This window comes from Notamacropus eugenii, chromosome 2 (genome assembly GCF_028372415.1).
Source record: "Notamacropus eugenii isolate mMacEug1 chromosome 2, mMacEug1.pri_v2, whole genome shotgun sequence".
NCBI classification, from domain to species: domain Eukaryota; kingdom Metazoa; phylum Chordata; class Mammalia; order Diprotodontia; family Macropodidae; genus Notamacropus; species Notamacropus eugenii.
This window is the reverse complement of record NC_092873.1, coordinates 103,479,425-103,551,513: the sequence shown is the minus strand read 5'-3', so window position 1 is coordinate 103,551,513 and position 72,089 is coordinate 103,479,425. Positions and strand designations below refer to the sequence as shown.

General features: G+C 40.1%; 1 protein-coding gene and 1 pseudogene across 3 annotated transcripts; one reads left to right on the top strand and one right to left on the bottom strand.

The window, feature by feature from the left end:
* Nucleotides 1–12,450: 12,450 nt before the first annotated feature.
* On the bottom strand, nt 12,451–49,469 carry LOC140526147 (H-2 class II histocompatibility antigen, E-S beta chain-like). Of its 3 annotated transcripts, none has more exons than XM_072642105.1 (6): nt 48,399–49,461; nt 16,404–16,673; nt 14,430–14,711; nt 13,829–13,939; nt 13,316–13,339; nt 12,451–13,147 (listed from the first exon to the last, which is right to left on the bottom strand). In XM_072642105.1, the coding sequence occupies exons 1-6, from the start codon at nt 48,496–48,498 to the stop codon at nt 13,134–13,136; spliced, it is 801 nt and encodes a 266-aa protein (XP_072498206.1). In that variant the 5' UTR covers nt 48,499–49,461; the 3' UTR covers nt 12,451–13,133. The 3 variants fall into 3 exon arrangements, with proteins under 3 accessions (XP_072498206.1, XP_072498205.1, XP_072498204.1); XM_072642104.1 differs by lacking the exon at nt 12,451–13,147 and adding an exon at nt 27,482–27,557 and having other exon boundaries at nt 13,187–13,339; nt 48,399–48,422; XM_072642103.1 differs by lacking the exon at nt 12,451–13,147 and having other exon boundaries at nt 13,188–13,339; nt 48,399–49,469.
* On the top strand, nt 40,789–42,518 carry LOC140526145 (src substrate cortactin pseudogene; annotated as a pseudogene).
* Nucleotides 49,470–72,089: the final 22,620 nt, after the last annotated feature.

The following is a 72,089-nucleotide window of genomic DNA, read 5'->3' as shown; positions in this document are numbered from 1 at the left end:
CACTATTCTTAAGTGTGTCAGTCTACTCACCAATATCAACTCCAAAGATTTCCAAACCAAAGTGCTCCTCCTGGTCAGCACTCTCCTATGAGTTCTGTCTCCCCATATTTCAATGGAAACTCCTTGAGGCCATGGTCTCTCTTTGCTTCCATGTTTATATTTCTAACACCACAGAGTTTAACACACAGGAAACACTTAATAAGGGCAACTAGGGGGCACATTACATAGACCACTGGGCCTAGAGTCAAGAAGACAAGTACAAATCTGACCTCAGATACTTACTAACTGTATGACCCTGAGCAAGTCACTTGATACTGTCTGCCTCAGTTTCCTCACATGTAAAATGAACAATAGAAGGAACTGACAAACCATTCCACTATCTTTTCCAGGAAGTCAGGGGTTAATTGACTTGTCCAGTATCTTAAGGCTAGCATCTGAGGCTGGATTTGAACTTCAGTCTTCCTTCCTCTGTATCCAATACACTTCCTACTATGCTACCTAATTTTCAGATGTGATAGCTACTTTCAATGGACTTTCATGTGAAATAGGAATTAGGTCTGTTCTTTGTTCTGGAAGGCAGAACTAGGAAGAGAGGGTTTAAATTGAAAAGAAGAAAATTTAGGCTTGCTTCCAGGAAAAATTCCTCACAATTAAATCTGTCCAAAAGTGCAATGCAATTAGAGGCACTGAGTTCTTAAGTGAATATTTCTAAGCTGAGTCATGACGATCATGTACTCATAAATTGTGGGGGTGAAAGAATTGAAATTCAAGAATAGGTTAGAGAAAATGGTCTCTAAGGTCCCTTTTCACTCTGAAACTCCTTGAGTCTGTGAAATACTTGAAGATGTCAATAAAGTCCCTTTATCTCCCACCACCACACAGTGTTTTCTTCCCAAACCAAACATGCTCAGCTTCTAACTGAACATCTCTAGGCCTCTCTTTCCTCATCTACAAAGTAAGGGAATTATGTGCTAAGGCCTCTAAGTTCCCTTGCAGCTCTCCATCTAGGATCCTATGGTCATGCTCACATCACTAATTGTCTTAATTGGTTTTGTCCTTCAGTGTCTAGGATTCTCTAAGTAACCCATCTTAACAGCAACAAAGATAACTTTGCCTGCATTTCCCCTCTCTATTCCCTCAATGTCCTTATCTTATTGTTATATCTAGAATTTCTAGAAGTATACCAAATTATAGCCATGATGATGGACAACCACCCCATTCATCAGTTTTAATTGAATAGATTTTTTGTTTCTCCATCAAGTCCAACATCAGCTCTTGGTTTTAGAGAAATGTTGTTTATCATATGAAAGAAAGATTCATTTATTGCTGTGATTTAAAAGCTTTTAAACAAAGAAATGCCATAAGTTTCAAAGACTCCTTCTACACGTTTCTAATTGATTTTTTCCCTTCCTCACCCTATTCCCAACAGGACCATTCAGAGAAGGAGCAGACTATACTGACTCCCCAGACAGAAGACATAGTTTTACAGATCATTGAAATTAAAGGTCATTATGAATCTTTCTCAAAGATTAATGGCAACTCTACCTCAAGGGCTCATTCCACTGACCTGAGGCACCTTGGGAATGCACTTATAATGGACAATGGAAGTTGGCCCCTTTTTTCTTTTTTTCTGCTCAGGATTAGAACCAGAACAATGATACATCCTAATGTCTGGAGCAACCATTAAATAATCAAATGAAGCCACTGAGGGTTTTCCAATTGAGGGCCTGCCCCAGCCTACCTCTCCTAGAGAAATCCTGACTGATGTATCATCAGCATTGACTAGATGGAGATAAATGGCAATGAAGAACATTCGAAAATTTTAAAAACCCTTTTCCATCTATCATCTTTACAAAAAATAACAATATGTGAAAAAGTGCTCAGAAAAATGCAAATAAAAGCAACTCTGAGATATCATATAGAAGGCAGATTTCAGAAAATGTGGGAAGACTTACATGAACAGATGCTGAGTGAAATGAAACAAACAAGGAGAACATTGTACATAGTAACAGACCCATGGTACAATGAGCTATTTTGATAGATGGCTCTTCTCAGCAATGCAAGAATCTTAGACAACTCTAAAAGACTAATGATGGAAAATGTTATCCACATTCAGAGAAAGAAATTTGGAATCTGAAGGCAGATGGAAGCAAGCTACATGCTCTCCTTATCTTTTGTCATTTTTTTTGTTTCTTCTTTTTCATGACTCCTCCCTTTAGTTTTGATTCTTGTTGGTATCATGACTAATGTGAAAATATGTTTAATATAAATGCTTAAGTAAAGCCTATACCAAATTGCATGCTGTCTTGGGAAGGATGGAGGAGGAGAAGAGGGAGAAAATTTGAAACTACAATACTCATGAAAGTCAATGTTGAAACTTCAAATTAAATAAATTAATTATAAAAAAAGAAAAAAAAAACAAAAAATCATGATAGTTGAGTTTTCTGTGATGTCTAATAGACACAAAAAAATTTCTTTCATCCAATCTTTTATTTGATCCTTACAGGAATCCTCACAGGAATACTATAAGGATGTTAATGAAGTATCTTACACTTAAGACTTGTTCTAGCACAAGGGAAACAATATTGCTACAGATTTTTTTTAGTGAATACATCTCTTTAATGAGTACAGTTCAGTGGGAAGGTGGAGAAGCAGTACAAGTGAAAGTAAATGCATTGAGCCTGGCTTGTCAGAGGCATAAAAAAAGGTAAAGGAGAAGGGAAAATGTTCCCAAGGACCTGGATGGTTCTTCTCTTAAATAATCAGGAAGGCTGATCTGATAAAGTATGAAGTTCAAGGGAGTTTCTCTTAATAACAGCCAGGTGGCACAAACTCAATATTTATTAAGTTTCCATATATTAGAGAATTACTAGACAAATTGTCATATGTGAATGTAGTGAAATGCTACTGAATCACAAGAATTCATAGGCACAGGTTCAGAAAAATCTGGGAAGAATTTGTGAACTGAGGCAGAGTGAAATGAGCAAAACCAGAAGAATGATTTATACAGTAACAAAAATATTGTAGAAGGGAGGAGGGGTTTGTGTTTTTTGACATATATGGACCTTTTGAGCCCTAAATCTGTGATCTTATGATTTCCTCTGGACTTTAAACTGTCCTGAGGGCTAATTCTACTAATGACAAAAATCATATGAAGCTGTCTCCCTGTGAGATGGCATTGGCATCATGTCCTGGTTAGCTTGCCTGCCAACTGTCTCACAGATATCAGGGGAGCACAATAGAAAATTTGTGTCCCTGGGATTAGATGCCAAAACAGGGATGAGGTTTTGGACTTTTTTGGAAAGAGGCATTGGATCACCTTGAGCACAGAAACCCAAGTGAGCCATCAGGGAGTTTAATGGTTACAATGGGTGAGGTATTTTGAGTAAGTCAATGAGCAGATAGAAGGGGATATTTTGCTCATAAGCTTAATCAAGACATGGACATAAACAGGACAGGACGGAATTTTTTTTTCTCTTTCTGACATGGTCACTAAACTGATACATTAAGTGAAATGCTAAATTACAGAGTTTACCTAGAATTCAGAAAAGCATTTTAAGTTTCTCACACTATTTTCATCAAGAAGTTTAGGAACTGTGAGCTAATGAGTAGCTTCATTAAGGGGAAAAAATACCATTCTCTGTATTTCAGGCACAAGTCTGCCAGAAATGGTTTTAATTCAGTTAACATTATATTAGATATAAGCATTTCTACTTAGAAAGAGAAATGTGTAACCAGAAAAGTTATAAGAGACATGCATATAACATAAGACTTTATGAAGTAACAGTTACGGAAATATTGAAGTGGGAAAAACTCATTCAATGACAAAATTTAGAGACAAAATAAGATATCTATAGTCATATGAAAAAATGCTCTAAATCACTATTTAATGGAGACATGAAAATCAAAACAACTCTCAGATATCACATAAATACCTATCAGATAGACTAGCATGACAAAAACAGGAAGATGATAAATGTTGGAGAAGATGTGGGAGAGTTGGAACACTAACTGATTGTTGGTGGAGCTGTGAGCTGATCCCAACCATTCTGGAGAGCAATTTGGAACTATGCCCAAAGGGCTACAAAAATGTCCATACCCTGTGACCCAGCAATACCACTTCTAGGACTGTATCCTCAAGAGATCATAAAAATGGGAAAGGAACCCACATGTACAAAGATATTTGTAGCAGAACTCTTTGTCGTGGCCAAAACTAGAAATCAAAGGGATACTCATCAACTGGGGAATGGCTGAATAAATTAGGGTATATGAATGTAATGGAATACTATTGTAATGGAATACTATTGTGCTATAAGAAATGATGAGCAGGAAGAGAGGCCTGGAAAGACATATAATCTGATGCTGAGCAAAAAGAGCAGAACCAGGAGAACTTTGTATACAGCAACAACCACAGTGTGTGAGGATTTTTTTCTGGTAGACTTAGAACTTCATTGCAATGCAAGAACTTAAAAAAATCCCAATGGTCTTTTAAGGCAAAATGCCTTCCATATCCAGAGAAAGAACTATGCAGAGCAGATCATTTTTTTTTGTATTACATTTTGATTTGTTATATGATTTCTCCTATTCATTTTAATTCTTCTATACAACATGACTATGGTGAGAATATTTTTAATAGGAATGTATGTATAGAACCTATATAAAATTGTATACCATCTTAGGGAGGGAGGGAAGAAGTATGGGGAAGGAAGAGGGAGGGAGGGAAAGAAAAAATCTAGGTTGTATGGCAATGACTGTGGAACACTGAAAATAAAAAAAAAATTAATTAAAGAAAAGAAGAAGAAATCATTAAGGAAAACTTCCCTGAGGTTCTAGATCCAGGGAGCAAAATAGTCATTGAGAGAATCCACAGATCAGCTCCTGAAAGGGATCTCAAATTGAAAATACCAAGGAATACTGTTGCCAAATACCAAAACTATCAAGTGAAGGAGAAAATACTGCAAGCAGCTAGAAAGAAACAATTCAAATATCAAGGGACTACAGGGAGGATCATGCAGGAGCTTGCAGCTTCTACACTAAAAGATTAGAGGGACTGAAATATGATATTCCATAAAACAAAGGAGATGAGACTAAAACCAAGGATCAATTACTGAGCAAAACTGAGCATAACATTTTGGGCAAGGAGATGACCATTCAGTGAAATAAGGGATTTATAGACTGTCCTGATGAAAAGGCCAGAGGTATATAAAAAATTCAATATTCAAACCCAAGTCTCAAGAGAGGCATAAAAAGGTAAACAGGGAAAACAAAAATCTTGTTCTTCAATATGAGCAAACTGTTTACAATTTGATAAGGGAAGACAATACTTGTTAACCTTGAGAACTGCATATTTATTATAATATTTAAAAGGGATATACATAGATAGAGGGAGTGGGTATAAATTAAATGATATAATGATAAAAAATGTAATTTAAGGGTGTGAAGTGATTGTAACAGGAGATGTGAAAAGGAGCAGGTAGATAAAGGTAAATTATATCACAGGAAGAGAAAAAAAACATACTACAGTACAGGAAAAGAGGGAAGGGAGATGAGCATTGTTTCAGATTTATTTCTTGTCATCTGATTTGGTTCAAGGAGAGAACAACAAACTGAGATAAGTATATAGATCTAACTTGCTCCATAGGCAGTAGCAGGGGAAAGGGGGAGAAAGGGAGGGAAAACTGAAAGGGATAAATGTTGGAGAAGATGTGGGAGAGTTGGAACACTGATTGTTGGTGGAGCTGTGAGCTGATCCCAAATGGTAAGGGAATCCTTAGAAGTAGTATCCCAAGAAGTAGTAAGGAAAAACGGGAGTAAAAGGGAGGAGGTTGAAAGAAGAGAAAGAAGGCTGAGGGAGGCAGTGGTGAGAAACTAAAAGTCTATTGTAGAAGGGAAAGGAAAAGGGAGAGCATGAAAAAGAGCATAAAAACATAAACAGGGAGGAAAATAGAATGGAGGGAAAGACACAAATAGTAATCATAACTGTGAATATGAATAGGATGAACTCAACCATTAACAGAGGTAGATAGCAGAATGAACTAAAAACCATAATCTAACAATATGTTGTTTAAAAGAAACACATTTGAAACAGTGGGATATACATAGGGTAAAGGTAAAAGGTTGGAGCATAATACATTAAGCTTCAGCTGATGTAAAAAAAAAGCAGGGATAGCAATGCTAATGTCAGACAAAGCAAAAGCAGAAATAGGTCTAATAAAAAGAGATAAGGAATGAAACTATAATCTGTTAAAAGGCACCATAGACAACGAAATAATATCATTACTAAATATATATGCACCAAGTGGTAGAGCACCCAGATTCTTAGAGGAGAAATTAAGGGAGTTACAGGAAGAAATAATCAGCAAATTTATACTAGTGGGGAACCTCAACCTCCCCTTTTCTGAATTTGATAAATCTAACCTAAAAATAAACAAAAAAGAAGTTAAGAAGGTTAAAAAGACTCTGAATAAGGTAGTATGATAAATCTCTAGAGAAAATTGAGTGGGGATAGAGAGGAATATATCTTTTCTCAGTGGTACATAGCACATATACAAAAATAGACCATGTACTAGGGCATAAAAACCTCACAATTCAGTGCAGAAAGGCAGAGATAGTCAATGTATCCTTCTCAGATCATAATGCAATAAAAATTATATGTAATAAAAGGCCATTGAAAGCTAGAAGAAAATTAATTGGAATAATCCTAAAGAATGAGTGGGTTAAACAGCAAATCACAGAAACAATAAATGTCATTCAAGAGAATGACAACAATGAGACAACCTACCAAAAATTTATGGGATACTACAAAAGCAGTTCTTAGGGGAAGTTTTACATCATTGAATGTCTACATGAATAAAATAGAGAAAGAGGAGATCAATGAATTGGATATGCAACTGAAAAAGCTAGAAAAAGAAAAAATTGAAAATACTCAAGAAAAAAATGAACTAGAAATACTGAAACCAAAAAGAGATATTAATAAAATTGAAATGAAGAAAACTATTGAACTAATAAATAAAACTAAGAGTTGGTTTTATGAAAAAAAACAATAAAATTGATAAACCTTTGATAAATTTGATTTAAAAAAAAGAAGAAAACCAAATTGCCAATACCAAAAAAGAAAAAGGTAAACTCACCTCCAATGAGGAGGAAATTAAAATAATACTTAGAAATTACTCTGCCCAACTGTATGTTCAGAAATTTTACAATCTAAGTGAGATGGATGAATATTTTTTAAAAATATAAATTCCCCAGATTCACAGAAGAGGAAGTTGAATATATAATAACCCCATCTCAGAAAAAAAAAAATTGAACAAGCCATCAATGAATTCCCTAGAAAAAATCTCCAGGACCAGATGGATTTACAAGTGAATTCTATCAAACACTTAAAGAACACTTAATTCCAACACCATATAGACTAATTGGGAAAACTGGTGAAGAAGGAGTCCTAGCAAATTTTTTTTATGATACCAAATATAGTTTTGGTACCTAAACCAAAAAGGACAAAAACAGAGAAAGAAAAGTATAGACCAATTTCTCTAATGAATATAGATGCAAAAAATTTAAATATGATATTAACAAAAAGAATATAGCAATTTATCATGAGAATAATGTATTATGATCAGGGAGGATTTATACCAGGAATAGAGGGCTGGTACAATATTAGGAAAACTATCAGCATTATTGATCATATCAACAACAAAACTAACAGAAACCATATCATTCTATCAATAGATGCAGAAAAAGCTTTTGACAAAATACAACACTCATTCCTATTGAAAACATGGGAAAGCATAGGAATAAATGGAGTCTTCCATAAAATAATAAGCAGTATCTACCTAAAATCATCAGCAAGCATTATATGTAATGCAAACAAGCTAGTTGCATTTACAATAAAATCAGGGATGAAACAAGGATGTCCATTATCACCACTGTTATTCAATATGACACTATAAATGTTAGCTTTAGCAATAAGAGATGAAAAAGAAATTAAAGGAATTAGAACAGGCAAAGGAGAAACTAAGTTATCACTCTTTGCAAATGATATGATGATATACTTAGAGAATTCCAGAGAATCAAATAAAAAATTACTTGAAATAATAAAAAACTTTGGCAAAATTACTGGTTACAAAATAAACTCACAGAAATCATCTGCATTTCTATATATTACTAACAAAGCCCAACAGCAAGTGATGGAAAGAGAAATCACATTTAAAGCTACAATAGACACTACAAAATATCTGGGAGTCTGCCTGCCAAAACAAACCCAGTGACCATATGAATAAATTACAAAACATTTTTCATACAAATAAATTCAGATCTAAGTAGGTGAAAAGACATCAGTTGCTCGTAGGTAGACCGAGCTAATATAATCAAAATGACAATTCTACTTAAATCAATTTACTTAGTGTCATACCAATCAAACTACCAGATAATTATTTTCTACATCTAGAAAAAATAATATCAAAATTCATCTGGAGGAACAAAAGTTAGAGAATATCTAGGGAACTAATTAAAAGGAAATGCTAGGGAAGGTGGAGTAGCCCTTCCAGATCTCAAATTGTATTATAAAGCAGCAATCATCAAAACTTCTTGATACTGGTGAAGAAACAGAAGGGTAGACCAGTGGAATAGGTTAGGTAGTCAAGACACAGCAGTAGATGCATACAACAATCTTAGTGTTTGATAAATCCAAGGACCCCAGGTTCTGGGATAATAACTCACTGTTTGACAAAAACTTCTGGGAAAACTAGATAACAGTGTGGGAGAAACTGGGCATGGACCAGTGCCTGACACTGTACAGAAGAATAAATTCCAAATAGATACATGATCTAGGTATAAAGACTGATACTATAAACAAATTAGGGGAGCAAGGAACAGTGTATTTGTCAGATTTATGGAGACTGGAGAAATTTTTGAACAAACAAGAGATAGAGGACATTATGAAAGGCAAAATGGATAATTTTGATTACATTAAATTGAAAAGTTTTTGCACAAATAAACCCAATGCAACCAAGATTAGGAAGGAAGCAGAAAACTGGGAAAGAATTTTTGCAGTTAGTTTCTGTGATAAAAGCCTCATTTCCAAAATATAGAGAGAACTGAGTCAAATGTACAAGAATACAATTCATTCCCCAATTGATAAATGGTCAAAGGACATGAACAGGCCATTTTCAGAGGAAGAAATTAAAGCTATCTATAGTCCTATGAAAAAATGCTCCAAATTCCTACTGATTAGAGAGATGCAAATCAAAACAACTCTGAGATATCATATCATACCTATCTGATTGGCTAGCATGACAAAACAAGAAGATGATAAATGTTGGAAAAGATATGTGAGAGGTGGACCATTAATTCATTGTTGGTGGAGCTATGAGCTGATTCAACCATTCTGGAGAGCAATTTACAACTATGCCCAAAGGCCTACAAAAATGCGTATACCCTTGAACCCAGCAATATCGCTTCTAGGACTATATCACAAAGAGATCGCAAAAATGGGAAAGGGTCCCACACGTACAAAAATGTTTATAGTAGCTCTTTGTGGTCACTAAGAACTGTAAATTGAGGGAATGTGCATCAATTGGGGAATGGTTGAACAACTTGTGGTATATGAATGTAGTGTAATCCTATTGTGCTTTAAGAAATGATGAACAGGAAGACTTCAGAAAGTCCTGGAAAGACTTTTATGAACTGATGCTGAGGGAAAGAAACAGAACCTGGAGAACTTTGTACACAGTAACAACCACAGTGTGCAAGGAATTTTTCTGGTAGACTTAGCCCTTCACAGCAATGCGAGGATCTAAAAATTAGCCAGTGGACTCTTGAGGCAAAATGCCTTCCACATCCAGAGTAAGAGTTACTGAATTGGATTGCAGAATAAAGCAAACTATTTTCCCTTGTGTTTTGTTTTGGTTTGATTTGGTTTTTCTCATGGTTTCTCCCATTCATTTTCATTCTTCCATGCAACAGGACTAAGTGAAAAACGTATTTAGTAAGAATGTAGGTGTAGAACCTATATAAGATTGCGTGCAGTCTTGGGAAGGGAGTGGGGAGGGAGGGGAGATGGAGGGAAGAGAGAGGGGAAGAAAATCTAAGATTTATGGATGTGATTGTAGAAAATTGAAAACAAATTATATTTTTAAAAAGAAGAACTTAAACTTCCTGCCACAACAAGCGCTATAATTACAAATGATAAAATAGGAATAAATCCTGCATAGACTGCAGGGAATGTTTTCATAAAGCATGGCTCAGAACTATGAATTATTCCTGGAGATCAAGTTGGGATTTGTTGATTTCTGCTGAATGGACATTTACCATTATCTTTCAGAATAAACAGTGATATTTATCTTTCAGTGTTGCATTCAGACTATCTACCATTTTTTGCACCTATTCTTATAAGAACAATGAACCTTTACATTAATGAAGGAATATAAAATGTATGAAAGGAAATACTGAAGTCCTTGAACCCATGCTCTATTACTTTATACTCTATACTAAAATTCCAATGGATTAGAATCTATAGGAACCTGGACACCGAAATACTCCTCGCAAAGGCCATTGTTTCTGCACACAAAGGAAAAGTAGATGAGCGATCTTGGGCATCTCATTCCCCACCAGTGATTTAGGGAGCTGTTACTCTCCCCATATCTCCCCAGCTCCCACTTACTGCTCTGACACTGACAGGCTTCTGCACTCTCCAAATAGGGAGAAGAGCCCAACTTGGATGCACAGCAGAGGAGGCCCAGCATCCTCATTTCCACCCACACTGACACTTCTGCTACTGGTCAAGAATGGCCTCCCATAAACTTCATTAGGTAAAGGTACGTTCTGGGCAGCCTCACCCCTCCCATGGAAATGAACTAACCACAAAATCCACTAATTTAAAAGCATTCTCCTCCTAAACATTATGGGCAAAAGGCATGATGACTTTTAACAATTAATATCCTTTGACTTACCCTAAATGGCATTAATTCAGGGGAACCTTAGATGAGATTCCATTATCGTTACTAACAAAAAGCCAACAAAGTTCTACAAAAGGTCCAGGAAACAGCTGGTGTCACACTAGATTTCATAACTGTGACTAAAGGGAGAATTGTTCACTAAATAAGAGTTTGAAGAAACCAGAGGAGAAAACAATTTTGGTTATATGAAACTAAGCAGCCTTTACATGACAAGATTAACAGCTAAAAGAATTGTTGATGAGGAAAAATGTCTTTGCCTCAGTTGTCTCTGATAAAGGAGGGGCAGCTAGTTAGTGCAGTGGATAGAGCACCAGTGCAGAAGTCAAGAGGACCTGAGTTCAAATCTCACCTCAGACACTTGACACTCACTAGCTGTGTGATCTTGGGCAAGTCACTGAACCCCAATTGTCTCATCCTAGATCATGTGCAGTCATTCTGATGAATACCTGGTCACTGGATTCAGATGTCTCTGGAGGAGAAGTGAGGCTGGTAACCTGAACAGCCCTCCCTCACTCAAAACAAAGTCAAGGGCATATCATGTCATCATTTCTCTGATGGCATGGTCTTCTTCAGCAACAGAAGACAAACACACTCTGATAAAGGTCTATTATCCAAGACATGTAGGAAACAAGTACTAATATATAAGGTCATATATATATAAAACATATAAAAACCACTAGATAAGTGGTCAAAGGAAATGAAGAGTTCTCGTTTGCTCCAAATCACTAATAATGAGAAAAATGGAAATTAAGACAACTCAGAGATTTTACTTATTCCTCACCAAATTTTCCAAGGTGCTAAGACATGAAAATGGTTCCTGTGGGAAGGACTACACAAAGACAGACAGCTTGATGTCCTACCTGTGGAGCTGTGCACTGGTACAACATTTTGTGAAAAACAATCTGGAAGCATGCTCAAAAGTGTCCAAATCTCTATGCCCTTTGATGCTGAGATCCCACAGTTTAACATATATGACAATGGTGTAAAAGATAAGGGAAAAATCTCAGCTTAACATACATGCCAATGGTGTAAAAGATGGGGGAAAAATCTCAAAATACTTTGTGGTAGCAAAGAAGTAGAAACAAAGCAGGGGCCCATCACCTGAGTAAGGTTTAAGCAAATTGTGGCACAGGAATGTAATGGAATTGTGTTGCAACAGAAGAAACAACAAAAATAAAACATGGGAAGACTTATGTGAACTGCTACAGAACAGTGTGAGCAGAACCAGGAAAGAAATACACTCAGGACTACAAAATGAGGGGAAATGATGCTGAATGTTAATATAATTAGTTACCAGACTTGGCCACAGAGGACAGAAAAAAAACATTTCATGAAGGAAGTGGGGAGATTATGTGTATGTATTGATGCATGTACTGTTGGATACATGTGATCTGTGTGACAGTTATTAGGGAACTTTAGAGTAAAAATTTTGTTATGAGGAAAAGCAATGGGGGCAGGATATATATTAAGCAATGAATACAACATGAACATAAAATGTATTACTAAAACTTTAATTTGTTAAAAGTGCCATGGAGAGGCAAGGATAGGCCAGCACAGGCTACAGTATATCATCAAATAAGAACTGAGCAGAATGACAGAAGAGTCATCAGAGAGATGAATCACCAGAAGGAGGGGGGCCCATCACATGGGAAAGTTAAGGGTTTATGGGCAAACAGCTTGTGAGGGCACTGGCATCTACATAATATCAGCAAATATATCAGGAAGGTCACTAGCTTCTTGATTAACCAACTTCTGTAGCAACAAGAGGCCCTCAGGATGAAAAGGTGTGGATGGATCGCCATCTGCACCTCTGGAGGGATTTCACACTTTGACAGAATCTACAAATCCCAAATGCTGAAGTTTCCTCCTCTGCTCCCTTCACTTTGTCTCCGTATCACCAAGCACCAGTTGATTCTCAGTCTTCTAATCCATGGGTGAAGGTTCAAGGGACAAAAATGGATTAAAAAAAGGTAAAGAAAGAAAGGAGGGTGGAGGAGGTCTTTGAAGCTCTCTTGGAGAAATACCAAGAGTCCAGACAGTCAAAGGTACATGCAAGGAGCTATGCCAAGGAAGGGGTCAGTAAAGCTAATTCCTGGAGATCTGGGCACAAGCAGGAGACTCCAAACATGAGAGGGAGGCTTGGGGACTCGGCAGTTCCAGGGGACACAGGCTCAGGGATTAGCTCAGGAGCCCTGCAGAGGACACAGAACAGGCACAGAAGAGTTTACATGGGGGTCTGAACCTAGAAACAGAACCACTTCTTACCACTAAGGGCCCCCAAGTCTCTTCTTAGCTTCAGGCCCCACTGGGCAGACACTGTAGCGTGAGAATCCTGATCCATCTGGGTACAAGGATCTTACCACTTGGTTGTGAACCACGATTTCCTGGGAAAGGAAGAAAGACAGACAGACATACAAATCCTTGTAAATCCTAGAGCCACAGAAGCAAAGGGCACCAAGGTTCTGAGCACTGTGGGACAGGGGACTCCTGCCACAGCTTAGTCCAGTATGGGACACCACAGAGGAAGCACTTAATCCATGCTTCATCCATCGAGTTACAACAGTGTGAGTGGATGTGGGGAAGGGAGAACAGCAGGGGGAGGGCTAAAGGCTGGGAACCTGAGACCCTTCCCAAGGCTCTCTCTATTGTGAATGTGAGATTCCCTAACACCCTTGAGCCCTAGGATCTGGCCCCTTCACCACCTTCTATAAATTCCTGGGGGTGGGGGTAGGGAGAAGAGCTGGAGTCACAGCCAGACCACGCCTTCACTCCTGACCTGAGGTCAGATTTCTGGCACAATCAAAAGTCCTCTCTGTCCTAGAGAAGATCATGGATGAGAGGAGGCCTCAGGCCTTTCTCCCAGACTATCTCACCTTTCTGACTCCTCTTGTGGACAATGAGGCCAACCCCAAAAAAGATCAACCCCAGCACGAGGCCCCCAACTCCACTCAGCATCTTACTCTGGGCAGATTCAGACTGTGCTTCTGCAGAGGAGAGACACCAAGGATTAAAACTTTTCCTCAAGAGTCAGCCCCATGTGGGGAGCAGAGAGGTCTGAGGGGAGCCTGAGAAAGTGGCTAAATCCTGTCTAAGAATGGATGGATGAGCAAAGAGCCTGTCAGGACTCAGAAAGTGAAAGCTCACCAGGAGAACCAACATCAATCTATGTTAAAGTCTAGCTCCCCAACCCTACGAAAAAGGGGTCTATAAGCTGATCATAGAGTCCCAAAGGGAGGCCAGCTCCCAGGGCTGGGGTCAGTGATGAAGCTGACAAGGTTTCCATAGCTCTTAGGTCAGCACTACCATTAGGAGGCTGGGCTGGGAAAGGGAAGGAGGGCAGGTAGCACTGCATGGGGTTTGTATCAGCCCAGTGCAGAAGAAAAGAGGGTCCAGGAGACACACTGAGGGCATCTCAGAGGTAGCTCCATGTCCTGACCAATGTTAGAATTGGAGGGTGAGGGAGCTCTATCTCACTCCAATCCAAGATGACAGGTTTCTGAAGGCTGGAGTGCTCCACTTGGCAAGTGTAGACATCACCACGCTTCGGAGTCATTTCCAGCATCACCAAGATCTGGTAAGTCCAGTCTCCATTGCTGACCAGGCCTGTGGACACAACCCCAGCTGTCTCCTCCTGCCCATTCAGGAACCACCTGACCTCAATGTCCCCAGGATAGAAACCAGTGACAGAGCAGACAAGCAGGTTGTGGTGTCCCAGGGGAGCCAACTTTGATGGATACACAATCACCTCGGGCTCAACTGGAAGAAAGAAGAAAGATCCTGAGTGAGGGAGACAGAGTAAGTCTTCTTAGTCCAGCCACCACCTCTGCCACATGATCCACAACCAGCCTCACGTTTCCTCTCCTTCCCAGGGCCAGAAATGGGCATCTTGGTAGACATTTAAGTTACTCCTCAGACTAGAAATCTGAACTAGCAGGAAGTGGGTCCAGGAGTCCATGGTGCTGAATTCTCACAGCCCCAGCTCATCAGGATTCAGTGATATGGGAAGAAATTAGCAGGTAAGATTTCTCATTGTAAACAGATAATTTGTAAAGGATTATTTCCAAAAGCAGAATATAAGGGCATACAATAAACTATTTTCAGAAATACTCCTAGGTCAAATATTGAGATGCTATCAATCCACTGAGGAAATCTTGAATCTCAGGGGAACAGTGGTGAATATCTAGGCCCAGTAGCATCCTGACCCAGAGTCCAGGGACCCTGGGAGAAGCAGAAGTATGTCTGGGTCTGAGGAGAAAGACAATTTCAGAGTCATCACAGAAGACTGGGAGGGGGAAGGGAGGGAGAGAATGTGGTTGAGACAGGAGAGAGCAGAGCATGGGAAGTCTCTGCTGAGCTAAGATTCAAGGATAAAAAATGTAAAGTTGCATACATGATTTAAAAAGGTTCATGAAGCCTGGGCATTTAAGACCTGGAGGATTTAATTTTATATTAATTATTTTGTTCTCTCTTTTTTCAATTGTGTATAACTCTTTGCTACTACTTGGGATTTTTTTTTGGGAAAGACATTGGAGTGGTTGGACATTTCCTTCTCTAGTTCATTTTACAGATGAGGAAACTGAGGAAAAAAGGGTTAAGTTACTTGCCCGGTGTAATACAGCCAGGAAATGTCAGAGGCCAGATTTGAACTGAGGGAGAGGAGTCTTCCTGACTGCCAGCCTGGCACTCTTTCCATTGCCCTACCTCCTACCTATTAACCATTTTGGTATTGTATAAATGTGAGTTATTTATTGGCAAAGGGTTTGGGCTTGTTCCCAAAGTAATTAATCCCCATTAGAATTGGAGGAGGGAAAAGAAATCTGAATTTGACTGAGGAAAAAGGACGCAAGGAATCAGAATCCATGTTAGTATAAGACAGTCTCTTCCCCCTTCCCTCTGTCCCTCCCCCATTCATTCTCTCCTTTCTTCTCCTCTCTCTTCCCTTCTCTTGTCCTCTTCTCTCTTCTCCAGTTTTCCTGCTCCTACTTCCTCCCCATGTCTCTTCCCTTTCTTCTCACTGTCACTTCCCTAACTCTTCTCCCTCTCATCCCTCCTTCTTTCTCCCTCCATCTCAATCCCCTCCCCCATTCTTCTTCTTTCCCCCTCATCCCCCCTTTGTCCCCCATCTCTCCTCATCTCCATCTCCCCTCCCTGCCCCTCCCCCTTGGTCCCCTCCCTTCCTCCTCTCTCCCAATCCATCACCTCCCCCTCTCCTGCTCCCCCCGCTCTCTCCCCTGCTCCGGGGGCCCCGTCTCTGCATCTGCTCCTGTGACCCCCCCCTTCCCTCCTCCCCACCTGCCCCGTCCCATCACAGCCTCCCCTCCCCCTGTGCTCCCTTCCAGCCCCTTCTCTTGTCTTCCCCCCTGCTCTGTCCCCTCCCCAGGACGCCCCCCCCCCCGCTCCCTCCTCCCTCTCCCTGGGACCTCCTCCCCTCCCGGGGCCCACACTCACCGCGCCTGGGCACTGAGAAGGGCTTAAACACCCCGTAGTTGTGCCTGCAGTAAGTGTCCACCTCGGCCCGTCTCTGCTCCAGGAGCTCCTTCTGTTTGTTCCAAGCCTCAGCCTCGCGCCGCCCCAGCTCCGACACCGCCACGTACTCCCCCACGGCGCTGTCAAAGCGCACGATCTCCTCCCGGTTGTAGATGCTTCTGAGCACAAACCGCACCTGCTGCGTCCCGTTCACAAAGTGACACTCGCCCTTCAACTGCTTCATGAAGTCCTCTGAGGGGACACCGGGGGAGGGTCAGCCCTGCGGACACCCCGCCCTCGACCCTACGACCGCAAACGGGGCCTGACCAAGGAGAATGTGACCAACATCCCCGGCCCTTCCTGCGCATGCTCAGCCCCGCCCCCTCCGAGGCCCAGAGACCACAAGCCACTTTCCCGAGGTCACCCCGCAAACCTGGACTGGAGCAGGACTAGAACCCAGACCTCCAGGTTCCCGGACCGCTCCTGTCTGTCTGCTGCAAACACTCCCAGGACATTTTACCCCGAGTCCTCCTCCCCCCAGTTTAACCCCCTCCCGGCCCCTCTGCAGAGACCCCCCCACACCTCCATGACCCTGGAGGTCACAGCCCTCTGTCCTCTCTGGTCAGGGGACAGCAATCACCCCAATATGACCCTCGCTATGGATAGTTCTGCTCCAGTTCTGCTGGACCTGGGCTCCCTCCCCCAGTGCCCCTCCTGGGCACGTCTTACATCCTCCTCCTGGAACGTGAGCTCCTCCAGGGCAGGAAATGACTCGATTTTATGTGTAAACGAGCCCCCAGCACAGTGCCTGGCACATGGGGAGCGCTTAATAATGCTTATTACTGAGTGATATCCCCCCCACAAGGGACAAAGTGATTTCAGAATATGTAACTGTGACCACTTAATGCAGCTCCTGAAGAAGCTGTGCTGGCTCCCTATGGACCCCTGGAGAAGTTTCAGAGCCCTGACCTTGGCCCTCAGAGCCCTCCCAGTCTGACTCCAGCCTGCCTTTCCAGCATCCCCCATTATTCCCTCTCACACACAATTTATGTTTTAGTCAAACCCGCCACTTGCTGCTCCCCAAACTCAGCATTTCATCTCCCACCTCCACACATGTGAATAGCCTCCATGTCTGACCTGCCCTCTGCACCACTCCCAACTCATCAATTCCTTGATCTTTTTATACTTATCTTCCCTTCTCTGTGCAGAACTGTACTTCCTCAAAGAGAGTCAGCTAATAAATAAGCATTTATGAACTGCTTACTGTGTGCTGGCTACCCTGTTAGGTGCTGGGAATATAAACATATAATTGTAATATGTTCCTTAGGAAGAGGAAAGTCTGAAAAAAGAGTGAGTTGAGGGGGGAAAACAATGAGTTCAGTTTTCAACATGTGTTTAAGAGCTTAGAGACATCCAGCCTGAATTACCAGGAGGCAGCAAGTGATGCTGGACAAAGACTGGGGCAGGAAATACAGACCTAGGAGTCATCTGAACAGACATGGTAATTAAGTCTATGGGAGCTGAGGAAGTCCCAGAGAGAAGAGGAGAGGCTCCAGGTCAGACCCTTAGGAAACAATCCCATTTAGAGCACAGGATGTGGATGATGAGCCTGCAAAATGGACTGAGAAAAAGTGACCAGACAGGAAAGGAGAGAACAAAGAGAGAGCAGTCCCAAAAACCCAGAGAGGAGAGAACACCCAGGAGCTGAGAGAGGCTGACAGGGGCAGATTCAGCAGAAAGTTCTGAAGGAGGAAGCCTGAGAAGAGCCTTGGCAATGAAGACATAGATCCTTGGTCACTTTGGAGAGAGCAGTCTCATTAGAATAATGAGGTGGGAAGCCAGACTGCCGAGGACTGAGGCCTGAGGGAGAGAAGTGGAGACAGTGTGTACAGGCACTTTGTGTAGGAGTCTGGCTGAGAAAGGAAGGGAAAACATGTAGGATAATCACGTGAGCAGAATCTCATCTAGCCAAGGTGAAATATTTTTACAAAGCTAAAAATCTGCTCACAGGTGAAGTTCTTTGTAAGAATGATTCCAATGCCCCTTCTTATTGAACATCCAAACTGTCACCAATAAAGGCACCTCCATCCTCCTGTCACCCAGGCTGGGTTTGGGGTTTGGTCTCTTTCTGCATCCCCAGTACTTAAACTTAGCACAGAGCCTGGCACACAGTAGGTGCTTAATAAATGTTTATTGACTGACTGATAGTGAGAATGGATACAGAATGAAGTGGATGGAACCAGCAGAAGAATTTATACAATGACAATAATATGAAGACAAACAACTTTGACAGACTTAGGAAATCTGATCACCGTAATAACCAATGACTGCAGAGGACTGATGGTGAAACACCGCACCCACTTCCTGATCAAGAGGACTCAGGATGCAGAAAGGAGAATTTTTTAAATGGCCAATGCAAAACTTTGTATAACATGACTGTGCATATTTATAACAGGGGGTTTGGTTTTTCCTCTCAGTCTGAAAGGGAGAAGTATAAGTTTTGGAGGTGGGAAAGGCAGTTTTTTGCTGATTGAAAATATATTTTTCAAAAGAAAGAAATTTATGATTTGAACCCAAAATGTCAGTAAATTATATATCCTTTGTTGGCCCAGAAATAATAGCAGTAGGCATATGCTCCAAAGAAAGTCAAAGGTAGAAGACACATAGCTGAGATACATACACACACATATACATACATATATGTACACAAATACATATAACATATACATATGATGAGATAGGTCTGTATGTATGGGTGTGTATACACATAACAGCACTTTTTGCTGTAGCAGAGACCTGGAGACAAAGTGGGTGCCACTGTTTGAGAAACAACTAAACACATTCTGTTCTAAGAGAGAAGAAGTGTGTCCTTGGGCTGTGACAAGCGACGAAAGGGATGGATCCAGTGAATCCCAGGAAACATTGTGTGAACTGATGCAGAGAGAAGGGAGCAGAACAAGGAGGCCAGTTTCCTCAATGACAATAGTATGAAGGAAAACAGCCTTAAAAGACTTCAGACTCAGGGCAGTGCAGTGACCCATCAAGGTTCCAGGAGACACAGACTGAAGCACTTCCCATCTCTTGGCAAAGAGGTGATGGACCAGAGGCAAGGAATAATCCAGACATTTCAGTCACAACCCAAAGACACAGGGCTCCCATTTGTGGGGGTGGGGAAGTTTTTGGTTTAGATCTGAGTGACTGATGGGTAGAGATAATGCGGCAAAAAATGACAGTAAAGATCATCAGCGAAACATTTTTTGAAATACAAGGATAAGAAGAAATGTCAAAAAGGGACAGAGACAAGCAAGGCAGTTTGGGTCCTCTCCTGTTAAATTTAACATACACTTTACAAAACCAAACAGCATATAAGAGGAGATCACGGTTTCATCTACTGTCAACATTTTCTGGTTTTGAACTGTCTCTTGCAAAAGCTGAGCCTTGAAGGGAGATTAAACTCCTAAGAGAGATAATTGAGGAATTGAGCGGGGATACATTTCTTTATGGAAGAGGTGGAGAATCCACCAATTTTAAAATAATCAGGCCATTCAATGCAGAACTGGAAGGGAAGTTAGCTGCCATGCTGTTCTACATCCTTGTGTTATAAATGGGGATGCTGACACTTAAGAAAGTGATGTGACTTGCCCAAGGTCACTAAAGTAGGAAAGGAGGGATCAAGCCTTGAACCCAGGACTCCTGACTTCTTTCCACTGGATCACACTGTCTGTAGTCAGAACACAGGGCTTCCAATCCCAATTGGGCAGATGAATCTGAGACCTTGTGCTAATCACTTCTCTCTGAATCAATTACTTCCTCTGTAAAATGGAGACAATAAATGTGGCAATCTCTATTTCATGGAAAGCAAATGGTAACAAGAGAGCCCATATCAGTAGAAGGTACTTTGATTTTCTGACTCATCCCAGTGGTCTTCCTTCTATCAGTAAAGAGCAAAACCTATCCACACTTGCTCCTCTTGTGTGATTTTTCCATAGATCCTCTATAGAAGACCCACCCCAGAAAGCTAGAGAAATAACTGTAGGTCTTTGGAAATTCTGAGGTTACCAATAAGACACATCCAACTTTCTTTCCAATCATACATTTCCTCCATGATCTTTCTTACTATCATTCATAAGGACAGGGTATCACTGAGAAAATGTTACAACTGACTAGAGCATCTCCTTTTGGAAATTGAAACCTTAAGATTCTGAAGAAGAAAAGAAACATTTGTGCAAAAAAAAAAAAAAACAAACAAACAAACACAAAAAGAAACAAACCACACTTTGAACTGGGAGCCATTTGGAAGTGGGAGAGGCACTGAGCCATTTCCCAAATGCAACCCAACCAACTCCATTCCTTTTTTTCAGTTCTGGGTCCAATCTATTATCCATCTGCAGAGCTTCCTCTAAATATGCAGAATGATGCATTAATTAGGATGTCATAATCTGAACAATGGGCATTTTTTGTCCCTTTCACACTTTCCTGTATGGATTGTAAGGCTGGTCTATTTTTAACATAAGTGTAAATTATTTGTAGGAATATTAAATTTTTTTCTGCCTAACTGGGTATTTATCATCAGAGGAACATCGAGCGAAGTAATTTCTGTTTTTCAGTCTTTCAGAAAATTTTGAATGATTATGGAGTCAAAGACTCCTGATTAACAAGCAATAAGAATGATGGGCTCTTATATTCTATACATTTTGTAGTTAATTTTGAAATGGTAAAGGTTTAGTCCGTTGTTGAATCCCAAAGAATTGGCATATAAGTCAGTAGTTACTGATGCTCTCTCAGTCATCTTTCCTTTGGATATCAATAAGGTCCAGTAATTTCCAGGATCTTTCCCTCCTTCAGATCCCTTGAATACTGGTCCCTTGATACCCTCACAACTGTGTCATTTCTAACATAAATCTCTTCTATGAACACTTGGCAATCTAGCTGCTTTTCCTGTCTTTGTTTTCTTCACAGTCATTTTTACCACCATGTTAAGTACATCCAGGACTGTTGTTGGAGTCCAAGTGCTATGTGGCTGCACTGTCCTTCACAGAAAAACTCTGAAGTGCTTATTTCCCAACAATATTGGCCATTGTGATAGAAGAGATCGAGTGTAGTGTCCAGGTCAAAGAAGAATTCCCTATGAACAGTGAGGTTCCCCAGATATTTTTTCTTCTTCTTTTTTAAGTTTTTAAGATTATTTTAAAGTTAAATACAAAATAAGAAAAGAAAAACAAACATTGCCATGTACAGAGCAGAATATGAGAGGATTCAGTACAAAACAATAAATTTCCATTTCAAGAAAACCTGTATAATAAATACTACGTATTGATTTCAAAGCTATCCAGCTTTACTTTGCTTCCTTGTAGGTTTTCTTTTGTTCTTTGTTGTGCACTTTTTACTTTATTTTTCCCTCCCTCCCCTTGCCAGAAAGTTATAATTTAGGTACACATATGTTTATATGTAAATATATGTATACATAGATATCTATAAACATACACACAAATTATACATATAAACTCATAAACATATACGTAAGACCATACTGTGCTTGTTTCTGTTTCTCATCTGTTTCTCTGAAGGTGGACAGCATCTTCCTTTATAAGTCCAAGTCTTTCCATGTTTTTCTAAATCAACAAGTTCATCATTTCCTACACCACAGCAATATTCCAACACAATCAGAAATATTGTCTATGAAAATTTTTCCCAATTTTCTGAATTCCTTCTATTCTTGGCTTCATGGGTTTTATTTATACAAGAAAATTTTAATTTAAAATAATCAAAATTATCCATTTGACACTTCAACAATGCTGTCACCTTTTAATATAACTTAAGTTCTGATATTACTGAATCTGCTTTCTTTACATCTTTTTTTCCTGGTTTCTTTAAAATTCCTGACTTTTGTTCTTCCGAATGAACACTGTTATTATTTTTTTCTAACTCAGTAAGACAATTTTTTAGTAATTTAATTGGGATGGCAATACATAAATAGATTAGTTAGGTAAAATTGTCATTTTTATCATATCAATATTACCTAACCATGTAATATAAATATTACTTAAATTATTTAGATATGACTTTACTTATACAAAAATGTTTTATATTTTTGTCCATATAGTTCCTGTGTCTATTTTGGCATGTATATTATTGGGCCTTTTACACTGTCTAGCTATTTTAAATGGTCCAGAATCAATATTGAATAATAGTTCTGACACACGTTGTAGTTTTCCTATTTTTCTCTATTAATTGCCAAGCCATTTCTTCTTGTGGATGACATTGGACTGACTCTAAGAAGACTTGGAACACTGAAAACCTTCTGGAAGAAACTTGTAATCACTCAAAGAAGTTTGGCCTATTCATTAAAATTGGAAACACCAAGTGAATGAAGACCACTCGGATGAACATTCCGTAGAGCTTGTCCATCAGTCTAGCTGTCTGGGATAGACATACAGATGGGTCATGAGTTGGGCACAAAGTTGATCAGCAGGAGGAGAATGGTTAGATTTCAGCCAGAAAATCCCACAGCTCCTTTAACTAATCCCAAGCTTTTCATGAAAGCAAGAGTTCATCTTCACAATGCTAATATTTTCCTGGTATTGTTATATGGCAGAAAGATATGGATTATAACTGCCTATGAAGAATTAAGCTGGCCATCAAACACAAGGCACTGTCAAGGCATATGGTAGATATATGAAATATATAAACATTCCAAAGAGGGAAAGGGTGTCAAACATATCATCAAGGAAACATATGATAGGAAGAGAAGAGGGGTTACATACAGGGCAAGACAAAAAGGATGATGCATGGACAAACAGTGAGATCCACAGATATCCTTCCAATGTCAGGAGAGAATAGAATGACTCCTATGAACCTGGGTGGACTCCATAGGGAAATTTATGGGATAGTATGGGGACAGGAGCCAATGAGGTGAGATCTGCACTTTGGAAGGAACTTTTGAATCAGTGAGATCATAGATCCATTTGAGTATGAGTGCTGAAATACAGACAAGTATACAATAAATAGAACTGTCCTTCATTCTGTTCTCTCATCACTCCCTAGATTATATCCTATTTCTCTAATTCCTTTTACAAACAAATCCTTCTAAATATTCACCTGCATCCAAAGGACTCTCACTTAAAACTCAGTGATCTAGGTTTATAAATAGTACTCTTAAGTAAATAAATGAATGAAAAAAAAAAACATTTACTAATTACCAAATGAGAAGCATTAGAAATGCAAATACAAAAGTAAAGACAATTCCCCCAGTGAAAGAGCATGCATTCCAAAGTGGTCTCCAATTCAAGCAAGTCAGACCCGGACCCCTTGATATGCTTGATTCTAACCCTCAATTCTAAATGCGCTTGATTCTAACCTCAAACATGTTTAGCATCCTGGTTTCTTAGACATTTGCCTGTCCTCTTAGTAAATTAAAAATCTAAAAGTGGGAAAATGTGTTCTAACATTTTCCCACTTTTAAATCTTGATGTTACCAAATTTCTGACATTGTACTTCTGAATCTTGGACACATCTAGAGCCTCTGGCCCCTCTTTGCTTCCCTGAACCCTTGATCTGGCTGTGCTGATAAATCCTGAGTCCATCCTCATACCTGTGACTGCCCTACTCAGCCCAGTCCTTCCTCTCAGGTTGACAGTCTGCAACATGGCTCTCTGCCAAGCTCCAGAAACTGCTCTCTGTGGTTTAGAATCTTTTCTCCTAAGCCCCCAGCTCACCCCATTACTCTCCATTGCTGTTTAAAGAACAACTTCTTAAGCCTAGAAATCAAAGTCTTCTCCACCTCTGTTCCCATGTCCCTTTCTAGCCTTTTTTTCCACTTGTGCCCACATGAAATGTCAGCCCCAGCTAAAGGCTATAGACACTCCCTTAGTTCCTCCTTATGCTTGCACTTTTCTGAGCTCATTCTCCTAGAGATATGGGTTCTCTCCCTATTGGGTTCTCACCAGTGTGAGGTACCCTCATCGCCCAGTCACCTTGGCTCACAATCTCTGTTATCCTCACTCTCATCGCCCATATTGAATTTGTTGTCAAAACTTGGCAGTTTTACCTTTGAAGTGTCTTGAATGTGCCCCGTTTTCTCCTCTGATGTTGCCATGGCCCTGATTCAGGCCCTCATCACCTTCCATCTGCACTATTGCAATAGGCTGCTGCTGGGTGTTCTTGCCCCCAGTGTATCCCCATTGTTTTCCATCCCTCATTCAGCTGCTAATAGATCTTCCTAAAGCACAAACCAGACCCTGTCACCCACCTGCTCAATAAACTCCAGTGATTCCCTGTCCCCTCCAGCATCAAATTTTAAAATCCTGTTTGGCCTTCAAAGCCCTTCACATGTTGGTCCCTCCTCCCTTTTCAGTCTTGTTCTTCTTCACTCCCCTCCCCCACTTATGCACTCTGTGACCCAGTGACACTGGGTGCCCTGCTGTCCCTTGATAATATTTAATATAAAATTTTGGAATAATTTGTTTGTCCTCTCTGAAGCAAACTGAGAGAGTGCTTCTTCCTATGTCAACAAAAACCAGCCAGGACTGACTTAACATTCCTTACAAGACCTCTAATCTAAGACACTATCTTTGTGGGACCTTTACTATATCTTAATACTTGTAGATATATACTATGTTTTGGCATGTTAATGGTAAAGAAAACACAGACATCTTGGGTCGTAATTTCTATGTGAAACTTTGTCAAACTCTGTTATCTTACTGGATTTACAACCTATGCAATTAAGAAATTCCTTTCTAATGGTCTATTTAATCACTTACGGAGACCATAAATCTGAAGGACACAGAACACCTTCTTTGTCCTAAAACAGATTTAAGGCTGCCTGTTTTTGGTATTTGGTAGCTAGATTCGCTGTCTAGCTCCTTGGACTCCACGTACTGTAATTTTAAAGAGAATGAATTAATCTATAATAAATAATGAAAATGTATGCATTTAGCCTGTTGCCTCTGCTTTAACCAAACTTTCAGGTTAACACCCTCCTACTAGACACTCCAGCTCCCAGCTCTGGGCATTTCCTCTGGCTGTCCCCAGGTCTGGAATGCTTTCCCTCCTCAGACTTGACTCGTGGCTCCCTTGGCTTCCTTCAAAGTCCCAACTAAAATCCCATCTTCTACAGAAACTCTTTGCCAGTTCCTCTTAATTCTAGTGCCTTCCCTCCACTGGTTATTTCTAAATTGTCCTAAAAATAACTTGTTTGCACACATTGTTTTCATGTTGTCATCTCCAGGGACTTTTACCTTTCATTGTATCCCCCACAGTTAACACAGTGCCTGGAACAAAGTAAGAGCTTAATAAAAGTTTGATTCACTTCTAGCAGGGAGGTTATTTAAATATTGTGTAGTTTGAATGATGGTCCACATGGGGGCAGCACCTGCTCAGTACACCCATGGCTGATACCTAGATGATCCTGGAGTTGTCAGCTGAGGTCACCAGCCTTCACCCTGCTAGGACTAGGAGATCCCCTGCCCCTGGGTCTCCCCTTACTCAGGCCATGACATACTATCTCTAGAAGTCCCCTTCTCTCTTGTCCAGCCCTGGAGAATGGGTGTTACCTATGGCATGCTCTCCCCTCAGAGGCAGTGCAGGACACAAAGTGCAAAGGTAGATAGTGGGTTAGATCTTGGAGGACCCCTCTAGAGCAGGTTAAGACTAGAAAGAGACTCTGACTGGCCAGGGCAGGTGCCAGGCCAGGCTGGAGGGGCAATAATATAGACAGTGCTCCCCAACTATACTCACACAAGCTGGAAAAAGTTTGTGCCCCATCTCAGAGGGCTTCCTCCCTGCCAAGGACAAAATATCTCATGCCCCTCCTGAATTATGGAAGAGACCCTGTGATCCAGGTCTGGGCTTCAGGGAGAGCAGTAGCATTGTGGAGACCGGAGATGGCACTGACAGGCAGAGGTCCAAGAGTGCAAGCCCTGTCTGATCCAGGGTAGTGGGGGACTAGGGAACATTGAGTCTACACCTCTCTTTTTCAGCCCATTAACAAGGGACCATGAAGACAGAAAAAAGTCAGTCTGATCCCCTTGGTTTATCCAGCCCAATAACTGCCTCTAACCTGCCTCTGAGGAATAGATGGGGACGCTTCCTCCTACTCCACTGTGATGTTATTCATGAAAACCAAACTCCAGCTTTACTTACGGCATTGAAATTATACCTTGGAAATTAATCCAGGAAAGTCTATGCCTTCCTCCCCCAGTAACAGCCAAATTTAAATATTTCCAGTAGTTTAGGCAGATGCTGTGATGATGTTTAGTAGGACAGAAACATTTAAACGGGATGGGACACCTTGGCATTTTGTGACCTTGTCCTCCCCCTAAATCAGTAAACTCCAGTGACTCCTTCTCTCCTCCAGGATCAAATATAAAATCCTCTGTTTGGCCTTGAAGGCCCTTCACAGCCTGGCCCCTCCTATTTTTCTAGTCTTCTTAACTTTTTGTTCCCAGAACCCCAGAACTCTGCTGTCCAGTGACACTGGCCTTCCTGTTCTTCCTCCCATACATTTTTCCCTCTCCCAACTCTGGGCTCTCTCTGACTGCTCCCCATTCTCAGAATCTTCTTCTCTCTGGCTTACTCCTAGCATCAGCTCCAACTCCACCTTCAGGATGCCTGTCATTATTCTCCTTAATGTCAGTGCCTTCCCTCTCTTGATCACATCCCACTTCTCCTGTATCTATTTTGTTCACATAGATTTGTTCACCTGTTGACTCCCTCTTTCGATTGTGAGCTCCCTGAGAACAGGAACTGTCTTTGAAATTTCTTTCTATCCTTGGCACCAGCACAGTGCCCTTCTTCATAACTACTTGCAAACTGCCTGGAGCCTCAGCTCTTGGAGGAGAGGCTGCATGAAATCCCTGAATGCCAAGGAAAAGGGGGAAAGGAAACAAGGGCATAAGGAAGAGTTAGTTGGGATGGGAGCCTGAAACCCAGTCTCACCCACTGCCCATCTCTCTCTGAGGACCATCCTGGCCCAGGTCCTTCCTTTGTTCTGGGCCCAGAGTGAAGAGTGCTCCCCTCGGGCCCCACCTGGGCTCTCTAGGGAGCTTCTGCTCAGTACTTACTTGGGGCATGTCTGCTGCAACCACCTGGGAAGTCAGCACCAGCAGAGTCACAGCCAGAACCTCTGTCCAGATGCCCCTGGGGAGCAAGACACACAGCATCCTGGAGACAAGATGAGACTGAAGGACCCAGAAATGTCTAAGAGTCAGACTCGTCTTCTCTTTAAGGGAATTACCCCAACATCAACTGGACTAATTTACAGACTCTCTTCTCTGCCCCAGGGTTGGGCAACCTCAGAGCTGAGAGAGCCAATCAGCATTAGGAATGAAGTGCATCATTAGTTCCCAGGCAGAGGTTCCTTTTGCAGGGTCTGTTCTAATATTTTTCTGGTGAAGAAAAACCAAAAGGGCCCAGAAATCACAGAATGTCAGGGAAGGAAGGGGCCCCAGAGGTCAGGCCTTGCCTGGACTGTTATAATAGCTCACTGTGAGGGTGCTGCAGCTGAGCTGCTAGTGTAGATCAGTGAAAGTCTTCACTACTGTAGTAGGTCCCATAAAAATGGAGAATAAATGTTCCAATATTTTGAAAAAGGGAAGATGGAGAAGTGCGCAATCTGTGGTTCAATGAATTTTGCTTTTGACTCTCAGAAAAAAATTTAAAACATTTTATAAAAGATATGGTTTGTGAGCATTTTGAAAGGGAAGAGTGACTGTATAAAGGCCATTAAGGCTTCATCAAAAATAGGTGATGCCAGATGAACCTTTCCTCTTTAACACTGTAACTAAACAGATGGATCAGGAGAATGTTGTAGATGTATTAAAGCTGGATTCCAGTAAAGAATCTGACAAAGTCTGAAAACTTAACTCATTCCCAGGTGAAGTGCTGATTTACTCTTGTGTATTTTATATCAATCTGACAGTTTCTCTGATTTCTGTTTGCTGCTTTGCTTGGATAAGTGGATTTATTCACTATTTGTGATTTACTATAATCTTTTGTGTAACTAGTATTTGGAGGGAAGGAGTCAAGCGGAGGGATATAAGCTAGGTATTATCCTCTACCTTTAAAAGTAATCAGTAACCAGTCATTATGGAGAACAACTTGGAGCTGTACCCAAAGGGCTATCAAGCTGTGTATACCCTTTGATCCAGCAATACCACTGCTAGGTCTGTATCCCAAAGAGATCACAAAAAAGTGAAAGACCCAGATGTACAAAAATATTTATAGCAGCTCTTTCTGTATTTGCTAAGATATGTAAATGAATGGAATGCCCTTCAATTGGAGAATGGCTAAGCAACTTGTAGTTTGATTGTGATGGATTATTATTGTGCTTTAAGAAATGATCAGCAGAATGATTTCAAAAAATCTTGGAAAGGTTTACATGAACTGATGCAAAGTGAAATGACAAGAAGCAGGAGGATGTTATATACAGTAATAGCAATACTGTGATGAAAAATTGTGATTGACTTAGTTATTTTTAGCAACATAAGGATCCAAGATAATTCTAGAGGACTAAGGATGAAGCAGACTCTCTGCCTCCAGAGAAAGAACTGAGGCTATCTGAATACACACTGAAGCATGCTATTTTTAATTTTCATTATTTTTTGTCTTCTTGTACAAAATGACTAATATGGAAATATTTTACATGATTTGATAAGAATAAATTAATTTCAGATTGCTTACCATTTCAGGGAGGAATGGAACTGAGGGAAGTATAGAGGAAAGGATAGAATTTGGAAATCAAACTTTTTTTAAAAATCCTTTTAAATTGTTCTAACATATAATTGCATAAAAAAATTAGATTAAACAAAAGTAGGGGCAGGGGAGAGATTGGGAAACAATCTAGAACTCAAAACGTTGTGGAAATGAATGTTGAAAACTAAAAATAAATTAATTTTAAAAAACAAAAAAAGGAAAAGGATCTATATATACTAAAACATTTATAGTAGCTCTTCTGTTGAGAAAAAAAATTAGAAATTGAGGGAATTCTCATCAATTGGGGAATGGATGAGTAAATTATGGTATATAATTGTGATAGAATACTATTATGCTATTAGACATGACAAGGGGGGTGAGTTCTGAAAAAACCCGGAAAGACTTATATGAACTGATGCAGAGGGAAGTGGGCAGAACCAGGAGAATATTGTACATGGTTATAATAATATTATAAGATAATTAATTGCGAATGACTTGACAATTCTCAACAATACAATGATCCAAAACAAGTCTGAAGGACTCATGATGAAAAATGCTATCCACTTCCAGAGAAAGAACTGAGAAGAGTCTGAATGCAGACTGAAGTATAATTTTTCATTTTATTTTTCTTGCTTTTTTTGCAACATGGATAATATGGAAATATGTTTTTCTTGATTTCACATGTATAATTGATATCACATTTCTTACCTTCAGAAAACATGTGAGGGTGGAGAAGAACAGAATTTGGAACTCAAAATTTTTTTAAAAGGAAAGTTAAAATAAATAATAAAAAATTTTAAATACCCGAAAAAAAAAAAACCAGAAGTAAACATGAAAGCAGATTTTGTTGTGAAGCTTTCATTCTCTAAAATACAACTACTTGGAGAGCCCCAGTGGTGTTTTAGGGAGTGACAAGAGAAAAGAGAAAAAGACCATTTTCAGAAGTCTCTAGAATTTCCAATAACTACAAGGAAAGCATGGAACCAGTTTCCCATGCATGTCTGTCATTCCAAAGTTTTTCTCCACTACCTGCCTGATGTCCTCTGTCCACATGTCTCTCTGAATGATTTCTCCAAAGTTTCTCCAGCCAAATGAAATTAGCCCCTTACATAGTTATGTAAGCTGTGTAACATCACACTCAGTATTCTGTCCACCTGTCAGGAGTCACATTCCCCTCCACATAAGCATCAGGCAGCACAAAGTTTTCCCTCCTACACATTTTTATGGCCATTGCAAGTTTCCTCTACCTGGGTGGGAGTCAGGTTGCAGTTATTATGATTGGAGTGTAATCTATTGAGGGATGAGGAACCACAATACAAAAGTGCTGGGGACAGGATTCTGAACTCTCATTATCTCTTAGATGTTTACACCTAATGGTTGAGTCTCTCCTGGCTAAGAGCCTATGATTAAGTTTCAAGAAAGAAAACCTGAGAAAGGTCCACACTGAGATCTGCCTCAATCACAAGTGCCCTTTTAAGGGAACATCTCCACTCGGAGTCCTAAGTGAGGCAAAGAAAGGTTTGATATAGGGAAGAGAGAGGAGGGTTTAATATAGCCCCTCTCAATAGAATGAATACCATCAGTCTTTGTGGATAGCTGTGTAAGTATGTAACCATATCCTTTTCTCTCACCAGACTCCATTTATGTATGCCACATCTTCCTTAAACTATCCCCCAAGCCTTATCTCTCAGAGTCATGGGTCCCATCTACAAAGCCTCTAACCCCACTCAGGAAAGGAGGAACAGAGTAGTTCTCTTTCAGAGGTAAGGAAGGACTGATGCATCCTGAGTTTCCTGGAGTGGGGTAGAAAGTTGCAGATTGCAGACAAGCTTTGAGGAAACTTTTTGGGGAAAACACTTCTGTCCTGTCATGCAAGTGCGCTGTTCCAGCCAATGGGGAGTAGAGGAATATATAGTATCATCTGCCTCCAGCAAATGGAGCCTAACAGCAGGTCTGGTCTAGGAGATCAGAGAAATCAGTAGCATAGAAAGACAGTATTGAGGGTAATTGATTAGGGGAAAGAGAGAGACACAGACAGAGAGACATAGAGAGAGAGCACTTGGATATATGGAAAGCAGAGGCCTTGGGATCAGAGAAGGATCTGGACCAGTAAAGAATCAGCAGTTCCATATGGGTGTGAAACAAGGTCTAGACTAGAGATAGAACAAGATGGGGAGAACTGGGAGCAAGATATCTGTATTTCTCTGGCCAGCTCCTAGGGCAAGATGTGACAATAACACAAATAGCTCCTTGTTGGCTGACTGGATGCCAGCGCTTGTGGCTGAGAAAATGGGAAGTGTAAGGAGAATGAGCCCATGCTCAGGTCTGCTTAGCCATGGGAGGGAGCTGGGCCCACAGCTTGGCTTCCCTACCAGGATCAGCACCAGAATCAGCATCCAATATTTATGAGGTGATGGGGTTCAGTGGCTCAATGAGTCAATGTCACTTGTCACTATGGTGATTAAGGATTAAGGGTGAAAGTAGGAAAATTTCTGACCTGGGATTGGCCTTAAAGACAGAAAAAGTAGTCCTATACATATCAAGACCATGACATCCTTTTATCCCAGTGACAAATCTGGGAAGTCTTATAAGCTTTGTCCAGAGACCTGAAGGTCTTAGTAACTTCTGATGCACTTTGGGTCCCAGACACCTTATCCCAATTCCTCTTCTTTTATCTCTTCCCCTTTATACTCCCTCTATACCTATATAGAACCCTTGTCTATTCATGTTTCTCCCAGAACCAGCCCCTGTTTCCCAGGCCTCCAGCTCTCTTTCCATCATGGCTCCCCAACCATTCATTCCATCCACCCTGCCTCTCTCCTGTTGTAGCTGTCTGATGAAGATCTCATGATGTAATTGCCTCTGCTTTCAATGTTTGATTTATTGAACAAGCATTTATTATGCACCTATGTGCAAAGCCCAACATTAGTAACTGGGATATACAAAGATTAGGAAAAAAAAACAAATAGTCTCTGCCCTCAAGAAGGTTACATTATACCAAGGGAATATAGTATGTAGACCCTGTGGCCACCTCTCTGTCCTCCTTTCATATATGAAGTCCTCAGAACAACTGTCTCAGATTCAAGGTTCTCTCTGGGTGGACATCTACTGAAAAAGAGAGCTCACAAGCCTCCACTTAAGTATTTCCTTTTGTTCTCAGGGGTTTAGGGATATAAAGCCTAGATATATACATTTGAGGGCCATACATATAGAAATAAAAAATGGAACTGTGTGAGTTGATGAGATCACCAAGAGAGAGAGGATGTAGCAAAAGAAAAACAATCTTGAGGAAAATGTATGATTAGGGAAGAGGATATGGACAGTGATCTAGCAAAGGAGTTTAAAAGAAGTGATCAGGCAGGTAGGAGCCCCAGGACAGAACAATGTCACAAAACCAAGGAAAAAGGAAATATTCAGGAGGACAGATTGGTTAACAGTGTCAACAGCCACAGAGAAGTCCGGAAGATGGGGATTAAGAAAATACTATAACATTTTGCAGTTGAGATTTAGTGAAATAACTTTGTGTTTTGTTTTGTCCTAAAATCTGGGTCTCCCATCTGTCCAAAGCTGCAGATACAGGGGCTAATCTGAAGCCCATTCCCACTACTGAACTGCACAGCTTGGACTGCTTCTATGTCTGACCTGGTCTGGTTTGTCTCCTCCTCAAGCAAACAGGTGGTCCCCCTCTAACCCCTTTCTTTAGGGCTCAGCATATTAATGTCAAACTTAGTGCAGACAATGGATCAACATAGCTCTTTACAGCTCTGAACTCTAGACATCCACCAGTTTCAGCCACCTTATTGTACCTGGGATTACAGGTAGATGTGCGTCCCTAAGCTCTGGAGAGTAATAACTTTGCAAAGAACTGTTCAGTTACATGGTAGTGTTAGAAGCTAGATGTCCAAGGATTAAAAATGGGTACTACTATGAAAGTGGATACTTTTTTCCTAGAGTTTCATTGTGAAACAAAGTAGAGATATAAGATAATAGTCTGAATAAGGGATATGGCAAAGTAAAGGTATTTTAAAGAAGGGGGAGACATGAGCATGTTTATTGGAAGAGGTCTGAATATAGAGACTGACTTAAAATGAGAAAGAAAGGAAGGAAAGAAGGAAGGAAGGAAGGAAGGAAGGAAGGAAGGAAGGAAGGAAGGAAGGAAGGAAGGAAGGAAGATAGAAATGAAAGAAAGGATGGATGACCAAAGGAGCTAATTCCCAGAGGAGGAAGAAAGGAAGGAGAATCATACTCCAAGAAGAAGGGATCTTGTAGGAGAGATGTAGGGGACAGAAGTACATAGGGAAGAAGTGACAAAAGGTTCAAAGTTTGAAATCAAATGAGATAATACTTGTAAAAAAATAGAAAAGCATTTCGAACAGTGTCTGGCACACTGAGGGCATTATAGAAATAGTTATTTCTTTCCATTCCTCCATATCCGTAGGGCAAGCCAAATGGAGAAACACAGACTGGGGATGAGGGGATTGGAAAATCAAAATTCAAGGAGGGTATAGGACAGTGGCTGGCACATATTAAACTCTTAATGTTTGTTGACTGACTGATTGACTGGGGAAAAGTCTGCATTGGGGCAACAGCACTTCCCCCAAATTCCCTGGGCACAATATATCCATCCTAATCCAGTAGATGGAATTGAGGGAGACCCTTGCTATTCCTGTAGGTGAGAAAGAAATGAGGAAATAGTTCTTTGAAATATTGAAGGGGGTGAAATTCTAAGGAGCAGAGGGAATATACTCCCTAGCTGTCTATGGGGCTATAAAAGTGTAGGAGAGGAGAGCAAAGGCTCAGAGAACTGCATATAGAGCACCAGAATCCTAGACTGCAGAGTAATAGAAAGTGCACTAAATTTGGAGTCAGTGGAACTGGGTTCAAGTTGCAGTATTTCATTTATTAGCTTTGTGACTTTGGACAAGTCATTTCCTCTCTTTGAGCCTGTTTTCTCACATGTAAAATGGAGGTACTTACAGACCTCATGGAACATGGTGAGTAAAATAGCTTCAGGAGAGTAAAACTCTGTAAGTTGCCCAGTACCATTGTAGAGCAAAGCAGAAGCATCAAACTCAGTTCTGGACTGCCTTTCACCTGCAAAACTCCTGAGTGGAACCAAATCAGACTAAAATGTGATTGGGAGATGTTTAACAAGAAAAAAATAAAAATACACTGTAACATAGATGAGATAAATTATAGGTTGATAAGTCAATATGCTGCCCCACAGTGTAAGGTATCATCATCATCATCACTACCTCTCCTGGGGAGAGACCAGTGGTCTTTACAAAGGAGAAAGGCCAGAGTCAGGTCTACCCTGCCTGGGGTGAGGTATGTAAGAACCTGAGGGGTGTAGAGAAGATGGTAGTGAAAGTAATACTGGGGGAGAAGCTTTCTACAAGCCTCAGGAGCTAGGTGAGGAGGAGAGAAGGAAGTCAAGAGGAAAATTCAGATAACACTTTTACTTAGTAACTAATGAAATTGCTGATTCTTTGGCTGCTGATTGGCTAGTGTAGTCCTCTTGGGAAATGAGGATGGAAAGTCCCATTGAGTTAAACTATCAGAAATAGAAGCTGAAAGCATATAACTTTAGTCCAGGCTAAGTGCAATGGATGGAAAGGGGGTGATTCTGATTCCTCAGAAACTTACCTCAAGTTTTTCTCCTTAACCTAGGTATTTCCCTTCCTGTCCCTCTCCAGTGGGGACTTAGCCCCGCAAAAGCGAGAATTCATTCCCTAAACGAGTCCCTAATGTCTGGTCACCACAAACTACAGTCCTGGTTCTGCTTTTTGTCCTCACTCCTAAGACATTTCCTTTAGAGCATTTCCTTTAGTTGGCCTTCTTCCTTCCTCTGAAAATATCAACCTCCATTCTCTTCCTAGGAAAACAATCGTTACTCATTTCTGGGACATAAGCTGAGAACATTCCTCACCTTTGGTGCTGACATTGGTTGAAGCCTGGGTCAGCTTGAGACTGAGATTCCAGAGTTTCCTCCACCCCCCACCCCCATCTCTCTCTCTCTCTCTCTCTCTCTCTCTCTCTCTCTCTCTCTCTCTCTCTCTCTCTCTCACACACACACACACACACACACACACACACACACACACACACACACATTCATACTCTCACATGAAGAGTCCAAGGTGTGACCTTGAGCTGACTCTCAGAGCTGTTTCCTTTGCTGAGAGGAAACACATGCTTGAGATCTAGGTTGGAGCAACTAGGAATTCTTTCACCTGCTGGACAAACAGTTGTTGAGTGAGGATTGGAAGGAAAATCCTGGGGGAAAAGATAACTCCAGTCCAGGAGCAGTCACACAGTGAAAGGAGATAGACCATTCCCTCAACCTGCCCGACCCATTCTTCTTTGAGTTCTAGAAGAAAGTGATAATGTTTGGGGTGTTTTTATTTGATGTTTGGCTTTTTTTTCTTTGTATCTCCAGTGCTTAGCAAAATGGCACATAGTGAGTACTTAATAAATGTTTCTTGACTTGACTTCACTATAAAATCCTAGGAGTCACAGCCTGGGATATATGAAGGATGCAGGATTCCATCATGCATTGCAAACCTGTGGAAGACTTCAAGATGCAGGTCTATGGGAAGGAAATTCCCCGTTACTCAAGAGCAAAGCTCTGGTTGCCACATCCTAGTTACAGTTCTAGGATCTAGGAATCAAAAGAAAGAGTTAAGAGGATTTCCCTAGGCCCAATGTAAAAAAGAAGACCATTTTTAGCCTATGTAGTTTGTGATGAACAGCAAGAAACAGGGAGGGCACCATGAAATCACTACAATTTGCATGAGTGATTCCCACATCACTACCCCTTGTTCTCTCCCTCTGGTCCCAGTTTCCTCCAACTCTTACAAGTGAGACATCCTTTCCTCTCTCTAATGTTCCCTCCAGCTCTACCTTTCTACTGAATTCAAGACTGCTTTAGAGTGCACTGCATGAAGAGCACCAGGCTAGAGCCTGTCTGGGTTTCTACTTAATGAAGCTAAATAGGATAAAATACCATGTAAACAAAGAACTGTAGTTCACAACCATCCCTAATGAATACATCTGAGAGGCTTAAACAAAGTGTTGGTTTGGTGAGATCCAAAGGGAGGAAAAGTGATTCCTGATGGGGAGGTCTGTCTGCAAGAGACGGCAGTTCAGTCACTGAGATTTTAAAGAATGGATGGGAACTCAATAGGTGGAGTGGGTGGGAGGAGCCATTTGGCACAGAAACAGTGTCGTTTTTATTGTTCACTCCTTCAGTTGTGTTGAACTCTTTGTGAATCCATGGACTCATCCATGGAATTTTCTTAGCAAACATACTGGAGTGGCTTGTCATTTCCTTCTTCAGTGTATCCCCATTTCACAGTTGAGGAACTAAGGCAAATAGGGTTAAGTGACTTGCCCAGAGTCACACAGCTAGTAAGTGTCTGAGGCCACATTTGAACTCAGTCCCTGATTCCCAGCCTAGCACTCTATCCACTGTGCTACCCAGCTGCCCCAGGAACAAGGTAGACAAATGCACAAAACAGGAAAGTATAGGGTATACCTTTTAGGATAAGCTAATAATTCACAAAATTTTTAATTTCTCCTCTGAAGTTATCTTCCCCTCTCTGTATTGTCCTAAATGGACTCCTGTTCATCACCTTATCAGGGAGATTACTTATTCACTGGGACCTGACACTCTGTGTGAACTTAGGAAAGTTATTTAACAACAACAATAATGATAATAATAATGACTAATGTTTATAAAGCACTTACTAGATACCAGTCACTGTGCTAAGCACTTTACACTATTTCACAATAGCCCTGAGTTGGAGGTGCTATTATTATCCACACTGGTTTCTTTTTCTATTTATTGATTAATTTTTAGTTTTCAACTTTCACTTCCACAAGATGAGTTCTGAATTTTCTTCCCATTGCTCCCCTCCACCACCCCAGGACAGCATGCATTCAGATTACCCTTTCCCCCAATTTGCCCTCCCTTCTCTCATGTAGCTCCCCTTTCTCTTATTCCCTTCTCCTCTATTTTCTTGTAGGGCAAGATAGATTTGTATACCCCATTGCCTCTATGTCTTGTTTCCCAGTTGCATCTAAAAACAAATTTTAACATTCATTTTTAAAACTTTGAGTTCAACATTCTCTCTTTTCCTCCCTCCCCACCCATCCCCATTGAGAAGGCAAGGAATTCAATATAAGTCATACATGTGTAGTCATGCAAAACACTTCCATAAGGACAGTAATGTTGTGAAAGACTAACTGTATTTCCCTCCATCCTATCCCATCCCACCCCCTGTAATTCTCTCCTTTCCTTTGGCCCTGTCCCTCCTCAAAAGTGTTTGCTTCTGATTACCCCTTCTTCCCATTTGCCCTCCCTTCTATTATTCCCCCCTTTATTTCCTTTCCCCCTACTTTCCTGTAGGGAAACATGGATTTTCATAGGAAATTGAGTGTGCATATTATTCCCTCCTTAAGTCAAATCTAATGAGAGTAAGGTTCACTCTTTCTCTCTCACCTTCCTCTTTCTCCCCTCCATTGTTATAGCTTTTTCTTTCCTCTTTTATGTGAGATAATTTACTTCTCCCTTTCTCCTTCTCCCAATATATTCCTCTCTCCCTCCTTAGTTTTATTTTTTATATATCATCCCTTTATATTCAGCTCACCCAGTGCCATAAATACACACACACACACACACACACACACACACACACACATATATATATATATATATTTCCTCCAACTACCTTAATACTTAATACTGAGAAAGGTATGATGAGTTTCAAATATCATCTTTCCATGTAGGAATGTAAACAGTTCAACTTTAATAAATCCCTTATGATTTCTCTTTCCTGTTTACCTTTTCATGCTTCACTTGAGTCTTGTATTTGAAAGTCAAATTTTCTATTCAGCTCTGGCTTTTTCTCAGCAAGAATGCTTGAAAGTCCTGTCATTCACTGAATGTCCATTTTTTTCCTGAACGATTATACTCAGCTTTGCTCAGTAGGTGATTCTTGATTTTAATCCTAGCTCCTTTGACTTCTAGAATACCATATTCCAAGCCCTAAAACTCCTTAATGTAGAAGCTTCTTGATCTTGTGTTTTCCTGATTATATTTCTATAGTATGTGAATTGTTTCTTTCTGGCAACTTACATTATTTTCTCCTTTACCTGGAGAACTCTGGAATTTGGCTATACTGTTCCTAGGAGATTTCCTTTTGGGATCTCTTTTAGGAGGCAATGGGCAGATTCTTTCAGTTTCCATTTTACCCTCTGGTTCTAGAATATCAGGGCAGTTTTCCTTGGTAATTTCTTGAAAGATGACATCTAGACTCTTTTTTTGATCATGGCTTCCATGTAGTCCAATAACTATTAAATTCTCTCTTCTGCATCTATTTTCCAGGTAACTTGTTTTTCCAATGAGATATGTGACATTGTCTTTTGTTTTTTGTCATTCTTTTGGTTTCATTTTATAATCTCTTGATTTCTCATAGAGTCATTAGCTTCCATTTGCTCCATTCTAATTTTTAAGGAATTATTTTCTTCAGTGAGCTTTTGAATCTCTTTTTCCATTTGGCCAATTCTGCTTTTTAAGGTATTCTTCTCCTCATTGTTTTCTTGGACCTCTGTTGCCATCTGGATTAGGCTTTTTTAAAAATATTTTCTTCAGCATTTGGGGGTGGGGGTTCTCCTTTAGCAAGCTATTGACTCTTTTTCATAATTTTCTCACATCACTCTCATTTCTCTTCCCAATTTTTCCTCTACTTCTCTTACTTGATTTCCAAAATCCTGTTTGAGCTCTTCCATGACTTACAACCAATTCATATTTGTCTTGGAGACTTGGGATGTAGAAGACTTGACTTTGTTGTCTTCTTCTGGTTGTATGTTTTCATCTTCCTTGTCACCAAAGTAAGATTCTATAGTCTGAGCTTTTTGTATTGTTTGCTCATTTTTCCAGCCAACTACTTGCCCTTTTAGATCTTTGTCAAGGTAGGACTCTGCTTCAAATGTTGGGGAAAAGTACTGTTCCAAGTTTCAGGGGTTTTGTGCAGCCATTTTCAGAGGGACCTGTAAATTTTCAGCTCTTTCAAGGTAGTATGATCAAAGGAAAGGTGTCTACTCCTCTCCTGGCCTGTGTTCTAGTCTGGGAGTGACCACAATCATTCTTTTCTGCCTTGGAACTGTGAGGAGGATTCCCTCTCCCCTGTCACCACAAACTCTGCCATGCCAGCACTCTCTCTCACCCGGAGGACCACTAGCCACAATTGAGACCCAGATCCAATTATGGACAAGGCAAGAGGCAACACCACCAAAGAGATCCCTGCAATCCACCTCTGATCAGACGCTGGATCCCCCCACAGTCCATGGGACAAGAGCTCTGGAAGCAGACACTGCCACTGCCCACCACCACTACCCCCCTAGGGCTGGGACCAGACCACAATCCTCTTTCACTCAGGTCAGATAGAATTTTTCTGCTGACCTTCTAAGTTGTCTTTGGTATTTGGGGGGGAGGTTAAGAAGTCTGGAAACTGCCACAGCTGCCAGTGATTCAGTCTCCTGAGGCCTGCTCTTGCTCATCTGTGCCAGCACAGCCCACCCTGGATTGTGCTCCTCTCCCAACCCGATGCAACAGATCTTTCCTGTTGATGCTCCAGGTTGTCTTGGGTTGGTCATTTGTTTTAATCTGTCATTTTGTGGGTTCTGCTGCTCTAGAGTTTATTTAGACTATTTTTTACAGATATTTGGAGGGATTTGGGTGAGAGCTTAGAGAATTCCCTGCTTTTACTCCATCACCTTGGCTCTGCCATTATCCCCACTTTACAGACAAAGAATCCAAAGCAAACAGAGGTTAAGTCACTTGTCCAGAGACACATAACTATTCAGTGTCTAAGATTGGATCTTAACTTGGGCCTCCAGCTCCTGTACTCTATCCATTGTGCCAACTAGTTGCTGAACTCTTCTTAGCCTCAGTTTTTTTTAATCTGTAAAATGGTGTTAATGATACTTGTAGTGCCTATCACAAAAGAGTTATAAACTATGAAGTGCTATGTAAACATGAGCTATTTTGCTCAATTAATTAATCTAGCTGTTTCTTCATTTGAGCATCTCACTTTCTCCCCGCCCTCATTCCATATTCCAATCTGAAATGCTGTCATACATGTATCCCACACCATCCCGACCTCCCCATTTAATCTCTCCTACCTGAGTCTTGGCCCTGAGCACTGCCCTCCTAAACTTCTTCCCTGGACCCCATTGATTTTCTCTAGCCTTCTGCTTCTATAATCTTTGCCCTCCTTGACTATCTTATCCCTCCTCTGCTGTTGGCTTGGATTTCTCATGAATCATTTCTTCCCTGTCTCCCAACCTTCCCTTTAGATGTAGCTTGAGGCTGGGGCTTCAGACTGCCTGATGAAATCACATGCTCCCCTTCCAGATAATTTCATTCCCCTTTATTATGAGCCAAATGTGTCCTCTGACTGGCTAGAGAAGAAGGAGCTGTATCCATTGAGGTATTTTTTGGAGTGCCTATGGCCCCATTTATAGAAGGGTAGGTAGACAGCACAAAATGCCAGGCCTGAAGTGAGAAAGACTCATCCTTGTGAGTTCAAATCTGGCCTCAGACACATACTAGCTGTGTGACTTTGGGCAAGTCACTTAACCATGTCTGCCTCAGTTTCCTCATCTGTATAATGAGCTGGAGAAGGAAATGACAAGCCATGCTAGTATCTTTGCCAAGAAAATCCCCAAATGGGGCAGGGCATCGGTGGTCGCTGGCGAGCGCGGACGCACAGACCGAGATGTGGAAAGCTTCAGCAGGACATTCTATATCTGTCAGCAAGGAGGATGAGGGCTCTGATGACTGGGAAACAGATCCGGATTTTGTGAATGACGTCAGTGAGAAAGAGCAAAGATGGGGTGCCAAGACGGTGCAGGGGTCCGGGCACCAGGAGCACATCAACATACACAAGCTAAGAGAGAACGTTTTTCAAGAACATCAGACCCTTAAGGAGAAAGAGCTGGAGACAGGACCCAAAGCATCCCATGGCTATGGAGGAAAATTTGGTGTCGAGCAGGACAAAATGGATAAATCTGCCATTGGCCATGAATATCAATCCAAACTGTCCAAACACTGCTCTCAGGTTGATTCCGTGAGAGGCTTTGGTGGCAAATTTGGAGTACAGCTGGATCGAGTTGATCAGTCTGCTGTGGGTTTTGAATACCAAGGCAAAACTGAGAAACACGCTTCCCAGAAAGATTATTCTAGCGGTTTCGGTGGTAAATACCGTGTGCAGGCTGACCGGGTGGACAAGAGCGCAGCGGGCTTTGATTACCAGGGTAAAACGGAGAAGCACGAGTCCCAGAAAGATTTTTCTCGAGGTTTTGGTGGTAAATATGGTGTTGAGAAGGACAATGTGGACAAAAGTGCTGTTGGCTTTGAGTATCAGGGCAAGACGGAAAAGCACGAGTCACAGAAAGATTATTCCAAAGGATTTGGTGGAAAATATGGAGTTCAGAAGGACAGGATGGATAAAAATGCCTCAACCTTCGAAGACATTTCCAAGGTTTCATCGGCTTACCAAAAGACATTGCCAGTAGAAGCTATGAACACCAAAACGAGTAGCATCCGAGCCAACTTTGAGAACCTGGCCAAAGAGAGAGAGCAGGAAGATCAGAGGAAGGCGGAGGCAGAGAGAGCTCAGAGGATGGCCAAGGAGAAGCAGGAGCAGGAGGAGGCACGAAGGAAGCTGGAGGAACGAGCCAGAGTCAAGAAGCAAACTCCATCCCCTCCTCCCAGTCCGCAGCCGCCAGTCGAGGAGAGGCCACCCACCAGCCCTGTCTATGAGGATGCTGCATCTTATGAGGCTGAGCCGGGGTACAAAGGTCATGGTACAGCGTATTCTGGGCCCGAACAAGAGTCGGAGTACACAGCTGTGCAGTCTAATTATCAGGAGACCGTGAGCCAGCGCGGCCTGGCACAGGAGCCCGAAGCCGTGTATGAGACAGCAGAGTCGATGGCTCCCAATCAAGAAGAGGAAAATACTTACGATGAATATGAAAATGAGCTTGGGATCACAGCCATTGCCCTCTACGATTATCAGGCTGCTGGGGATGATGAAATTTCCTTCGATCCTGATGATATTATCACCAATATTGAAATGACTGATGATGGCTGGTGGAGAGGCGTGTGTAAAGGCCGATATGGGCTCTTCCCAGCCAACTACGTCGAGTTGAGACAGTAGTGAAGACGGTTTCTCATTGATGCCTTAATGCCATAGTCTGCAAACCCGATCTCTACACTACAAAGTCACGCTTCGGGGAGGATGGCAAGGGGAAGATCCATACTGCTTTTATATTTAATACTTTTGCTGATGCTCTTGAGAATGTTTAATCCTCAGAATTTGCTAATATATTGTAATCATGTTTCCTTGGAAAAAAAAAAAAAAAAGAAAATCCCCAAATGGGGTCACAATGAATCAGACACAACTGTGTAATGACCCATAGATAACCTTCAATTCTGTTAATTGTTCAGGTTAATCCCTGTGTGAAAAGGGGATGCCATAGGTGCTAAATTCAAATACTGAATCCTTTAGTCAAATGTAAATACCTTGGGGACAGAGGATGGTTTTTGTTTTCTTTTTTGCATTCCTACCCCTAGAACAATACCTTTCACATAGCAGGTACTTAAATGCTCACAAGTAAGGTCACAAGTAAGCAACTTACTGAAATGGTACTTGGTGTATGGAATAAATGTTTGGGGGCTTGGATGGTAAGACAGAATTTGGGGCCTTGTTCTGAGAGGAATATATAGAGAGATAGGGAGAGAGTAAAGGGAGGGAGATAGAAGTGGGGAGAAATTACAAGAAGACAAGGACCAGTGTACATCAGAAGCTACTACTAGTACCAGGTCACTGGGAAAGCCTACAGTGAAAATGAGACTCCCTCCATGCATCACTGGGATGAGATGATCTCATGACTTGACTGTGTAAGAAGACTTTTTTCTTCCTTTATGGCCAATCCCAGGTCAAGTCGGGCTCAGTTATCAAAATGATTAATGACAGAGTCACTGAATCACTAACCTCATCACGTCATAAATACTTGATGCTGATTCTGATGCTGCTGTTGAAGCTAGGTTGCTGACCCCAGCTCTCTCTCATGACTGAAGCAGGCCTGAGCCTGGACTCAGCTCCCTCTCACTTCCCATGTTTCATACACAGACCTTGGCCCCCAGCCAACAGGGAACTAGCCATTTTGCTCTCACATCCTCCCCTAAGAGCTGGCCAAAGATGGATTCCCTGCCCTCAGTTCTCCCCATCCCTCCCTCCTGTTACAGTCTGGAGGGCCTGGAGCCTAAAAATGCAAGGGTACAGAAGGTCTGCCTCTAAAGAATTGACCACTCAAGTTTTTTTTTTTTTTTTCAGTCAAAGTAGTGAGGTTTATTTGCAGTGTAACTTGGTGGGGATAAGACTGACAATTATATACAAGAAAACAGTGAGATCTGGATGGGATTAAGGAATGGTAAGTAGCCTGGGGTGGGCCAGGTGCAGACAATGAAAAGGGGTTAAGTAGTAAGAGAGCTACAGTTAAAGGGCAGTTAAAAGTATTGTTGAGTATCTAGGTGGGCTGGGATGGCACAGATGCTTCAGGTGAAACACCAGGGACTGGGTTGTATGGGAAAGTTCAGGGGCTGGGCTGCTTTGATAGACATGGTGTTTTCCTTTTAGGGGTCCAGTTCCCATCACTCCATCACTCCCTCTATCTGTAGTCTCCTCTAGATCTCACTACTCATATGGAATTGTTGATTCTCCCTTGCTCAGGATCCCTCCCAGATCTCAAATTCTCTGCTTTGTAGGCAACCATGCTCTGTATGTGTGTGTCTGCCTTTCTGTCTCTCCTGTCTGCTCGCCTCTCCTTTCCACACTTCTCCCCTCCTCTCCTCTCCTCTCTTTTCCTCTCTTCTCTCTCTCTCCTCCTCCTTCTCTTTCTCTGTATCTCCCTATCTCTCTGTCTCTGTTTCTTTCTCTCTGTGTGCCTTTCTGTCTTTTTCTGTCCCTGTTTCTTTGTCTCTGTCTCACTCTCCACCCTGCCCTCCCCCAACCAGTTACTCTGATATCTTCTTTCTACACTTACGATTTATTGATGCCCTGAGAATGAACCACCTGCTAGGTGCTTTCTGCTGGAGACAGATGATGCTACCACTTCCTTTTCTTCCCTTTGGTTGGAGGAGATCCTCTAAGGCATGACTGGAGGGTTTTCCCCAAATGGGTTCCTCAAAGTTTGTTCTGCAATCTGCAAATCTCTCCCCCGTCAGGAATCTCAGAATCCAAAGCCCTTTTTTGCAAGAACTGAGAATAATTTTGTTCCCAGCTTCCTTATTAGGCTGATAACTTTTGAGACAACAATTTCAGTTGTGTGGTCAAGTCAGAAGTCATATTTCAAGGGATTAAGAATTGAGTGAGATGTAAGGAAATGGGAGTGAGGAAGTAGACTCAATGAGAATAAACACCATTTTTACGACTTTAGCAATGAAATGGAGGAGAGATATAGAATTAGTCTGACTGGATGGTGTTGACATGAAAACTTGGTTAAAGAAAAGGCAACAGGCCAAATGCATACATTTTATGATTTAATTAATTAATCAATTCCCTATTAAAGACAACGGTAACATAATACATTATGGAGCCAGAAATGTTCTGGCTACTCAGTGCAGAAATCTTCTGGCTTATATACATTTTGCTGAGAGGAAGAAACTCTCCTAGTTGAACAAATCATAAATTTAGTAAGGCAAGACAATTAACAAAATAACGTTGGTCAGGCCTTGCGATTCCAGCTGGGTAAACATGTGTCTCGGTGACAAGGAAGGAAATCCCACCCCTAGTGAGAGCAGTTAGTGGCAAATGAAGTAGTGATAGCTGTGTGTTGTCTACCCTCTTAGGACCTAAATTCCTTGCAGGCAGGGGCTGCCCCAGCACTTAACACAGAGATTGGCACATAATAAGTGATGTGTGTGTGTGAGTGCATGTGTATGGCAGGTAGGTAGAACAATGGATAGAGTATCAAGCCTGGAATCAAGAAGACCTGAGTTCAAATTTGACCTCAGATGCTTACTAGTTGTGTGACTCTGAGTAAACCACTTAACTGTTTGCCTCAGCTTCCTCATCTGTAAAATGAGCTGGAGAAGGAAATGGCAAACCACTCCAGTATCTCTGCCAACAAAACCCCAAATGGGCTCATGAAGAGTTGGACATAATTGACACTACTGAACAAGTACACAGTAAATGCTTTCTTCATTCATTCATTCATTCTCCAATCCCAGTGAAAGAGAAGAACATGTCAGGCTGTAGTTTCTGTGGACCAGTAATTATCATCCTAAGGAAAACCCAGATGCTAAGGAGCCTGAGAATCCTCATATCCTCATCACCAGCAAGTCTTCCACTTGTTCCCTCTCACCCATTTCCTTCCAACTCTTTCAAGTTAAACATCCTTTTTCTCTCTCCACAGACCCTTCTAACTCTAACATTCTATTGAATTAAACATTGCTTCAGTATCCACTATGTGAAAAGCATTATGTAAGATTCTAGGCAGATTTCTGCTTTCTGGAACTTAGTAGGAGAATATAACAAACACATAGAAAACCACAGAGCAAAACTAGCAAAAACTAGCTAATTAATACACCTCAGAGGAGAAAACCAAGTGTTAGATGAGGTACAGATTGGGGAAGCTGTTACCAAAGATGGATCAGCGAGTCAGTTATCAATGATATAAAGATTTCCAGAAGGAGGAGGCCTTTCATCTCCTTTAGAAAATGGGTAGGAATTCAACAGATAGAGGGGGTGGGGGTGGGGAAGCGCCTTCCAAACAGAGGGAGCAGTGTGAGCAAAGGCACAGAGGCAGAAAGGGCCACATATGTGTCTTCGTGTAAATTAATGACACATGAAATTATTAATTTCTCCCCTACTGTTTTTTACTTTCTTCATGATTTTTCTTCATCCACCTCTATCTTGCCCACTCCAAATTTATCTTCAGATAATTTTTCCCTGCTATTTAATACTTACTCACATCATGACTGAAAAAATTGCTTAACCTCTCTGACCTTCAATTCCCTCATGTTTAAAATGTGGATAGTGATATTTGTACTACTTATCTCACAAGTGTTGTGAATTGTAAAAGATATGCAGACATGATCTCTTTTTATTCAATTAATTTGTCCAGTTGTTCTTTCGTAATTTGAGCATCTTAGTATCTCCCTCTCCCACATTCCATATTCCCATCTGAAATTTTGTCATGTCACTTACCCCATGCTGATCTCTTCCATTCGAGCCCCATCCCATTCAGTCCTGGCCCTCCTAAATACGTGCCCTGGGCCCCACTGATTTTCTCCACACTCCTGCCTTCATAGCCTCTGGCCATCTTGACCATCTCATCCATTCCTCTACTCTAAACTTACACTTCTTTTTTATAAGATTTTTGTTATTTTTAAAACTTTTATTCTAAACTTAATAAACATCAAATAAAATGAGCACTTCCCTATACACAGTAGAACAGGAAAAGAGGATTGTATACTAAACTATGAATCTTTCTTATATAACCTTTATGTATTAAATTCAAAATGTAAGTTTTTTTTTAAAAATTCATAAAAAATTTTTAAGAGGAAATATCCAAATGACTTAGAAAGTGCTTAGAATCAAGTAGTTAACAATAAATTTGTTTATTTTAGATTTTCAATAGTTCTGCTATGCAACTTTCAAAGCAGTTTGACTTGTCCATAGAAGCCTTCTGTTAGGTTAGATTTCTCCAGAGCCCTTTCTCTCCTTTCTCCAAAGCTTCCTTTGAGAGACAACCCATGCCTCTAGATGCCCTCTCAGGCTGCCCAACAAAACACATCCTTCCCCTCCAGAAAAACACTCTTCACATAACAGCTTCTCTTGGTAACTGATGATGTCATAAAATTCTAACTGATAATTGGTCCATGCTAAAGCATAGAAAGTCCTTGCTAACCAAACCATGAAAATCATGAAAGGAAGTAAGGGTGCAGGCGTGCAAGCACTGGTTTAAGAAAACAGGGAAAATTGGAAATAAAGATGATGTTAGAGACAAATAATACATTTTAAAAAGTAAAATTTCCAACTGAGTAGGGTCAGAATTTTGGGAAAAATGAGGTACACATAACAATAACAGTAACAATAATAAAATAATAGCCAGCATTTGTACAATACTTCCAGTCCCTTATGCGCATTATCTCTTTTAGTCCTTGGGATCATCTGAGAGGTGGAGGCTATTATTATCACTATTTTACAGATGAAGAAACTGAGGTTGGTAGAAAAACCAAACTCTAGCTTCACTTCTGGCCTTGAAATCATACCAGAGAAATTAATCCAAGAAAGTTTATGCCTTCCTCCCCCAATAACAGCCAAATTTAAATCTTTCCAGTAGTTTAGGCAGACCCTGTGACAATGTTTAGTAGGACAGAAACATTTAGATGGGGTAGAAATCCTTGGCATTTTATGACCATATGCCCCCACCCTCCCAATCAATAAACTCCAGTGATTTCCTATCTCCTCCAATATCAAAAAAAAAATCTTCTGCTTGGCCTCCAAGGCCCTTCACAACCAGGCCCCTCCTATTTTTTCTAATCTTCTCACACTTTATGTTCCTAGAACCCCAGAACTCTGCTATCCAGTGACACAAGCCTTCTTCTTTTCCTGCCATACATTTCTTTCTCTCCCCACCGTGGGCCCTCTCTGACTGTTCCCTTCTCAGAATTCTCTTCTCCCTCACCTCTGCCTCCTCACTTCAAGCTTACTTCAAGCATCAGCTCAAACCCCACCTTCTCCAGGAAGCCTTTCCTGATTTGCGTTAATGTCACTAAGGTCCCTCTCTTGAGCATGTCCCATTTCTTCTGTATCTATCTTGTTCACACAGATTTGTTCACCTCTTGTCTCCCCCATTAGACTGTGAGCTCCTTGAGAATAGGAGCTGTCTTTAGCCGTTCTTTCTATCCTTGGCATCAGCACAGTGCTCAGCAGACAGTAGCTCCTTTATACCTGCTTCCTGACAAATTGCCTGGAGCCTCAGTTCTTGGAGTGGGGGGGTGTATCAGGTCTTTGAACCCCAAGGAAAAGGAGGAAAGGAAGCCAAGAAGCTAAGGCAGAGTTAGTTGGGAGGGGAGCCTGAAATCCAGTTTCCCTGTTGCTCATCTATCTAAGGAACACCCTGTCCCAAATTGTTCCTTTGGTCTGGGCCCAGAGAGAAGAGTGTTCCCCTTGGGTCCCACCTGGGTTCTCTGGGGAGCTGAGTACTTACTTGGGGCATGTCTGCCTACAGCCACCTGGGAGGTCAGCACCAGCAGGGTCACAGTCAGAATCTCTGTCCAGATGCCTCTGGAGAGGGAGACGAAAAGCATCCTGGAGACAAGATGAGTATAAGGTACTCAGAGATAAAACAGTCAGGATGCCCCTCCCTTCATGGACCTACCCCCTACATTTCCCAGACTAACAATTTATAGACTCTCTTCTCTGCCCCAGGGTTGGGCAACCTCAGAGAGGAGAGAACCAATTAGTATTGCAAAGGAACTGCATCATTTGTTCCCAGGCAGAGGTTCCTTTTGCAGGGTCTGTTCTAACACTTCAAAATTTTTCTGGTGAAGAAAAAAAAAAGGTCACTGGAATCATAAAATCTCATGGAAGGAAGGGGCCCCAGAAGTCACATATTGACTGGACTATTATAATAGCCAAATGTTAGGGTGCTGAAACTGAGCTGCTAGTGTAGATCAGTGAAAGTTTTCACTACAGTAGTTGGTCCCATATATTTTGGTGACAAATGTTCCAATATATTTAAAAAAGAAAGATTGACAAGTCAACAATGTCTGGTTCAGTGAATTCTAGTTTTGGCTCACAGAAAAAAAATTAAAACCTATTGTAAAAGATATGGTTTGTGAGCATGTTGAAAAGGAAGAGTGATTGTAAAAATGCCATCAAGGCCTCATGAAAACAGGTTCCACCAAACAAATCTTCCTTATTTGACTCTGTAACTGAACTGATAGATCAGGAGAAGCTTGTTGATGTATTAAACCTGAATTCCCACAAAGAGTCTGACAAAATCTTCAGTGCTGCCACTGGAGAGAAGATGGGCAGCTCTGAATTAGAGCAATGGACAGTGTTGTTAGCTGAATTTGGAAATGGTTGAATCACTGAGGCCCCGAGATGAGTTCTTAATGGGAGACCGGTTGGAGGAAGTTCTCTAGTAGAGGATTCCAGGAATCTATCTTTGGCTCTGTACTACTCAACATTTTATCAGCACCTTGGATAAAGACAGAAGACAAGGAAAGTGAATTTTCAGATGACTTGAAACTGGGAGACACAGATAACATATTAAGTGACAGAGGCAGGATCCAAAAGTTGTTTACAGGTCAGCATGATGGGAGAATTCAATGGAATGAGATTTCCTTTAATAGAGATGAAGTGGAAAGTTCTGTACCTAGGGTAAAAAATGTCCACTTTATCTGTTGGAGTGACTTTATGTGATGAGGACCCATCATAAGCATAGCACTTATAGCCTTAAAATTTGCTAAGTCCTTTATAAATATTGTCTTATTTGCTCCTCTTGTGACTCTTGGTTGACAAAGAGTGCTAATTACCAAAGTGCCTATGTGGCTCGTGGACTTATCTCAATTGGCTTCAGAGACTTTAGAGGCATTATTCAGAGAGAATCATGAACAGAGGAAACTCCAAGGTGTTAATGAAGGAAAACTGTGCAATGGCGTGTATATATGGAAGGTCAGCCCTGTGTTGTCTTTGAAATTCTAGAGATGCTAAGAATAGATCTTCTCTGAGTGAGATTATTTGCTCATTCCTCATTTGACCTCTAAACTTATTTCACTTCCTGATGAGGAACTTATGTACTTATATGTGTTTTATGTCATATTCTAATTGGACAACTTCTCTGATTTCTACTTGATTTTTTGTTTGGATTAGTGAGTTTATTCACTATTTGCTATTAGTCCTTTGTGTAACCAATATTTGGTGGGAAGGAGGCAAACTGAGGTATATCAGCTTCGAGTTGCCCTCCCCCTTTAAAAGTATTAAGCACAGAAACTTCAGTTGTGAAGTTGTCATCCTGTACACTACAAATATTTGGAGGGAAGAGTCACCAGTGAAGGATGAAAAGGGAGAAAGAACAATTTCCCCTGAGACACATGATTTCCAGAAGTGGCTAGAATGTCAAGTGAATCCAAGGAAAGCATGGAGCCAGTTTCTCATGCATGCTTGTCATTTCAAAATTTTTCTTCCACTACCTCCCCAATGTCCTCTGCCTACATGACTCTCTGAATAATCTCTCCAGAGTTTCTGCAGCTAAATGAAGTAATCCCCTTACAGAAACAATCATGCGACATTGCACTCGGTATTCGTTCCACCAATCAGGAGTCACATACTCCTCCTTATAAGCAGCATGCAGCACAAAACAGCATCTCCCTCACTTGTCCTCTGTAATGAGAGTTAAAAATCTTCTCTGGCCATAGGGCTCGGGTAGGGTTATAAGGGATGCTTGATTAGGGGGAGGCTTGTTTCCTATAAAGGCCCACACCTCCTGCTGATTGCTAATGAGGCACTGGATCTCTGACTCTGAAATGAGTACCTGTGTGTTCTTAGGTGAGTTTTTGCTTTGGGGCTCAGTTTTTAGAGGAAGGTTCTTGTGCCAGAAGAGACTTTGGGCCCTTTTAAGAAGCTCCCCCAGCCCCAGCTTTAAAAACCCAGATGTTGGTGCCTCTTGCTCTGGTAATAATGTGTGTGTTTCCTATGGTCAGACAGATCAAAGCCCTGTTTGTTGGTCCTGCTTGTGTTTTCTCTGTTGTTATATGTAATTAAAGTAAGATTTTTACCCTTCTTAAAGTTGCTTTCCTTTTAGAAAAGCAGATCTAAGACCTTGCACAGCAGGCCCTCCTGGGTGCCAGAGTGCTTGCTGATACGATCTCTTATATCTATTGCAAGCTTCATCCACCATTGTTGGAGCAGGGTTACAGTTATTATGATAACAGTGTTCGGTAAAATCTAATAAATGGTGAGGAAATCCAATACAAGAAGCACTAGGGACAGAATTCTGAGCTTTCTTTGTCTCCTAGAAGTTAAGAAGGTAAGCTGGGGATTGGTTCTGGTTAATAATCCACAATTAGATTTCAGAAAAGAAAAGCCTGAGAAAGGTCCACCCCCAGACCTGCCTCAATCACAAGTGCCCCTTGAATGAAACATCTCCACCTGAGGTCCTAAATGGGGAAGAGAAAGGTCTGATGTAATTAAGATGGAAGAGTGCTCAATACAAACTTTCAGTTGGACAAACACCATCAGTCTTTGTTAACAGCTGCATCATCATGTACTCATGTCCTTTTCTCTCACCCAACTGCACTTATGCATGCCACACACCATCTGTCTCAGACTGTCCCCTAGACTTTATCCCTCAATGTCATGGGTCACATCCAAAAACCCCTAACACCACTCAGGAAGGGAAGAACAGAGCGCTTCACTCTCAGTTACAACAAAGGTCTGCTGAGCTTCTTGGAGTGGGAGAGATTAAAGATTGCAGAACAAGCATTGAGGAAGCTGTTTGGGGAAAACCCTTCAGTTTCAGCCAGTGGGGAAAGGAGGAACTGGTAGCGTCATCTGTCACCAGAAGATAGAGCCTGCAAGAAGTCTAGAGTGTAACAGAAAGCATCACTGCATAAAGTATTTGGGGTAGTTGATTAGAAAAGAGACAGAGACACAGAAACAGAGAATGAGAAAGGTGGGCTGTGGGGGAGCCTGCACCTGGATACTTGGAAAGCAGAGAGCTTGGCACCTAGGAGGGATATGGAGGAGTGGAGAATCAGCAGCTCCAAATTGGTGTGAAACTATACTGGACTAGATAGAGAGAGAGATGAGAAGAACTGGAGGAAAGATATTTGTATTTCTCTGGCCAAATGCTAGGTCAGGGTGTAACAATAACATGGTATGCTCCTAGGTGGATGACTGGATGCCAGTGCTTGTGGCTGCCATAATAGGAAGTGCAAGAACAATGAGTCCATGTTCAGGCCTGCCTAGACATGAGAGGGAGCTGGGCTCACAGCCTAACTTTAACCCCAGCATCAGCATTTGAATCAGCATCCAATATTTATTAGGTGATACACTTTACTGACTCAGAGAGTCAGTGTTATTTATCACTATAGTGACTAAAGATTGAGGGCAAAGATGAACACATTCTTAGTTGGCATTGGCTTTGAAGACAGAAAAAGAAGTTTCATATATTCCCTTGTGTGAGTTCAAATGTGCCTAATGAAAGCCTCTTGCTTTAAGTATGAGTCTCCAGTCTGTCTGTTATGTGGAAATTTCTAACTATCCCAAAGCATCCACTATTGCCTGTGTTTTGAGTATTCATCTGTAATATTATCTTGGAGTTTGGTAGTCCCAAAGCCTCACTCAGACCCATGACAAAGGATACAACTAGAATGGTCAGGGCATGTGTCAAGTCTTAAATTTGAATGAAGGAACAAAGAAGATTCATAATGTCATGTCATGCACTTATGAGGCCCTCAATTGCTTCTTGGGTAGGTAATGGTTCTCAGTTTTGATCCTTTGTAGAAGAAACTATCAGGCATCCAGGACAGAAGGGAAAGAGAAGGATGACATTCATATGTCTAGTGGGCATTTAGAGGACACAGTCAAAGGAATTTCTCCAACACCTAAATTAATTCATTTATTCAGGGCTATTTCAGTCAAAACCAATCTGCTAAAGGGGGCGGAGCCAAGATGGCGGAGTAGAAAGACGCACATACACATAGCTCCAAACCCACAACCCATAGAACGGCTACAGGGAAGTAACTCACGGCGAATTCTGCACCCGGGGGCCACGGAACATTGGAGCAAGGGAGATTTCTGTTCCGGAGAGACCTGCAAACCTCTCGTGGGGGGTCCTTCGTGCTGCAGACTGGGCGCCGGCACTGGGAGCTGAGTGCAGCCCTGCCGCGGCCGCCGCACCAAGAGGAAAAGATCCGAGCGGGCTTCAGGGACGGGATCTCCAGCAGCCACATGGGTCCCTCCACCCACAGAGGGACCTGCAAACCTCTCGCAAAAGGTCCGTCGCACTGCAGATGCGGAGCCCAGCCCAGACCTGCTGTGGCCGCGGCCGCGGCACCGAGAGAAACAGATCCCAGCAGGCTTCAGGGATGGGATCTCCAGCGGCCGCACAAGTCCCTCCACCCACAGGTGATGGGGATCAGTGAGAGAGTCTCTTTGGCGGGTCGAGAGGGAAGTGGGGTGCCCCCATAATTCAGGCCCCCCCGGGAGGTAGAAGCTGAGAGGCGGCTGCAGACTGGGGCTCCCCAAGCAGGTGGGAGCCTGAATCCATTGTGGAAGTTCTGTGCATAAACCCCCTGAGGGAACTGAGCCTGTGAGGCAGCCCTGCCCCGAACCTCAGCACCTGAACTTAATCTCACACTGAATAGCAGCCCTGCCCCCGCCAAAAGCCCTAAGGCTGGAAGCAGCATTTAAATCTCAGACCCCAAAAGCTGGCTGGGAGGATCAGGAGGCGAGGTGGGTGTGAGGAGAATATTCAGAGGTCAAGTCACTGGCTGGGAAAATGCCCAGAAAAGGGAAAAGAAATAAGACTATAGACAGTTACTTTCTTGGTGAACAGGCATTTCCTCCCTTCCTTTCTGATGAGGAAGAACAATGCTTACCATCAGGCAAAGACACAGAAATCAAGGCTTCTGTGTCCCAGCCCACCCAATGGGCTCAGGCCATGGAAGAGCTCAAAAACAATTTTGAAAATCAAGTTAGAGAGGTAGAGGAAAAGCTGGGAAGAGAAATGAGAGACTTCAAGTCAAAGCATGAACAGCAGATCAGCTCCCTGCTAAAGGAGACCCAAGAAGATGTTGAAGAAAATAACACCTTGAAGACTAGCCTAACTCAATTGGCAAGGGAGGTCCGGGAAGCCAGTGAGGAGAAGAATGCTTTCAAAAGCAGAATTAGCCAGATGGAAGGGGAGATTCAAAAGCTCACTGAAGAGGATAGTTCTTTCAGAATTGGACTGGCACAGATGGAGACTAAGGACTTTATGAGAAAGCAAGATATCACAATACAAGCCCAAAAGAATGGAAAAATGGAAGATAATGTGAAATGTCTCATGGGAAAAACAGCTGGCCTGGAGAATAGATCCAGGAGAGACAATTTAAAAATTTTGGAACTACCTGAAAGCCATGATCAAAAGAAGAGCCTAGACATCATCTTTCATGAAATTATCAAGGAAAACTGCCCTGAGATTCTAGAACCAGAGGGCAAAATAAATATTCAAGGAATCCACAGAACACCGCCTGAAAGAAATCCAAAAAGAGAAACTCCTAGGAACATTGTGGCCAAATTCCAGAGTTCCCTGGTCAAGGAGAAAATATTGCAAGCAGCTAGAAAGAAACAATTCAAGTATTGTGGAAATACAATCAGGATAACACAAGATCTAGCAGCCTCCACATTAAGGGATCGAAGGGCATGGAATAGGATATTCCAGAAGTCAAAGGAACTAGGACTAAAACCAAGAATCACCTACCCAGCAAAACTGAGTATAATACTTCAGGGGAAAAAAATGATCTTTCAATGAAATAGAGGATTTTCAAGCATTCTTGATGAAAAGACCAGAGCTGAAAAGAAAATTTGACTTTCAAACACAAGAATGAAGAGAACCATGAAAAGGTGAACAGCAAAGAGAAGTCATAAGGGACTTAGTAAAGTTGAACTGTTTACATTCCTACATGGAAAGACAATATTTGTAACTCTTGAAACATTTCAATATCTGGGTACTGGGTCGGATTACACACACAGACATGCACACACGCACACATACATAGAGACAGAGTGCACAGAGTGAATTGAAGAGGATGGGATCATATCTTAAAAAAAATGAAATCAAGCAGTGAAATATATTGGGAGGAGAAAGGGAGAAATTGAATGGAGCAAATCATCTCTCATAAAAGAGGCAAACAAAAGACTCATTAGTGGAGGGATAAAGAGGAGAGGTGAGAGAAAAACATGAAGTCTACTCTCATCACATTCCACTGAAGGAAAGAATAAAATGCACACTCATTTTCGTAGGAAAACCTATCTCACAATACAGGAAAGTGGGGGATAAGGGGATAAGCAGGGTGGGGGGGATGATAGAAGGGAGGGCATGGGGAGGAGAGTGCAATTCGAGGTTGTCACTCATGGGGAGGGATAGGATCAAAAGAGAATAGAAGTAATGGGGGACAGGATAGGATGGAGGGAAATATAGTTAGTCCTATACAACACAACTATTATGGAAGTCATTTGCAAAACTACACAGATTTGGCCTATATTGAATTGCTTGCCTTCCAAAGGGAAGGGGTGGAGAGGGAGGGAGGTAAAGAAGTTGGAACTCAAAGTGTTAGGATCAACTGTAATGTTCTTGCCACTAGGAAATAAGAAATACAGATAAAAGGGTATAGAAAGCTATCTGGCCCTACAGGACAAAAGAGAAGATGGAGACAAGGGCAGAGAGGGAGGATAGAAGAGAGAGCAGACTGGTCACAGGGGCAATTAGAATACCTGGGTTTTGGGGGGAGGGGATAAAAGGGGAGAAAATTTGTAACCCAAAATTTTGTGAAAATAAATGTTAAAAGTTAAATAAATAAATTTAATTATAAAAAAAATCAATCTGCTAAAGAATTATTGTATAAAGATGGAAAAAATAATATTTTACCTGGAAAGACACACATTCAAAAATTTCAAGAGAAACAATGAAAGGAAGGGGGACTAACAGTAATAAATCTTAAAGTATGCTAGAAAAGAGTAAAAATGAAAACAATTTGGTACTGACAGAAAAATTGGTGGGAATAGTCAGTATGATACTGAACATCAAAGTAATAGGATGATAGTTTATTAATTCAATTCACAGAAGCAAATTAACACAGTAGTTGCATGTGTGATACATTTAAGAACCCCAAATCCTAGGTAAGAACACAATATTCATATGCAACTGTTGAGAAAACTGGAGTGCAATCTGATCCAATTTAGGTTTAGGCCAGCATCTCACACTACATACCAGAGCAAGCTCCAAATGAATAGAGTACTTAGAAATGAAGTATAACATCATAAAAATGAGGATAAAAGGAAAAAAATCTGATCTATGATTAGAGCAAGAGTTCACGAGAAAGAAAGAATTTTAGTATATGAGATTAAAAGGTTTTGTACAAATAAAACCAATGCAGTGAAAACTATAAGTCAAACCATCACTGGAACATTATTTTCAAGCACTTTCAGAAAGAAATCATTTCACTTACACACACACACAAAAACACACTGAGTAAATATATGCATATATATATATATGTATATGTATACCCATGAATATACACATATCTATATATGTCATATATACCCATATATTAATACAAGTATACAACATAATTATATATATATATATATATATATATATATAGGCATATATTATACAGATATACACACACCCACACTCACACCCACCTATATACAGAGAGAGAAAGAGAGAGAGAGACAGAGAGAGAGAGAGAGAGAGAGAGAGAGAGAATATCAAATCTATGGAAGTGATTCAATTGTTAAGAATCATTCATTTCTTCCACCATAAGCAGTCAAAGTATATGAAGAGGCAGTTTTCAAAGGGAGAAATCAAGCTATCAATACTCATATAAAAAAGCTCCAAATCAGAAGTAATTAGAGAAATGAGCATTATAGCCACTTTTAGGTTTCACCTCATACTCATCTGTCTGGCAAAGTTGACCTAAGAGGAAAATGCAAATGTTGAAGCGGCTTCAGGGGAAAGGCAAAGTGCACTGCTATAGTAGGTGGAACTGGTTCCAGGGAGACAAGGTCCTGGGAGCACTTTTTTTTCTTTTGAGTCAGGTTTTTCATTGAAAGATTTGTCTCACTTATCTGTTGAGAAGCTAGGAGCAGGGGTGGTGGAGGAAGCTTTAGAAGAAAAGAAACAGTTTAGAACAACAGCTTTGGGGAGTATGATAAAGAATCAATTAGAGAGGAATAAAAGCCTTGCTTTGCTGTAGGGAGGACCCAGTTGAAGTTAGGCAGCACAAATGTGTAGTGGACCCTAGTTCCCAGTTTGCATGACTTCCTCTAAACCTTGACATAGTGCATAAGTAGGAGAGTAAGGTACAGGAGGGATCACCTGGGAGAGTACTGAGGGGTAGAGGGGCTGAAGAAAATGATGTGGACAGTAAATTTAGGAGGAATGAGGGAATGATCAGAGCTTATTTTCAGATGTAGGAGTTAGAGAATGTGTGGTCATGGAAGTGGAAGAAATGGGGATCATAATGACATCAAAAGTATGATCTTTCTTACATGTGGCTGTTGTGGATAAAGAATAAGTCATGGAAGTTGAGGAGCTTAAGAAACTGGGATGCTAGGAGTGACTGAGGGAACATCAGTGTGTATGGAGATGTAACCAAATGTTAAAGATAGGGGGTTAGTGTTCAGAAGAAGCCTATGAGCTAGAGACCAAACTTTTAAAGAAAAGAGGGAGGTCATATTATTGCTGAGAACAGTTAAGTCAATCACAGATCATCATTGCAGCATTGCTGTTTGTAATGTTCTCCTTGTTCTACTCACTTCACTTTGCATCAGTCACTGTAAGCCTTTCCCACTTTTTCTGAAATCTGCCTGGTCATCATTTCTTAAAGCCCAATAGTGTTCCATCACATTCATATGGCACAAGTTGTCCAACCTTTACTCAACTGACTGGAATCCTCTCAAATTCCAGTGTTTTGCCACTGCAAAAAGAGCTGCTACCAATATTTTTGTGCATGTAGGTCCTTTCTGCTTTTTATGAGCTCTTTGGTATATAGACTGTTGACCTGAAAGTTGAGACAAAGAGGATAACAGGCGAGGTGATATGTAAGTTCATATTGTTTATTCCCTTAAAGCTAGTAGATACATCATCATGGAGTCAGAAGAAAACTTCTGACTGCCTGATGCAATGATGACCAGGCTTAAATCTGTTTTAAGACAATTCCAGGATGTTTGTGTCCCTCAAATTTATGTTCTCTATATGTGTTTAATTATATGATGAGAAAGGAGTTTTCTTAATTGAATAAGTTATAAATACAATAAGATAAGACAGTTGACAAAGTGTCAATTAAAATTATGACCCAGGGTATGTGGATTTTTTTTACTATTAACATGTCATAACATAGTATATGTCCACAAAATATTAAGATACAGAAAAAGTCCCATTATTCAAGATAGTGTCTTGGATTAAGGGTGTCATAAAGAATGCTAAGGCAGCTGCATCTGGTCTTGTTAACATGAGAAGAGGTGTTCTCTGAGTTTATTTCAGAGAACAAAAAGGCTGTTAGGTCCAGGCTCTTCTTCTGACTGATTAATTTGGGCTCTGACCCTCATTAAAGTTCAAAAATGATATTAAAAGTTTATCAAGACCTTGTAGTGGTATTGCTGAATTAAAGAATATACACAGTTTGGTTGCCTTTGGGCAAACTTCAAAAGTGTCCTGGAGAATGGTTCAAACAGTTCACAACTCTACCAAAAATGTGTTAGTGTCTCGATTTTCCAAGATCCTTTACAACATTTATTATTTTCCATTTCTATCATGTTAGCTTATCTGATGGTGTGAGGTGGCATCTCTCAGTTGTTATGATTTTCATTCCTCTAATTCATATTGATTTTGAGCAGTTCTACAAAAAGCTATCCATATCCAGAGAAAGTACAATGGAATCTGAATGCAAATTGAAGTACAATATCTTCAATAACTTTACTTCATTTTCTTTACTTTTGGTCTGTTTCTTCTTTTACAAGAAGACTAATATGAAAATATGTTTTACATAATTAAATATATATACCCAGTATCAAATTTCTTATTATTTTGTGAAAGAGGAAAATGAGGGAGTGGGGAGGAAGAAAATTAGGAGCTCAACTTTTTTTTTAAATGAAAACCCAAATTTTTATTTAATATTGATGTGCTAGCCAGAAGTTCTGCAGTCTTCTTAACCATTTTCTTCTTGATCCTATAATGTAGCAAAGGAAATTGTTTGTGCATTTCTTTGTAAGAAAGATTGAATTCAGTAGGATAGGATACCCAGGAATCAGGGGTATAAATTATCCATCCAACCCTTGAAGGATATTTTGACAAAAACTTGACAATATTGCTTTAGTCAGCAAGATACCTGATAATTGCTGTAGAAGCTGTAAATTGTGAAGGATGATGTGAAGCTATCTTACACTTCATATTCAGGTCCTTCTTTAACATGCAGCAAACACCCGTACTTAATGAAGAGAAAAAAGAACATCAAAACTGTTTTCAGAGACAGTGGGGACTTTTTTTTATTGTGCCTCAGAATAGAAATCACATCAAAAGATGTACTGATGAGGATATGATTTTAGCCCAGAGCAGTTGATTATTTGTTCCAGAGGAAAATAGAAATGCAAGTGTAAAGACAACAGTATTGTCAGGCTTCTTTGAATATTTGTACTTTGCCAAAGCTTCTCTTTGGTGTGGAGAGAAGGGAGAAAGGAAATTGACTTCACTTTCTCAGCATCTTCACTTTAAATAGGAGACACTTCCTCAGGATCATATAATCCCAGTTGTTTGAACATAGTTGCTTAGTGCTTATCTTCCTCATTCTTCATTTTCATGCTTCTCTTGATTCTTGTGTTTGAAAGTCAAATTTTCTTTTCAGCTCTGATCTTTTCATCAAGAATGCTTGAAAGTCCTCTTTTTCATTGAAAGACCATTTTTTCCCCTAAAATACTATACTTAGTTTTGCTTGGTAGGTGATTCTTGCTTTTAGTCCTAGTTCCTTTGACTTCTGGAATATCATATTCCACACCTTTCAATCCCTTAATGTAGAGGCTGCTAGATCTTGTGTTATACTCATTGTGTTTCCACAGTACTCAAATTGTTTCTTTCTAGCTGTTTGCAATATTTTCTCCCTGACTTGGTAACTCTGGAATTTGGCTACAGTGTTCCTAGGAGTTTCTCTTTTTGGATCTCTTTCAGGAGATGATCAGTGGATTCTTTCAATATTTATTTTGCCCCCTGTTTCTAGAATATCAGGGTACTTTTCCTTGATAATTTCATGAAAAATGATGTCTAGGCTCTTTTTTTTGATCATGGCTTTCAGGTAGTCCCATAATTTTTAAATTGTCTCTCCTGGGTCTATTTTCCAGGGCAGTTGTTTTTCCAATGAGATATTTCACATTATCTTCCATTTTTTCATTCTTTTGGTTTTGTTTGTGATTTTTTGGTTTCTCATGAAGTCATTAGCCTCCATCTGTTCCATTCTAATTTTTAAAGAACTATTTTCTTCAGTGAGCTTTTGAACCTCCTTTTCCATTTGGCTAATTCTGCTTTTTAAAGTATTCTTCTCCTCTTTGGCTTTCTAAACCTCTTTTGCAAATTGAGTTAGCCTATTTTTAAAAGTGTTATTTTCTTCAGCATTTTTTTGGGTCTCCTTTAGCAAGTTGTTGACTTACTTTTCATGATTTTCTTGCATCTCTCTCATTTCTTTCCAGTGTTTCCTCCACCTCTCTAACTTGATTTTCTAAATCCTTTTTGAGTTCTTCCATGGCCTGAGATCATTGGATATTTATTTTGGATGTTTGGGATACAGAAGCCTTGACTTTTATGTCTTTCTCTGATGGTAACCATTGTTCTTCCTCATCCAAAAGGATGGGAGAAGATATCTGTTCACCAAGAAAGAAACCTTCTGTAGTCTTATTTTTTTCCACTTTTTTTGGCACCTTCGCAACCAGTTACTTGAGTTTTGGGTCCTTTCTCAAGAGTAGGGTATACTCTGGGGATATATAATATCTCAGTTCCTCCAAGGTGGCACAGTCGAGCATACGTACTGATCTGGGAGCAACGCAGAAAATTTTTTGTCCAGAATCTGTGAGTAATAGAGTTTCATCTCCACAGCCACCTTTCCTCCAGTTCCACCAAGCCAGCATTAGGGGTTGAGATTTAGATAAACTGCTCAATTCCCTCAGGGGCTTTCAGCAGGGGCAGGGCCACCATTCAGTATGAGATAAAGATCATCTGCTCGAATTCCCCAGGAGCATTAGGTGGGGGTAGCACCACTATAAAGGGCCTAGGTTAGTTCCCCCAGGGGTTTTACGATCCAGCAATGGATGCACACTGTGGTCCAGGTCCTGCTGCATCTGCCTGCAGCCTTTGTTGCCACCTGAGCCTGGAACTATGGGAAGACCTTGCTCCCTTCCTGGTTAGCTGAAAAAATCCTCTCACTGACCTTTGGCACCTGTGGGTTGAGGGATCTGCAAACTCCCTTTACTGTTGCTGGGGATCCCGTCCCTGCTGGGGTCCTCCTCCTGGTACCAAGACTGAGCTGGGCTCCACTCCCTGTCCAATGCCACAGACCTTGAAGGAAGAGATATTCTCTGAGTTTACTCCAAGAACAAAGGGATAACTTTTAGGTTCAGGCTCTTCTTCTGGTTGATATGTTCAAGCTCTGTCCCTTATTGAGGTTCAAGTGATATTAAATGATTATGAGGTGATTTATTTGTGTGGAGTGAATCTTAAAAGAGACCTTTCCCAGTAATGGCAACACAGAGAACACATCTAGAAGTGGCCATGAGGAAAAGACACTAAAAAGAGCTTTCGTATATGCCTGGATTTGGGACTCCAGCTTACTTCCTGGCCATTTCCAAACCATGCTGTAGCCCATGTTACACTTTCTCTGGCTCCAGCTCCCCTGTGTGTCTTGTCTCTCCTTATTAAAATGTGAGCTCCTTGAGGGCAGAGAATGAGAAGCATAATTGTATTTGTGCCCCCAACATTTAGCACACTCCCTCATACAAAGAGAGCACTGCATAAAAATTCATTCATTCATTCACTCATTTGACTTCCCTTCCAAGATAAGAGTGTGTAGTGATGTGAGGAGGGGGACCATTCATGAGAGAAGTACAAGTGGCACTGAAAATGGTGGCTAGAAATGTGCGTTATCAACCTGAAAGTTTGGTTAAAAAAGGTAAACAGGCTAAATGCATATTGTTTATTCCCTTAAAGCTAGCTGGTACATGGCCATGGAGCCAGAAGGAAGCTTCTGACTGTCTGATACAAGGATGATCATGCTTAAATCTATTTTAATACAATCCCAGGATGTTTGTGTCCCTCAGATTTATGATCTCTATATGTGTTTAACTATACAATGAGAAAGGAATTTTCTTAATTGAATAAGTTGTGAATACAATAGGATAAGAGAATTGACAAAGTGTCAATTGAAATTACAACCCAGGATATCTGTGTTTTCTTTACCACTAACATGCCATAATATAGTATATGTTCACAAAATATTAAGGTACAGAAAAAGTCCCATTATTCAAGATAGTGTCTCAGTTTAAGGGTCTCATAAAGTATGCTAAGTCAGCCCCATCTGACCTTGATGACATAAAAAGAAGTATTCTCTGAGTTTACTTCAGAGAACAAAGAAAATGTCAGACCCAGGCTCTTCTTATGATTGATTAATTGAGATTCTAGCCCTTATAAAAGTCCAAAAATCATATTAAATGTTGTCATTTCTTCCTTATGGTCAAAGGCACACTGAAGCCTTGAAGGTGTGGGAAAACCTCTATACAATGATTCCTGGGTTTCCAAGGGGCTCAGGTAGGGAGGGAACAGTTCTTTAAGCAGATCTGGTCCAGAGTTTTGGGAAAGCTGTCCATGTGTGAAGTTGTCTTTTTCAGGCCCCTTTGAAATTGGAGGGCAAGGTTTTCTATGGGCTCAGATATCCACTCAGGAGCAGGGGCAATGGATGTGATAGATGGATCCACGAGTCTATACAGAAAAACCTGACAGGGGCTCCCAGAAAACATATGATTTGATAATTGAGAAGAAGCAGTACAACACAGTTAACATGACTAAAGGCATGTAGGAAGAGTTCAGTTTCTCAGTCAAGTGGAGTAGCTTCAAACAGTACAATAAATGGTTCTGGTTTCTTAGCCATGCAGGGCTAGATTCAAACAACACAATAAAGTTTTTCTCACAGTTCACAAAATTGCATTTGTACATTAAGTACAGATTAAACTTAGATGGCTCACAATAGATTTGTTTGAGAAGGGAGATTTACCTGTCACCAAGATAAATAAGAAAATTTAAACATGAACCATACAAATCAATGCAATTACCGATGTTAACTAACATTAACTTCCTTGTATCCCAGGAATTCACGCTTAATGTCCATTTGAATGTCATTTTTTGAATCTCAGATGTCTCCTGTAGCTATCTGATGCCTGGACATCCTTTCTTTGACAATAGGTTGTATTCTTGGGACAGTTCAAAAAGGGAGTTCTGATTCTCTGGTTCACATCTAAAAGTTCCCAGGTAATTCTGACAATATAAATGAATATAATCACTTAAAATTTGTTCTCTATTTTTTAGAAACTTCAAGAAAATTCAGTTTATATATCATTTGGTGTTCTATCCTTATGTAAATCCTGTACCTGGTATAAGGATCTTTGAAAATGTGAGGGTCCAACCATAAAATGAACTCTTCTGCCTTTTAAAATTATTGGACAGGAAGCTAAAGAAAACTTAATTTCACTTACTTTTACTACTATCTTATGCAATCTTGTGCAAAAATTCTAATGTGAGATTTTATTATTAAAACACAGTAAATTTTAGAAGCCAATCATAAACATCTATATATAATTCTTAGAGGAATCAGTCTGATAATGTTGCTTTTCCTCAAAATTTTGCTATCCTTTTTAATTAGATATCTATCAAGTTACAACTTTGTCTTATTCATTTCCTCCTTCAGAGCATGTGATCTCTATATTTATTTGCTTATTGTTCAGGAACATAGGTTGAAGTTGTAAGTTATTCATTCTTGTATCCCATTATAGTAACTCAGCAATGTTCCAGTATACATCTATTATTTAATAGACCTAGTGTTTTACTTACAGAACTTATTGATTATAGAAATATGCTATAAAATGAAAAAGAGGGACAATGTCATATATCTCTACAGAACGAAAGAACAATCTTAGTTCTATTTGATTCTAGAAATGAGTGATTACTTGACAGTCAATCATGTGGTCTCTAGGTGCTGAAAGCAAGGCTTAGGAGTAATCAGGTGGGGAATTTCCTTTTTCAGAAAGAAAAGGGTATGTTTGGGAAATAGAGTCAGGAAAATCCAACCTAGTTCGTGTCCAAAGTCATCTCCAAAACCTTTCCATACATCCACACTTCTCTTAGCCTGTAGTACGTGTCAATTGGCTTTATGAAAACTTACACAACTATTCCTGTAATCAGAGCTTAAAACAATGGTAAATTGCAGTCCCAGTCTTAAATAGCAAATAAATATTGACTGATATCTTTCAGACAGGGCCTTCTTGTAGCAGACAGCCCATGTCCCTACATGGCTCGGTGATATGGTAAAGAAAAGGGACATGGGAGGCAGGAAGAAATAGACCAATTCCATTTATTGATCCGAAGGTTAGGGTATTTATAGACAGAAACTGCAAACCTATGTGACATTCTCCTCATCTCCAGTCCCAGTGATTTGGCCAGTCTTATTATCTTTAAAGACTGTTAGCCTAGAGGACATCTATTTTACATATCCCTTGTTTTCTGTACTTCCCATGTTTGTCTCACAGAGACAGCAACATCTGGGGGGCACGGAGAGCCATTTCAGATGATAATGAGCACAGTGCCAAAGAACAGTTTCCCCGAAGGTCTTTCCTGATCTTGTTAACAGCACTCCACCCTGACCCTCAACACCTTCTCAAATTTTATTGAATTATTAATTACCAAAACATGTTACATAATTCTTCCTGTCTTCTTAAAATACTTCTTCACACTCTCTAAGCATACTTAAACCATCTGAAACTGACACAAAAGTAGCCAGAACAACTATCTGGAGACGAGAGAGCTTTGGATAACCCCCATTTGTTCCCAAACCTTATTTGCTTTCCATATTTTCAATCAGACCTTTATATTTCCAAATCTCTCAATCCTATTCTTCAGATTATCCAGATTTCCTTTACATTTTAACCATAAGAGAAGATAACTCATAGGTTATTACTTTTTACTAGCATAACTGTACTGAGATCCCATTCCAGTTTAAACAAAGCAAAGAGGTTAATGGCTAACCTTGCAGGTGGATGGATATATGTCTTTGTTTCACAAGTTTGTTGTTCTTCCCTAATTATACTGCTTCTGGAAGAATAGCATACTTCATGATTTAAGTCTTTTACATATGACAATTCAAACACAAATTTTAACTCTTCCTTAGGTCATAGAATCAAATTGTATTCAGATCAAAATAGCAAGATCTCTTCTGCTTTATAGCTCATTGCATTAATTTGACAATGAATTATCTTGAAAATTTATCAGGCCTTCTAAAAATCACACAAGATTTTTCAAAGCATTTCTCCTAAAAAGAGGTTGAAATCTATTCTGATGTTCACTAAACTTTTAAGAAAATTAGTTGCAAACTTTAAAAATTATAGATATATCTTTCTTCCTCCTTAAAGCAAAAATAAACCTTTAAAATTGGTATTCATTAAACTCAGAGAAAGAACTATGGAATTCATTTGCAGAATGTAGCAGATCATATTTGTATATATATATATGTATGTGTGTGTGTGTGTATTATGTTTTGATTTGTTATATGATTTCTTCCATTTATTTTGCTTCGTCTGCACAGCATGACTATAGTGAAAACTTATTCAATAAGAAACTGTATGTAGATCCTAAATAGAATTGTATGGCATCTAGTGGAGAGAGTGGGGTGGTGGAGGGTAGTTAGGGGGGTAGAAATCTAAGTTTTTGGTAGTGACTGTAGAACATCCAAAAATAAATAAATAAATAAATTTTTACAAAATTAAAAAAACAACAAAAAGAAACAAAAAAATAAAATTGGAACTCATTAGACTATGTTGATATAAAATAACACAGATTCATAAAGCATGACAACAAAACTAAATTCTTAGTTATTGCAGAATTCCTAGATATCACAAAGTTTCTTAGGCAAAAAAGTGTTTGTAATGGAGAGGAGATTTCATTTGGATAAGTCAAGAAGGACATATACAATTAATTTAGCCTTATCACAGTAAGAAATTTTCCTTAAATATATCCCGAGAAATTAAGTACATTTTGGCATTTCCATTGATAGTCCACAAACCTTCAAATTAACATGGGTGAAAACATCCTTACATGAAACAGGTTTGAAAATCATACCACAATTTTTTTCTTATAAGGATTCTCATTTGCTCAAAAGACATTCTACAACACAAAAACTTTTTCACAGAGTTTTATAAGAACTTTAGTTCAATGAAATTCTAAATCACTTTGCATAATATGTGGAAACTATAAATTTATATGGCCATAATATTTTTCATAATAGCTAAGACTTCAAATGGAAATATCTGCTATCATGGTAAATATCAAATTATCTTTTTTTCAAATTTTTTTATTTTAATTTTTATTTTTAATGTTCTGCAATCACTACCATAAAACTTAGATTTTTCCCTCCTACCTGCCCCTAACTACCCCCCTCTTTCCCCAAGATGGCATATAATTCTATATAGGATCTACAAATATATTCCTATTGAATACATTTTTACTGTAGGCATTCTATGTAGATGAACTAAAATAAATAGGAGAAATCATATAACAAATTAAAAAATAATACACACGCATACACACACACAATTGATCTGCTACATTCTGTGATTGAATTCCATAGTTCTTTCTCTGAATGTGGAAGGCATTTTGCCTTAGAAGATCATTGGGGATTTTTTTTTTTTATGTCCTTGCATTGCTATGAAGATCCAAGTCTACCAGAAAAACTCTCGCGCACTGTAGTCATTGCTGTGCACAAAGTTCTCCTGGTTCTGCTCCTTTCACTCAGCATCGCATCGTATAAGTCTTTCCAGGCCTCTCTGAAGTCTTCTTGTTCATCATTTCTTATGGCACAATAGTACTCCATTACATTCATATACCATAATTTATTCATCCATTCCCCACTTGATGGGCATCCCCTTGATTTCCAGTTTTGGGCAACTACAAAGAGTGCTGCTATAAATATTTTTATACATGTGGAACCCTTTCCCATTTTCATGATCTCTTGGGGATACAGTCCTAGTAGCGATATTGCTGGGTCAAAGGGTATGCATATTTTTGTAGCCCTTTGGACAAAGTTCCAAATTGCTCTCTAGAATGGTTGGATCAGCTCACAGATCCACCAAAAATGAATTAGTGTTCCAACCCTCCCAAATCCTCTCCTACATTTATCATTTTCCTGTTCTGTCATGTTAACCAATCTAATAGGTGTGATGTGGTACCTCAGAGTTGTTTTGATTTGCATCTCTCTAATCAAAAGTCATTTAGAGCATTTTTTCATATGATTATGGATATCTTTAATTTTTTCCTCTTAAAATTGCCTGTTCATATCCTTTGACCATTTATCAATTGGGGAATGATGTGTATTGATGTACATTTGGCTCAGTTCTCTATATGTTCTGGAAATGAGGCCTTTCTCCCTGTGATTAGCTGTAGAAATTCTTTACCAATTTACTACATCCCTCCGAATTTTGCTGGAATTGGGTTTGGTTGTGCAAAAACTTTTCAGTTTAATGTAATCAAAATTATCCATCTTGTACTTCATAATGCTTTCTGTCTCTTCTTCAGTCAAAAATTCTTCCCTTCTCCATAAATCTGATAAATACACTATTCCTTGCTCCTCCAGTTTGTCTATGGTATCAATCTTTATACCTAGATCGTGTACCCATTTTTACTTTATTCTTGTGTACGGTGTCAGGAATGAGTCTATGCCTAGTTTCCACTGCACTGTAATCCAGTTTTCCCAGCAATTTTTGTCAAACAGTGAGTTCTTATCCCAGAAGCTGGGATCCTAGGGTTTAGGAAACAGGAGATTGCTATAACCCTTACCTATTGCATCTTCAGTACCCTGCATATTCCACTTGTCTACCCTTCTGCTTCTTAGCCAGTATCGAGTGGTTTTGATAATTGCTGCTTTATAATACAATTTGAGATCTAGTAGGGCGAGACCATCTTCCTCAGGATTTCTTTTCATTAGTCCCTTTGATATTCTGGAATTTTGTTCTTCCAGATGAATGTTGATATTATTTTATCCAGCTCTAGAAAATAATTACTGATAGTTTAATTGGTATACTACTAAATAAGTAAATTAATTTAGGTAGAATTGTCATTTTTATTATATTGGCTTAGCCTACCCATGAGCAACTGATGTTTTTCCACTTACTTAGATATGACTTTATTTGTGTAAAAAGTGTCTTGTAATTGTGTTCATATAGTTCCTGCATTTGTTTTGGCAGGTAAACTCCCAAATATTTTATAGTGTCTACCCTAGCTTTAAATGGGATTTCTCTTTCTATCTCTTGCTGTTGAACTTTGTAACTAATATATACTAATGCAGAATATTTCTGTGGGTTTGTTTTGTAATCTGCAACTTTGCCAAAGTTGTTTATTATTTCAAGTAGTTTTTTACTTGAATTTCTGGGATTCTCTCAGTATATCATCATATCACCTGCAAAGAGTGCTAATTTAGTTTCTTCTTTGCCTGTTCTTATTCCTTCAGTTTCTTTGTCTTGTCCAATTGCTACAGCTAACTTTTCTAGTACCATATTGAATAATAGTGGTGATAATGGACATCTTTGTTTCACCCCTAATCTTATTGTAAATGCATCTAGCTTATCTCTGTTGGATATAACGCTTGCTGAAGGTTTTAGGTAGATACTACTTATTATTTTATGGAAACTTCTCTTTATTCCTATGTTCTCCAATGTTTTTAATAGGAATGGGTGTTGTATTTTGTGGAAAGCTTTTACTGCATCTATTGAGATAACCTTGTGATTTTTGTTAGTTTTGTTGTTGATGTGATCGATAATGCTAATAGTTTTCCTAATATTGAACCAGCCCTGCATTCCTGGTGTGAATCCTACCTGATCATAATGTATTATTCTCATGACAAGATGTTGTATTCGTTTTGCTAAAATCTTATTTAAAATTTTTTCATCTATATTCATTACAGAAATTGGTCTATAATTTTCTTTCTCTGTTTTGTCTCTTCCTGGTTTAGGTATCAAAACCATATCTGTATCATAAAAAGAATTTGGGACTACTCCTTCTTCCCTAATTTTCAAAAATAATCAATATAGTGTTGGAATTAATTGTTCTTTAAATGTTTGGTAGAATTCACTTGTAAATTCATCTGGCCCTGGAGATTTTTCCTAGGTAGTTCATTGATGGCTTCTTCAATTTCCTTTTCTGAGATGGGGTTGCTTATGTATTCAACTTCCTCTTCTATTAATCTGGGAAATTTACATTTTTTAAAATACTCTTCCATCTCATTTAGATTGTCAAATTAATGGGCATAAAGTTGGGCAAAGTATATAAACCTTTAAAATTGGAATTCATTAAACTATGTTGGTGTAAAATCGCACAGATTCACAAAGCATGATAACAAAACTAAATACTTAGTTATTACAGAATTTCTAAATATCAGAAAGTTGCTTAGTTAAAAAGGTTTTTGTAATGGAAAGGAGATTTCCTTTGGATAAGTCAAGAAAGACATATACAATTAATTTAGCCTTATCACAATAAGAAATTTCCTTAAATATATCCCTAGAAATAAATTACATTTTGGCATTACACATAGATAGTGCATAAACCTTCAAATTAACATATATGAAAACATCATTACATGAAAGAGGTTTGAAAATCGTACCACAATTTTTTCTTTTAAGGATTCTCATTTGCTCAAAAGGAATTCTACAACACAGAAACTTTTTCACAGAGTTTTTATAAAAACTTTAGGTCAATGGAATCTTAAATCACTTTGCATATTATGTGGAAACTATAAATTTATATGACCATAATATTCTTCATAATAACCAAGATTTCAAATGAAAATATCTGCTATCATGGTAAATATCAAATTATCTAATTTCATCATTTCCTTTTAAAAGCCAATTCACAACACAGCAATAACTTCAGATGGCATCAATTGTGTTTCAAGAAATCATTGATCTTATTACTTTTGATAATTAAAATCACTTCAAAACCAGCAATTATATTAGAGAGAGATAATATTGATATTGTATTTAACATATGCTAGTCATTATGTTAAATATTTTACAATCATTATATCGTTTTGATCCCTTAACAACAACCACAATTATTTTTCCCTTTAGAAATCACAAAATGGGTCACACAGAGATAAAACACTTTTTTTTTTTTTTTTTTTTTTTTTGCAATTAGAACAGAGAAGTGTGACATTTACCAAGAGCAGAGAGGCTGGTGCCCCAGTGGTAATAATTCTTGGGAGGCAGGGCTGAGGGAGTGCTCACCACAGATCTGATCCATCCACCTATCCCTTTCCCCACAGTTGCAGAATTTACTAAGCCTGAGGTGGTTTGCAGCTGCTGGGACAGGGTGAGCAGAAATTACAGAATCTAGATGACATTTACCAAGCTTTACTTAGAAGGGTGGGCTATAAGGTAAGCAACGGCACAAGACCATTAGACTCACTTGCAGTTTTTGAATGGCTGGCCTTACATTTCTCCTGCATTCTCTTCTCTACAGTAAGATTTGGTATTAGCGGGGTTAACATGAGCCCCTGTGGCTGTTAAAAATTCCAGTTTTGAAATATTCTCATAACTCTGGGAGGGAGTGGAGAATGCTAAGTGGGGAATGCTAAGGACTGGGAGGAGATGTTTTAGCAAGGTGAGCTCCTGGAGTCACTTATACTCTTAGGAGTTTCTTTTCCAGTAATTTCAAAAGATCAGGTTCCAAACTTTGCAAGGAGTAACCTCACAATAAACAAAATTTGCTGAAATAATTTTAGCTAAAATGATCTATCTTTCCATTGTAATTCCAGGTTGGCCAGATGGGAAAAACTAGGAAAAGTCTCACAGTTTTGCTTGTTTGTTTCCCTAGCTGCAGCCCTTATCATTCTCTGGCTGCCTGCATTTTAAATTTTACAAGATAACAGACTTGTTCACAGCCCATATGATAGGCACACATGGTGATAGACAAAGTGACAACTAACTACAGAAGAAATACAAACAGAGATCACAATGAACATGAAAGGAGGGGGAATCCGAAGCTTGTTAGAAATCCCCATCATGAATTGGCTATTATTATTCTAAGGAAAGGGGGTTGCAAGGATGCAAGACCTGAGAGAGTAAGGGGGGATCCTGCAAACATTTGCTCAGAACACTTCTATGGTTGTTGGAAGCAGAGAGCCTTGGTGCCCCAAAGTTAATATCTTACACTATTTTAAGTCATAGGCCCCATGGGAATAGGTTTAGGTCTCTTATCTGTAGGTGGATTGTAATTATGCTCTTCAAGACCAGAGCTCTTAAGGGAAAGTGGGGAAGGGCAAGGAGGAGGAGGAAGCAAGGAAGGCTGAAAGAAGTTGTCCTCCTCAGGGCTAGAGTAGGTAAGGGAAGGGGAGGAGATAATGGCAAGGTGTAGTCATCCTCCCCAGATCAAAGCCTTTAAGGTAAGGGGGGGAAGGAAGGAGGTGAGGAATAGGGCAGAGGGAGTTAAAGGAAAAGACAGGCTGGAGCCCTTGGGGTAAAGGAAGTAAGCAGGTACTCTGGCTGGAGCTGAAACAGCTTTGGGAGCCTTAAGGAAAGAGGCTCCTACCTTTTGTTCTTCCTCATCCATTCCAATGGGTTCAACAATTCCACTCCTGGCTACATGTTTTGTTGGCCCTTAAACTTAATTTGGTTTTAAGATGAAGTAACTTTGACAAGTCCAAAAGAGCCCTATTGTGGCCAACATAATTTAGGACTTCCTTTAGTTAATTGACACTACTGTGAGCAATAGTTGTACTAATTTTCCTAAGATCAATAGTCAAAGGAGTCCTAAGTAATGCAAAGTGGTTTAATGGGAATTGATCCCTGTCCCAAAACTAGCTTAAAGGGAATTTGCAGACTTCAACCAAAA

Excerpts from the sequence above, each read along its gene's own strand:
- LOC140526147 (XM_072642103.1), bottom strand. The coding sequence starts at position 48,498 with ATGCTTTTCGTCTCCCTCTCCAGAGGCATCTGGACAGAGATTCTGACT. Across the intron at positions 13,940-14,429 it reads ACCTGTCATCTTGGATTGGA|AAGCACAGTCTGAATCTGCC; the intron begins GTGAGATAGAGC and ends TCTCCTCTGCAG. Across the intron at positions 13,340-13,828 it reads CCACAAGAGGAGTCAGAAAG|GAAATCGTGGTTCACAACCA; the intron begins GTGAGATAGTCT and ends TTCCTTTCCCAG.